Source organism: Beta vulgaris, chromosome 1 (genome assembly GCF_026745355.1).
Source record: "Beta vulgaris subsp. vulgaris cultivar EL10 chromosome 1, EL10.2, whole genome shotgun sequence".
NCBI lineage: Eukaryota > Viridiplantae > Streptophyta > Magnoliopsida > Caryophyllales > Amaranthaceae > Beta > Beta vulgaris.
The window spans coordinates 55,934,642-56,003,683 of record NC_079202.1 but is presented as its reverse complement, the minus strand read 5'-3'; the positions used below and the strand labels follow the sequence as shown (position 1 = coordinate 56,003,683).

The following is a 69,042-nucleotide window of genomic DNA, read 5'->3' as shown; positions in this document are numbered from 1 at the left end:
AGAATGATATCTAGGTTTGATAAGTTAAACTCTATCAGATCAGAGGGAAAGTATCCCTCACCTATCTTTAATGGCACTTTTAGGAATCTTTTAGAACATTAACAGTCTCCCCAGATGGAATGACTATAGGCATAGAAATCGACTCAGACTCGACCAATGTTAAATTTCTAACAGTTGCATGGGCAATAAATGACAAGGATGCTCCAGAATCAAATAAAACTTTAACAGGAGTGGAGTTGATAGAAAATGTACCCGTGACAACGTCTCTACGAGCCTCTTCTTCTCACTAGCCGTCATCATGTACAGCTTCCCTTTGCCCTTATCTTGGGAACTAGTTGCATTGTTACATTAGAGACTTGGTTGCTGGTTTGGTAGCGGGCTTGGAATAGTTAGAATTCCCATTGTAATTACCTCCCCCGTTACCATTCCCGTTACCATTTCCGTTTCGGGGCTTGTCCCCATAGTTCCCTTCCTTTGGCCATTGGGGTTTAGCTTGTTTTTCGAATAGCATTCATAGGCTCTATGCCCCATCTTCCCACATTCCCGGCATTCAACCTTGTTACCCTCACAATCCTTACCAGGATGGTTGTTCGGGCACTTTCTACACCGATATACACGCTCAGGTCTGCGGTTATTGGTGTTATTGTTGCGGTTGTTGTTGTTGTTGGGATTAGGGTTATTATTGGGTCCCTTACCAAAATTTCTCTGAGGGTTTTGATTATTCTGGTTCCCGTTGTGCTTTTTCTCAAACTTTGGCCCTCAGGGTTTGGGTTATCCTTACGTTTCTCGCCCAGCTTACCCCCTTCCTCCCTTTTCCTGATAGCATAAAGGTGGGCAGCTTTGCCAAACACATGGTCCAGAGAGGTGAATGTATCTCCCCCCAGTCTACCCTGCAGGTCAAGGGTAAGTCCCAATTCAAAACGTGAGGCTTTAGCCTCCTCAGTAGGGGCAATCTCTGGGGCAAACCTCATCAGTTCAATAAATTTTCGGTAATATTCCTCTACCGACATGGTCCCTTGTTCCAGCATCATAACTCTTGGGCTTTTTGTTTCTTAAGATACGGAGGGTAGTACTTGTCTCTTAGGGCCTTTTTAAAAGTTTCCCACCCGAAACCCGGTTGGCTGAGAAGGTTGTCCTTAGCCTGGGTCCACCAGAAATGGGCATCCCCCTGCAGATAGTAACTAGCTAAGGGCACTGTTTTCTCGTCAGGACAGGTTAGGGTGAAGAAAAGCTTATCAAATTCCCCAACCCAGTTTTCCAACTCTTCAGGTCCCCCTTTTCCATTTAGTATAGGTGGGTTCCTACGGGCCACTTTTTCAGATAGGTCCCTCCCGGCTGTGACCTTGGGCTAAGTTGGCTGTAATCTGTACTAGGTCACGTATCGATTGCTCGATGTTAAGAGAGGTGTCAGGGGCGCCTCCCGATCGAACCATTCTGCGCTGAAATTAACATAGTAGCTATTTCAGTGACTTACACATAATTTTTGTTTTAACTTATTCAACGAATACACATTTAACATATAAACATATATTGCGAACACCTTTAAGTCTGTACTGACTTGCATTACAATCATCCAAAATAAGATGCCACAGTTAACAATAAAAGATAACACTATGCACTATTATTGAAAATGGGAATGTAATATTTGTAAAGAAATACTATATATATATATATAAATCAAATAATGTTACTCCCTAATCGGCATGCAAGCCTTATTATCCCTAACATAACAAATGAACAAAAACGATCAAAATAAAACAAAAATCCTAATCCTACATATATGTTCAAAAGAACTATGGGCCAAGACGGTGAGCTTCATCCTCTGATCCAGAATCCTCCATCCCTCCATCAAGGTCAATCTCATCTGCCTCAGGCTCGCCGTCCTCAAAGAATATATCCTCTAGTATGGGCCCATGGTCTTCCTCGGGGTCTTCTTCCTCGATGGGATCCTCCTCCTCAATGGGATCCTCCTCCTCAATGGGATCCTCCTCCTCAATGGGATCCTCCTCCTCAATGGGATCCTCCTCCTCAATGGGATCCTCTCCTGAACAGGATTCTCATCCTCAACAGGGTCTTCATTCTCAGCAGGGTCCTCTTCCTCAACTGGTATATCCTCTAGTGGAGGTGGCTCATCATCATCATCCTCCCCATGTAACCCTGGTACAACCTGGACCCCACCCAACACTATAATGAAGGTCCTATTGTTCCTTTCATCATCAGAGACGTAAGTGACTGTCCTAAGATTCTGAAAGTCATCGGCTAATAACTCATCCTCAAATGGCTGGTATCTTGGCCTCTTTGCCACAGGTGCTGATGGCGGTTCAGGTATGACCCCTGGGTTCTCAGAATTCCCATCTATGGCCCTATTGCTCGAACTTTCCCTTCCGATGAAGTAGAAGGGTTTTGACCCCTGGTCTCACGAACCCTCCACTCATTCTCGCAGTATTTAAGGTCAGTGAGGAAGTGCTTTTCGGAAGGAGGTTCTGGTATCCGTAGGTATGCTTATTCCTATTGAAATACCCTCTGTAGTCCACATATCCCCATACCTACGATGAACAAATCTATATGGCTCTTATTGGAACATAACGAAGCATGAAGTGTATCCTAGAGCCCTCAGATCGTAACCACTGTTCCCCTTGCATAATTCTGTAATCCATAGCAGACTTCATTTTAAAGAACCACATATCCCAGTCTTCCCCTACTTGTTTCATCAAAAAGTCCTTACAACCTATGTCGTGAACCATCTGCGAAAGTAAAAACAAAATAGAATAGTCTAAGTTTTTGTAAAGAGGTAAATGCTCATTTTAACTTTGAAATCCACAAGTGAAATCAAGCTCATTTCGATCAATAAAATAGTTTTTATACTTAAATAAGTTTTGAGTCTAATCAATTTAGACCTATCTTTTTAGACCTATCTTTGTACACCCTCTTAATCCAGTCACATGTGAAGATTTCAAGAACCTTTCACCATTTCAATTACACAGAGAGACATACAAGTTCGAGATACAAAAAAGTGCAATGATAACATGCCTATGACTTAATGCATATGACATGATCTATATGCTCCTAGCCCATACTACCCGTTTTGAAATCGTTTCGAAAACGTCTTTGAAAATAGGAGCTTCTGGCTCTGAATCCAGTTTTGTAACACCCCCAAAATCCATACACGTCTAATGCTACGTCGCATCGACTTTGGGAGTGTTACCGCCGCGATGGAACGCAAGGCATAATTAGAAATACGGTAACTCAAATTCATTGTCTCAAAACCAAATTGCAGCGGAATAGAAAATGTAAATACAACTCGGGAATCATAGTGACCCCTCTTTATTCAAACTCAAACCATGTAACAATGTTCTATAAAATTCAGTAATATCAAACCAAAAGTTAACTTCAAACTACAGTCTAGCCCCCTATGCTTGATTCATGCAGCAGCACCAGCTCACCTAGTCTGCTCCCCATTGAAGTATCAATAGTTCATCACAGGACAACAAACACATAATAACACACAGAGTCAGCTATGCTGAGTACGTAATGAACCATTGAAACTATATGAACATAAATGATGCATACATTACAACTGTTATATGAACCTACGTTATCTCACATCCTTTAATCTTTCATTATTTGGCATCGAACGGGCACCGTCATCTTACTAGAATCATACGGGCTACTGAATCCTTAATAGACAACTTGGTCTATTAGATGAAATGCAAATACGGTTTTGTTCCGTCTCACACCCATCACCTTAGTATGCATACCCCCAAGATCGAACGGAACCTTCCGCCTACTTGAGTTATCAAAATATAAGGACACTACTGTCGTCACAGTAGGCCTGCGTAGGAGTGTAGGACAAGTCCTACACTCCCCCCATTGTTCTATACTTGTAGGGAGTCCAACTACAAGTATCGCCATAATCTTCTTTTATTACCAATCATTCTTTTATAACTTTAAGGAGTCATTTACATACTCTCTTAATTACCAAACTCAATCTTATCCCTAGTAACACTCTTGTTACTCTATAGATCAGATTAATAATGCTGATGTTACACTACGATAGAACTTCGCATTTCAATGCAACATATTTCAATGCATCATATTGATTTCACGTTATAAACGTCTAACCAAACAATCACAATCAAATGTTCCCTATCATGGTACTAGGTTCCAATAACATGAACTGCAACCTAAACATGATACTAAGCTTTGAAAGTAAACTGGTACGCGTACGTACCTTGTAGCGGAGAATTTTCGCTGACTTAATAGAACGAGCCGCTTATGAAATTGGGACCTAAATCGTTAAAACAAAGCTTTAGTGTTACGTCCTTGATAACACTAACAACTACTACGTACTAAGACCATAACGATCTAACGATTCGAATTACGCAATAGTTAAAACCTTATTCCAGAACTTTCGTTATAATTCTAATCTAGTGAATTTAACGTCTTTTAGAAGTCAGAATTAGTGAGTAACTAAGTTATTTAGTAACATTAGTCCACTATTTACCAATCCAAAATGTCATAAGTCCAGCCTGTCTTATGTCCAAAAGTCAAGTCATATGTCCAAAAGTAAGTCATATGTCCAAGATAAGTCATATGTCCAAAAGGTAAGTTCCATGTCCAAAAGTAAGTCATACGTCCCAAAGTCAGATTTCATGAAACAGGTTACTCTTGAAACAATAATAACTGTAACTAATAATGAGACACACTTTTCCTACTTTCAACTTATTCCAATTACAAACCTAACAGAATTTATACTTAAAACAGAACAATAACTTAACTAGTTAACAATCTAATAAATTACTAAACACTCTAATTATTAATTATAATTTACAAACCTTTCTTAACTACGAAAACAGTAAATATAAGAATAGTTAATAAACTGACATACTAAGTTAAGTACAAAATTATACCACTGACTTTCGCCGGCACAAAATTCCGGCGACGGAACTCCGGTGGCCTTCGCTCGCCACACAGCCCCACTCGAGCCTTCTTCGGTTCGCTGGCGCGCACAGCAGCGACGCACCCTTCGCTCGCTCTCGACCTACGCACAACAACACACGCACGACTCCCTCGAACACCGCGACCTTCGTCGCAATACTCGAACCACACACACGAGCCAACACCACTGCTCGCAACAAAACCTTCGACCCACTTTTCGCACAACCCTCGAACACCGCACAACTCTTCGCACCAAACTCTCGAACAACAACCTCGGCACACCCGCACGCCTTTCGTACCAAAACCTCGAACCACAACCTCGGCACACCCTCGTCGCTCGCAACCTCGGCACACCCTCGTCGCTCGCAGCGCGAGTTCGCACCACTCGAGACCACGCCCGCGCGACCCTCAAACACCGACTGAGAGGGAATCCGAGAGAGGAAGAAAGAAAATCTGAGGGAGAGAGGCTGAAAAATTCGAGAGACAGAGAGAAGGCAAGGGAGTCGGCTGAGGAGAGAGAGAAGAAAGAAAATGTCGGCTGAGGAGAGGGAGAAAGAAGGGTTTAGGGTTTTCTGAAATTCCCTCTCCTTTTCTTTTTATACTCCCTTCCAAAGGTAGTAACCCTAGGTCGATTAGGTCTCTTTTAAAATTCCGGAAATTCCTAACAATTTCATATTACTAATAATTTATTCCTATTAATTTGTAAATAAATTAAAATACCCTTTTATTAATTCTTTTATATTTTCTTAATTAGTACGAAATTAGTATTAAAAATACGGAGTATTACAGAACCACTTGGTCAATATGCTAGATGCTAATAAGTATTCACTTCAGTTCAATAAGAAACTAGTCAATTCACCTAAGGAAAGTCATTGAAAATATGTTGGAAGAAGACAAAAAGTAGATTAAAGAAAGAGAAAAGTGAGGGATATTAGAGTAGGTGACAGAAAAACGACATATTTTATTGTCCAATTTTTTTACGCTAAGTCAGTCTATAGTTTTGAAACGACTCAAAAAATAAATTAAGTAGATGTTTGTGAAAGTATATCAGATATATATGTGTGTTTATGAGGTAGGTTTGTATTGAGGATGAAGTCTTAAACAAGTAATACTACTTCGTTTCACATTACATGTACCATTTGTTTTCTCATGCACTCCAATGCTTTTCTTTCGAGAATAATATCTTTAATGATATATAAGTAAAAATAATAAAAAAATGATATTTGAAATATCCGCATTGAGACGAATTCAACAAGATCCCATTTGACTATGTTTTTTCTTACATGATTTTGAGAGAATAATTGTCAAAATTGGTTGATAAATAGTGCACAAATTAAATAAGAAATGGTGCATGTATTGTGAAATGGATGTAATATATATATAATAGTATAATATGATTTATTTCTTCGTACGAGGTAGTATTAACTAAACAAAAAGTACAAATGCCGTATTGATTTTAAGATGAGGGTAAAACCATAAAATTCCTCTTTATATCTCTCCCCTCCTCACATTATCTTTTTCATCTCTTTTAACACAAGAAAATTCAAGTTTATCACGTTGATATAACAAACATTTCAAATCAGGTGATATTTACATAGTAAAATTAAAATAATTTTCAACAAATGATAAAGATATCAACTTCATGATTTAGTATTTTCTCCACGTATCTTTATATACTACTCCTTCCATCTCCTAATATAGTGCTTGCGTTCATTGTTAAGTGTCTCAAAATGATGTGCTTATTTTCTTTTTTATCAATTTATTTGGACTAAATTATCTTTCATTTCTACGTAAAAACTTTCCAAAATACGCCATCTTTCTTTTAAAATATGTGTCCCTATTTATTGTTTTACACCATTCCAAGGAACATTTATTGCTCTTTCATTTTATTTTAAAGGAAAAAGAAGAAAAAAACTAGTTCCAAGACAAAAGTACCCAATAAACATTTACTTAAATATATATATTTGTAAAATCCTAAAACTCCTTCCATTTTCCTTAATTGTTGTAAAAAATTAGAAGTGAACACTATATTATAAGACGAAAACAGACAAATTGAATATTTAATCACAATATGTGATATATACTTATCACGATAATAAAATCAACAACCCTCCTCCACCAAATCACCACCTGGACACCCTTTAATATCAACATAAGCCTCTTCATTTATGTCTCCATCATTCTTTTAATATCTTAATACATTGCCCTTAATCTAATAATATCCGACTATTTATTTTTCAACGTTGTCTCATTTGATTAAAATTTTCATGTCATATTGATGATAGATAAAAATAGATGGACAATGCTACACCTATAACCTATCCATTGAATAAACAACCAACTACTAATTAAGAACTAATTATTAGGTCCATGCTATGTATCGGGTAAGAAAAAATTTCATTTATTAATATAATACTTTATGATAATAACATTAAATACAACTTAGCTTAGTGGTTATAACTTTAGTATATGTATTTGAGGTATTGGGATCAAACCCTATACTATGCAATTTCTTTATTTGATTCGTCTCAATGAATACTTTATTAATATTCAATTATTATAATTTTTACTAATATGTAATGAAAGATATTTAATAGTATAATGAATCTTAAATATAAGCATGATCTGATCTGAAATTATTTTTTCTGATATGATCTAAACTTATTTTTTCTGATCTGAACTTATTTTTTCTGATCTGATCTGATTAGATCTAAAATAAGCAAAAATAAGATGAACTGAACATAACCTTATATTTTGTTATCGCAACCTCTAACTAGTTAAGTCTTTATTAAAAGTGGATAGTTTTTAGGAAAAATTATTAGAAACTACCTATTAAAAACACTTTTTTAAAAAAAACTACCTTATATCATGTTTATTTTACAAAACTACCTTATAAGTGGAAAAACTTTAAAAAGCACTACCAAATTCAGAATTTACTAACTATGGTTAACTACTCCCTCCAATTATCCCTCTAATATAAGATTATGAAAATACCCCCTAAATTCAGTATGTTACAATTATGATATCATCACTTTCTTGATCACTTGATGCTCTATCTCTTCCTCAAAAGTCAATCCCAAAAACAAACTAGCAGTATAAGTGTCGAGTAGAGCAAGCTTTGCACCATCATCAAACCATATTCTTCATCATCATCAACGACATCAATTAATGACTCAAAACCCAATTTCTATCTGCTTTTATTACTCATAATGAAGAATAATTGGTGAAGCAAAAGGTTGGGAAAGAAATTACACAAACGATTTAAGGGGGTATTCAATAGTTAAATGCCGCTGTGAGGGAAATTAACAAAGAGGGGTTGGGTACTTTAAGGGGTATTTTAGTAATCTTATATTATAGTGACAATTGAAGGAAATAGTTAACCATGGTTAGTAGATTCTGAATTAGGTAGTGCTTTTTAAAGTTTTTCCACTTATAAGATAGTTTTGTAAAATAAACATGATATTAGGTAGTTTTTTTAAAAAAAGTGTCTTTAATAGGTAGTTTCTAACAATTTTTCCTAGTTTTTATGACATACAAAGTCGACATTGGTGGAAGGAAGAAAACCCTCCAAATTCCAATTGTTCCGACAGTCCTGAAAGAAAATCAAAACCCCAAGCGAGGGAAAACCGAGAAAGAACTATTCTCACAGGAGAGAGAAAATTAGAGAGAGACAACGAACAACAATGAAGAAGGTGAAAAACACTCTTCAATCGGAGTCAAACTCACTTTCTCACTCTCACTCACTCTCCGATTCTCAAAACTACGCGTTTAACGACTTACCTCCGCCTTCTACCACCGATACGCAGCGTCTAACGGAGGAGAGAGAAAATGTCGTAGTCGGAGATGAGGAGAGAGAAAAAGCGGAAGAAGAAGAAGTCGATGGCGACGAAGACGACGACGAAGAAGAGTACGAGGAAGAAGATGAAGAAGAAGAGGAAGAAGATGAAGAAGAAGAAGTAGAGGAGAGAGAAAGAGATGGTGTTGAAGTTTTAGATGGTGGTACGACTACTGCTGAGCGTAAGAAGCTTGCGGATGGATATTATGAGGTTGAATCGATTCGTAGGAAGAGGATTTGTAAGGTGAATTTTCGATTTTGATTTTGTATGATGATTTTTTAGGGCTTCTTTTTTAGGTTTGTGATTTTCTTTGTGATTGTTTTTTTTTTTGGTTAGGGGGAGCGTCAATATCTGATTAAATGGTGCGTAATTTCTCTTCACTACCTTTTTTAATGTTTGTCATTTTTTGTGCTAGTTTTTTAGGCTAATTTGTGGATGGAATTTGTTTGCTAGAATTGAACTCAGTCTTTAGGTTACTTAATTGCTGATGATTTTTTGCCTTTTAGGTAGAAAATGAATTTGATTGTGCATAGTGTACATGATAGATTTGTGGACAGCTACGGCGGCCGATAATTTTAGGCTGAAGTGTTGGGAGATTTGAGCAATATCACATTTTAACATTTTGCGTGAAATGTATGGGCTTATTTTTCCGAGTACATAAGAATCAATTATTGAACATAGCTGAAGTTTTTTTTGAAAGTAAATCGAAGAGGGGATCATATTCATACCTAATATCATTCCTATTTCTATCTCTATCTTTATCTTTCTTGGGCAGAAATGGAGAAAGGATTAGTAATTCAGGAATAAGGAATTAAATGGAAAATCATGTCCAACAAGAAAGTATTTCTTTCAGAGTTTCTATCGAATAAAGTATGTTCTTCGACTTTCTTGGGCTAGAACTTTATCTCGTAAATACAAAAGTACTGGATGTTCTTTTTTGAAAAGATTAGGTTCAGAATTTTTAGAAGAATTTTTTACAGAGGATGAAATAGTTCTTTCTTTGATCTTAGTATCTTACCAAGGGATTCTTCTACTTCACGGGGGTTATATAAAAGCCGTATTTGGTATTTGGATATTATTTGTATCCATAATTTGGTCAAAGGCTTAAGCTAATAAGTATTGCATTCATGTTGGTAATGTGGTGTTCATTGTGCCATAAATTTAATTGGTTCTTTCTTGAAATTTTGTGGAACAAAAACCAGTTTGGTAAAGTTGCATATACTCAAAGGTGGATCTTAGAATTTGAATTTGGGGGGCCTAACCAATATAGGGTATCACAAAACCAACCAAGTACATAATGACTCTAATTTATTGAATAACAATTATTTCACACTAAGTGATAGGGAGGAATTATATTTAAGAATGCCAAATTTAAACTTTATATTGCTAATGTTATATATTTAAAATACTTTGATAATACCACATTTTAACACCTTTTTCTTAAAGAAGTAATTGCAACATTTTGACCTTCTTGCTTCCCAACACAACTGTAACAATTAACTTCTTTTAAATTTGAGAAGTTGTTATCTTGACGATAATCATTGAGACAAATTCAACAACGTTGTGCATTAGAACATTTCTTTTTAGTTATTATATTAATGTATTAGTAAAGAAGTTATGTTAGGCTTTATATATGGATGTTACATAAAGTTTAGCTGTTGAATGTTAGAAATTTATTTTAAGAAACATTGATGGCTAGTAATATGATCGTCAAACTTAGCTTTCTAGTTGTCACTTGTCAGGAATTAATGAGTGACATTATGATGCATACTATGGTGACAATGAATTGTGGTGAACCTAGCTGTTACGGGTGCAAGGGAAGAATAGTTACTGAGTTTATAAGTGCAGTCGTTTTGGTTCAATAAAAGATAGCTAAACATTCTTCTTGGTAAAATTTGTGTATGCTTTAGGCGTGGTTGGCCAGAGAGTGCGAACACGTGGGAGCCTGTTGATCATCTTCAAACATGTCCTGATGTTGTGGAAGCTTATGAAGAAAGGTTTTTGCTTGCTCATAACTAAGCTATATAAGCTTATGTTTTGAGCCATTTTCAGATGTTGGATTTATTTGCCATTTTGGTGATTGTTGGTTCTTAAAGCATTTTTTATTTGGCTGAAGCTTGCGTTCTGGGCAAAAGAAGACTTCTCGAAAGCGGAAACGCAAATTTACCCAACCAAAGAAGAAAATGCAATATTTTTATGGTGTCTCTAAGAGTAAGTTAACACATAGTAAGCTATCACTTAGCCATGAAAATGAAACCTCTGCTACTTTAGAGAACTCAGTTCAGGCATATCCTCAACCTAGTATGGTTGCCATTGTTGTAGAGCATGATGAGGCGATGAAGAGACCTAGAGCGACCAGAAGCTTTGATTGCAAGGGATCTGAGACTGTATCTCCACATGTTGCTAGCAATGGAAAAGAAAACAGTGACCAATTATATGGCCAAGATACAAGTACAAAGAATATGGATGTACATCTTCAGCTGCCCATGACTGTAGAAGGAGATGGTCCTGAAAATTGCCAATCCAATGCCAACTGTGTGGAAGTAGGTCAAGGCAATCTGTGTCGAGGTGCAAAGCGAAGGAAATCTGGTTCTGTAAGAAGGTTCACGCCGGATATGACATCACACAGTTTTGATTACTTACCTAACACAGCACCTGCAAATATTAGCTCTTGTGATAGAGTTGATAAGCTAATGTTAGGGAGTTCCGATGCCTGCTGCAAGAAGAAATTTGACAGCTCTAGGAGTTCCAATGTTATCACCAGTCTCATAAAGCCTATAAGCTATTCAGCGTCTGTGACAAACAATGTCCAGGATGTTGCTGTAACCTTTGTTGCATTGAGGTATGCTAATCCTTCTGCCTATTTAATTACTATTATCAGGATTGTTGCGCTTTGCATCTTATCATGTCTGAAGACCTTCATGTTTGGTGTCTTATTGTCAGATATTGGGCACATAATCCACCTTGGATATTGCCATCCTTTCTCTAGTTTTCTGTCTAGTCAATTCAGGGATTCCTCAATATTACTATTGTAGCTGTTCCAGCTGTTTCCCATATTTTACTAGCCTCTCTATTGTAATTCCAAAAAAGCTGTTGGTGATGAGAGGCGGCTGTTGCTTTAAAGTTATTGTTTTCGTGTTATAGTGTTTTAAAACTTAAAAGTGACTGTTGTGTATTTATTTATTGTTACCTTGAGGCAGTTTCTGTAGATGTTGCATTGATCTGAAAATTGTGTAAATGGTTATGGTTCTTTTTTTCCCCTTATAAAACACTCCCTTGATTTCAAAATTATTGCAACATGTCAATGTGGCACACAATATTAAGAGACAGGGAAGCTGACCATGTGGTGGCGCTTTGTTGCACATGTGATGGTGTAGAATTGTTAAATAATTTTTACCATATAAGGTGATGCTGCAATTATTCTGCCAAAGTATTATAATTATTTTGAATGGTGAGAGTATATATATATATATATATATATATATATATTATATATATATATATATATATATATTATTATATATATATATATATATATATATATATATATATATTAGGGCAGGATCACATGAAAAATGAGAATGAATCTCAACCACACCATTGGATTAGAGTTACAACACTTGTTCATTAGAGTTTTTCGAATTATTTTTTTCTAATATTTTTTTTTTTTGAGTTACATCACTTTTTCATTAGAGTTACATCACTTGTTCATTAGAGTCATAGAAATTCATTCTCATTTCTCATGTCCTATGAAAACGGTTCCGTAAATGGTTAATTGCACTATGTATAAGCTCTAGGGAAGGTCATTTTCCTCCTCACTTTAGGAGCTTCTTGGTAGAGATATTAAGTAGAGGACATGTTGTTGTTGGACGTTAAACCTAGTTAATTAGGTAATATCTCTCTTTAACCTTAACCAAATCTTCGTTGAGAGGTTTAAGTTTTGAGGTAAGGTTGAGTTCTGGAGTTTTGAGATTTTTGACCAAGGATAGTATTATGGGCTTCTAGTTGGTAGTTGATCATTGAGAACTGCTTAAGAACAATTGAGAAACAAACCTCATACTAGGAAGATGATCTTGGACTTCAGGTAGGAGACTTAATTTTGGCTTAAACTTTGTTTGGATATCAATGATGGAGGGAAAGGTAAGGGAGGGAGCGATAAGGAGAGGGAAGGAAGGGAGGTAAAAGTGAACTTGTACTTTTTCTTCCAAATCTTTCCAACACTGCAAGGATTTGCAATAAAATAATTTCTTTCAATTTCCTTCTCTTCCCGTCCCTTCTCCCACGTAATATCCCAACAATGGAAGATGAAACCTTCCTGTCACTCCAAATTCTCTTATCCGAATAGACTTCAAAATGCCCTTTGATTCAAACCTGTTTGATCCATTTATGATCGACTTTTTAATTTTATATTGACGAATGATCATAAGTTCAGTAACGATCCAAAATTAAGAATCGTGCTCATATTTTTTTTTTATCTCTGTAGATCTACATAGTCCCCATTTCTGTTATGATTTGAGTGAATTCTCTGGACTTTGATGATGGTACTTTGACAAGCCGGGAATTGAGGTCTCCCCACTTTTGTAGGCCGTATTCTCCATCTTGTGGTCATGCTCTGAAGTTCACTCTACATTAAGTGTAAGTTCATAAAGCTATTTATATTACCTTCTCCCTTTTCCAAGATATGAATACTACAAACCTAGAGAATTGGCTATTAAAGGCTATCTTGTGTTATTTTTGGTGGGTAAGGAACAACATTTGGGGTGGTTGAGGGCTGGCTGGAAATGTAAGAATATATGTATTTGTTATGTATTGATCTTTAATATATATCTGAGGGATACTTGGGAAAGGAAAAGGATTAGTTAGATTTGGTTCACCATCGTGAGATTAATGCGGTGAGGGGAGAGATGGTAAAAGGTGCATTAAAGAGAGACCATTTTTTTTTGGTCATCTTAGCTCCAGGTACTCTTTTGGAGAAGCCATACTTTTGCGGTTAAGGAACCAAAATTGTCAAGCAAACATCCATGTAGACTGCATTGCTGCCTAACTTGTCAGAAGCTCCTAGAGTAATTCCTTCACTAGAAATTGTTGCAGGCTTCGAGCTGATACCAAATATCATTCTATGGACAATGATATTCACATTTTATATTTTTAATCAGCATGGGCTCAACTATGTGAACATAACAAGGTCATTTTCTGTTGTTGTCTGGTTCCTTAATCTCTTCTTGACAGAAGCAATTTTGTCAAGCATCTACAAAGTATTATGCATTGGGTTTGGCCTATATTTATCATCACTGTAATATGAGTAAGCTACTCTTGCTATATGCTAACTTTAATTTCTTTTCCAAATATTTACATCATTGCTGATCTTATTGGCATTACATGCTCAAGTGCATTGGTTCTTTTATTTGTCATGTTGTTTGATTGTATAAGTTCTTTAAAGTTCTATGTCACTCTTTTCTTTTCGGGTACTGGTTTATCTTAAAGTACCGCTATGAATTTTGCTACAAACCAATGCATGGTTACGTACCTAGTGGTCCTATATTGTCTTTTTTCCAAATGTTCTGTGGTAGTCTGGCTTATTTGTTGTGAATATTCATATTGCAGTTGTAGTCATGTCTAATTTGACAGGAAACGGCAATTCCTAGTGATGCTCACTTCTTTCGTGTGTTTTATCCAAGTGTCTGGAACTTTTCAGTTGTCATGCTTAGATTGTTTTGGTCATTTACTTGAAAAAGAAAAGATCGCTTTTGTTTTCTGTGTGATGTCTGTGGTTGTGTTTGTTGAAAGATTTGACTGTAGTCTTATCAAGAGCAGTGTGCTGCAAATCCCCTGCTCCTGTCATCTGCCAGGTGCCTTAGAATGCATTTAGCTTGCTAGTATTTGATTTTATACTGGAGTCCATCTGTATTTGTAATTTGAGTTCTGTCATAAATTCCCGCTTCAATAAAATATGATTTTTGTGAGGCGGGATTCTCTTGTTTTGACAAGGATACTTGTTCACCAATGAGCTGGACTGCCAAATTTGGTTTGTGTCAGATTGTTATCTCACCTTTCGTATAAGCTGTTCTCAATCACTTGCTTGTCTCCTTGGTGTAATAGCCGCATAACAGAATACTCAATTTCTTATATATTGTGTTTTATGTCAAACCAAATATATTCAGTCATGATTTTCCTTCAGTAGCATGCACGCTAAAGTATTTTCTTTTGTGGTAATAACAAGGGTAAATACCATTTAGAAGATTTAATCCACATTTTTTTGAATTCGAAATTTGAGTGGCCACAGTTGGCACACCCTTATAAGGTGGGATTGGTAAGGAGAATGAAATCACAAGAAAACTTCAGCCATTTAGACTGGTAACTGGTAGTTTTACCCAGGAAAAATTCACCACAAGACCTCAACTGAGGGTGATGGGAATTTTGAATCCCAAGCTCTTGGTTGGGAGGCGGTAGCTCTCCCATTGAGCTCCCACTTGATTCTCCCCAATCCACATTATTATCATCAATAAGCTTAATGAACATGTATGGAATTAATGTGGTTTGGCAAAGCTGCTGATTTTTGGTTCTACATTACATTTAAACACCTTATTTTGTCTGAGATGATGAGGTTTATGTATTGGAATTTGGTTTTCATCTTCTAGGTCTGATGGGAAGGAAGTTATGGTTGACAACAAGTTTCTCAAGGCAAACAACCCTCATTTGGTAAATATATTTTAGTTTCATGATGACATTTTATTGTGGTTAACTAATTGACCATAGATGGCATGATATCTCACATTTCCCCCCTTGGCGTGGTTACAGTTGATCAATTTCTATGAACAGCATCTGCGATATAGTCCAAATTGAGGTGACTCATTCTTCCACATCTTTTGCCTTTTTGTTCGCATTAGTATTTTGATGATGCACTGGAGATCAGAGGAGCCTTTCTAATAGACTAGATATGTAGATGATTTTGTGCCATATGTAGGATATTCTGTGTATTATCTTAATATAGTACCATTATTCTAGTAGCTCATAGTTTAGGCTCAGAGATTGATTGGAGTTGATACAACCATAGCGATCCATGCTGCAGAATACTTTGTTTAAAGCGTAAATGGTGGTAACTGTATGGCGATTGGAAGCGCTATGTATTCTCGTGCTTTTGTACTTTAATGTAGAGCCCCTCATCCCTTTTTGCCTAACAGGGAAGGCTCCGGATGCTTGCTAAATTTGAGACCAAGGTTTGCCTCACTCATGAACGGATTTGTTTTGCAACTCGTATTCCGAAAAAAGTTATTTTCCATGTGATTTTATTAGGAAGTAGTTCTTTCAAGGATCTCTATACCCCATTCCTGGGTTGAAGTGAGACGTTTAAATTAGAACAACTTGAATTTATGGCAACTGTAGGGTTTTGCAACCCCTTGAGCTAATAATGCCAAGAATTGATATTATGACATGCACTTTTGTTCTCTATTGTGCTGCTGACAGGCCCGTCCCTGAGGCAGGACAGGAGGGGTGGCCGCCCTGGGCCCAGGAGTGACATGTCATTCATTCCTACTTGAAAAACTGATCTGATGAAATAAACAAGAATAAGTGAACAATCGCATGAAAATATGGGCATCTACAGATTGTATCATAAATTCGAATCATTAAGCTTATATATATACTAAAAACATGAAATTACATACTTCATCCGTTTCAAATTACTTGTTATACTTTTGAAAATTCCACTATTCATCTATGAGGTTTGATCATGATTTACTATTATATTAAATCAAATGTTATAACGTAATATATGTTGGATTCATCTCAATGTATATTTTCATAAAACTAATTTTTTATACTGTACTCTAATACACAATTAAAGATATTAATAGTCAAAATAGTTCATTGGTAAGCGTGAAATTCAAAGTGCTTAAAAAGAAACGGAGTAAGTATATGAGATAAATGAAAAATAAGTTTAATTCATGAAACAATCAATAACAATCGCGTAAAACCAAATGCATGAATAGCACTGAGCACATGTGACATACCATCAATAAGAGGAGAGAGAAAATGCGAGAAACGCACCACAATCGAGGAGAGAGAATCGAGTAAATACCTAATTACTATGTAGTTTATGATTTTTTATGCAAAAGACACCAAAATGTGACACTCTAAAAGATAACTTTTTAATGGACCAGATTTATAGTAACTTATTGTATATATCGAAATTATATAATATAATATGTTTTTGTTTGATATAGTCAGTTTTTGTATGATAATCACCTTTTGTCTCAAAATGTATTGAAACGGTAAAATTACATGATATTATTATATTATTAACCTTATATATACATGATATAATTACATGATATTTAAATTATTATTAGCTTTATCTTTTTGTTTGGATTTGGAGATGAATTGCCCTATCAGATGATAGATATTTTGAGAGTAAGGGGGAGGATAAGCGAAATCCCTACCCTCAAAGTTTCCTTAGTGGGAATTGAACCCCCGACCTCAAAGTTGGAAGGCAAACTCCTAAGTCCTAACCACTAGTCAAAGTTTAGATTTGTATTATTATTAGTATTATACGTATATGATATATTAAATAATCACTCTGAAAGATATATATAACCAACATATATTGAATCAAAATCTTATTATCCTAACTTTTATTGCCGCCAAATGGTAGATAAATTCTCCATAAAGTACCTTATTTTATAGCAAGTAATAAATTTAACGGTTTTTTCACCAAGTACCCCCGAGTTTTCGAAAAATTCACCTGGTACCCTCCAAGTTTTCAAAATTCACAAGGTACCCATAAGTTTCAAACTAATACACGAGGTACCCTTAAATGCCCTTAATGACTAACGGCGTTAACCGCCGTTAGTCATTAACCCTAATTTTCTGTTTTCAACTCTTATTATCCTCTAAACCTAACCCTAATCCTAACCCTAAACCCTAAACCTAAACCTAACCACCCTTCCCCCACCCTCCCACCACCCCTACCCCCTGTCCCACCCCCACCCCACCGCCCCAGCCCCCCTCCCTCACCCCAGCAGCCCCCCTCCCTCACCCAGCAGCCCCCCTCCCCGACCCTCGCAACCCCACCCCACCACAGCCCCCACCCTCCTTCCCCACTCCACGCAATTTTCGCAGCCCCTGAAATCTCACCCCCTCCCCTACACCCGCACCCCACCCCCGCGCCACCACCCGTTTTCGCAGCCCCTGAAGTCGCACCCCTCCCCCACCCTCGTTGCACCGCCCTCCTCCAATTTCCGCGAAACAAAAAGTCCCCCCACAACGAAAAAAACAGAGGGAAGAAGAAGGGGTTGCGGGTAGGGCTGGCAATGAGTTGAGACAACTCGCGAGCTACTCGAACTCGGCTCGGTCAAAGCTCGGTCAAAGCTCGACTCGAGTGAGCTCGACTCGACATGTTAACGAGTCGAGTCGAGCAACTCAATACTCGACTCGAGAAACTCGTGAGATACTCGATAAAATTTTATATATATATACTTTTAATTTTTTTATGAAATTTAACTTTATTTTTTTCTATAAAAATACTTGTACCTTTCTTTTAAAAAAATGAAAAAAGAATGTATAAAATGACCAAAAAGCAAAGTAAATAATTTCTTCTATAAAAAATAAAAATATATCAAATGACCAAAAAGCATGAAACGAGTTCGAGTTCGAGCTTGAAACGAGTTCGAGTTCGAGCTTGAAACGAGTTCGAGTTCGAGCTCGAGCTTGAAACGAGTTCGAGTTCGAGCTTGAATCGAGTTCGAGCTCGAGTTCGAGTTCGAGCTCGAGTTCGAGTTCGAGTTTAGGTTTCGAGTTCGAGTTCGAGCTTGAAATTTTGAAACTCGCGAGTTTTCGAGTCGAGTCGAGTTTGAGTATGAGTTTTCGAGTTCGAGTCGAGTTTAGTCAAACTCGAGCTCGACTCGCATCATTGCCAGCCCTAGTTGCGGGCGGCGCGGGGGGCGCAGGCGGTGGAGTGCGAAAATGGAAGGGGGTGGTGATGTGGTTGGCGTGGGGGTGGAGAGAAGGTCGGGGGCGCGCGATGGGAGGGAGGGGTGGGGGGCTGTTGAAATGGACTGAGAGGGGGAGGAGGGCGGCGCGAGGGTGGGGGAGGGGCTGCGGGGGTGGTGGGAGGGTAGGGGGTGGGTGGTGGGGTGGTGGGTTAGGGTTAGTGTTAATGTTAGGGTTTAGTGTTTGGGTTAGGGGTTAGGATTAGGGTTAAGATTAGGGGATTAATTAGGGTTAAAGCAGAAAATTAGGGTTAATGACTAACGGCGGTTAACGCCGTTAGTCATTAAGGGCATTTAAGGGTACCCCGTGTATTAGTTTGAAACTTAGGGGTACCTTGTGAATTTTGAAAACTTGGAGGGTACCAGGTGAATTTTTTGAAAACTCGGGGGTACTTGGTGAAAAAACCGTAAATTTAATTAATATTGTGAAAATTGTGAGTTAGCATAATTACATCGTGATGATAATAGATAACTACCCCTTCATCTCCAAATAGAGTTTTCGTTTCTATTGGGCACAAGTATAAAAGAGAAATCATATGTCGGTCCTTAGTTGTATTAAATCAGAATTAAAAATTGAAGTCGGTATACTATTCATTAGTAGTTTATTGAAGAGAGATAACCTGGGTTACTTTACAAAGTCATACTGTTTGTGGAGAATTGGGTATTATAGTAAAAAGTGAAAGCTAAATAATATTTTGATTGGTGGACACATACCAACTAAGGAAATGTGAAATTTATTTGGACCAAACATAAATTGAAAAATGAGAACACTATTTAGGGAGAGAGGGAATAATATTTATTGAAAAACAGTCATTCATGTTTCGTAAAAGTTATACTCCATATGTTGTAATAAACTCTAAGAAAATGCAACATAAGATATACATATATCATATTCGTATTTTTTCTAAGGAAGAGAATCGATAAATAATAATAAATAATAATAAAAACTAATAATAATAACAATAACAATAATAATGATAATAACAGTAATAATAATAATATCAATAATAATAATAATAATTGTAATAATAATTATAATCAACTTTCTTATATTCATAATTTTAAGCAGAGAGTAACAATTTTACTTGATGTTGGTTGAATTTAAATTGTATGGGTCAAACCTTAATACACATGCTACAGAACTAAGCTAATGAAAATTTTTAATCAACTACACTAAATAGAAACTAAAAATGAAAAATTTGGAACATAATCAATTCAGGGAAAAAATAAAGTCAGTCAAATGAATTGTATTAAAGTGAATTATTTGGTCCGAACCAGATATGAACTAACGGACTAAATCAATACCTCTATTTATTTTCATATATCAATTGAACTTTTAACATTGAAATGAAATGTTCTAAAAAAGCTTGTAACACCATTACAATTAGCAACCAAAATTTGAATATATTTTTACCAAATTCTAACTTCAAAATACAAAAGAAAGTTTAATAGTCAAAATGTTGGTAGTGAATTTTTTATCAACTTCTAAAATTTTATGTTGGCGGTGAAAATCTAACATATAAATTAAATAAAATAAATTAATAAAACTTAGAATAATGGTTAATGGTTAACAGAAATACCGTACCGAAGAACATATTAACCGTCAACGGTTATGGTTATTGTTAACAAAAATGGCGAAACGAAAATGTGGTTTCAGCATGGTTAATCACCCATGAACTACCCTAGTTAAAAGTGATCAAATAATTAATAAAAAAATGCGGCTGGCGTGTTATTTACTTTTCGTTAACTTTGTTTCTCTCTACCTTCTCTCTAATCCTATGTGCATATCGTTCTTTGATACCGTCAGTGGGCGAGGAAGATACTTCGTTGTAGAGTTTTAGTCTCTGAATATAGACTTGGGAGATTCCTATATTGTAGGAGCATGCATTGACTAGAATACAATAATTGCATTGAATACAATAAAAGTTGTGTTTGGGATCATGTATTTAATTTCAAATGCTTGAATTCAATTCCAGAAATTGAAATCCTTACATTCAAATTCAATTACCATGTTTGGCAAACATAAGGAGTTCTTGTGGCAACATTTCAAATTTATCATGATATTTGGCAAGGATTGATTTCAACTATTTGAAATTATTTGACCGTTTACAGAATACAAACATACCTATAGTTTGATATAAAAACATAACCCATAATTATTTGGGAAAACTAAGATACTAAACCCTAACTTTTGAATGTCATGGAAAAAGTTATCAACAACAAAATAACAGTGCCAGAACATTTTAATTTCAACCTGAAAAAACTCTCTTTCTTCCTCAATGATATAGGAAGGAATTCTATGTTTGTAATAATTGGCGGGAAAGTTAGCTTGTCCAACTGATTTCAATTGTGTTAATAAGTGTTTGTTACAAGTTGTTACTGACATTCTTTAAATAGCTGTATTAACCCATTTCTTCGGATTATGAATGAAAATAAAAATACTTAAATCATCAATTCGCTCTCTCTATCTATCTCTCTATCCCAAAATAGTCAAACTCCATAGTTGAATGTTGAATGCTCGAGGTGTTCTTTCTATTCTTCACTGAATCACTTCCTGAATTCTACATCAGTAGTATCAGAGCTGATATCGCTCCTAAACTCAACCAATTTATCACTGCTTATTTTCAATCAATCAATATTTATGAATTGATATTCTAGCGCGTGGAAGAACTTTAACGGTTAGGGAAAGACTTTGAGGCTTTATACATTTCAAATTCCATGTTTAATGAGAAGATTTGTAATTCTATTTATTGGGCTTATATGAAAAAGGTTTGGATTTCAACCAAATCCAATTCCAAATTTTAACATTATCCAACCACAACAATCAACCCAATTCGAGGATTTGAAATGAAATTTCAATTCCAAAACTAAGTTATAAGTTTAAACACCAAACAACAAACGACATGAGAACGAGGGATAACTTAGATGGTTAAAGCTTCTCTCTCGAATCGTGAGATCAATTTTCATCCCCGCTTTATGCCTCATTCGCACAAATAAAAAAAAAACAAACAAACAACAAACAAATTGGGATTAAGAGTACAAATTAAATCCTCCACATGCCACAATCACAACGGTAAGAGCTCCTAAAATGAAATAGAAGAAAGAAAGAAAAAGTCTCAACCTTTTTAGTTTTTTCCGATGGAATTCTCGCCTGAGATTTTACCGTCGATCTCTTCTCTCTCTCCTTCTGCAATTTCCTTCCTCAACACTACATTCCACTCCAAACACGACCTTAACCTCTCCGAATCAACTCACCTAGTCACCGAGTTAGACACTCACTGCTCTGAGTTGACTCATCATCTTTCCAATCTCACTCGTCGAATCGACGCCATTCTTCTCTCTTACGCTTCTTCTTCTCATCGAATTACCGACGCTTTTCAACATATTCATCGTCAACTTCAAGATCTCAAATCCAACTCTACTTTTGCTTCCAATTCAGGTTTTTTCCTCTTTTTCGCGCCTTTTTGAATCAATTATTTAACCTAATTTGCACTCAAATTGAAATCAGAACTTCAATTTTGATGAATTGCGTTGATTTTTTTTTTTTTGCAGATGGAAAAATGGAGGAAATGGCGGCGGATGAACTTCCAGCTCTCGCTAAAGAAGTTGCGAGAGTAGAGATGGTGCGCAATTACGCTGGTTAGTTGATATCATTCTGTAATTTTTTTTGTTTTAGAAAAAAATATGCAATTCGTATATATTTGTTTTCTATACAAGTTCTTGACGTGCATGTGAAGTTAGATTATGAATTTAGGGTTGGTGTGATTATGAGATATTGAACTTTAATCTAATCATGGAACAATACTTTGTTTTGAGTGATAATTTGACTAGGCATTTGAATTTTGAGTTGAATGCTCATGAAGAAAAGACGTGACTTTTCGTTGTGGATTGTTCTTGTTGAGTTATATGAGAATTAATATTATGTTTGAGAATTAGGGGTGACATGGGATGACGATTTCCTGTTAATGGTGATAATTGATGAGGTTGTGTCTTAGCCTTGGATATTCGAAGCTTCATTGGGAGCATATATGTTTTAGGAAAAAATATTTTATCTGTGAAATAAAGTAGGTTATGTTACCTTGTACTAGTGATTATTGATAAATATCGTTAGGAGAAAGATCAAGTAGGAGAATCTTCCTTTGGGTTGATTAATGCTATTGACAATGTGCCCCAAACAGAGTATTGAAGAGGCCATGACGCAATATATATTTTGTATCCTCATCCTTAAAGAGTGGGTCTCTAATTGTTTTTTGCTACTCGACTACTCATATTACTAGCCCAAGGAAGTGAGGATCAACTTTAGTGCAAATATCAATCCTGTTCTCTTTTGGCAACCTCTTTTACATGGTAGTGTTGTAGGTTCGGGGTCCGAATGGCCCAAATAAGTTGAATTTTCTGGAAGAAAGAAGTCTGAGCTCATAATGTAGTATTCAAGAAAGCATTTTATGGTTTCCTTCTACTGGGGAGCAGGATCCTACCATGTTATTTTCATACATAAAATTTAGAGTGCAATCTACAAGTTAAGCATTACCTTTGTTGGCAGGTGCTGCTTCAATGCATCAGTGATCAGACTCCTAGAGAAACTATGCTGTGACCTCATACTTGTAAGGACTTTTACGTATATTGACTGTCAGCCTCATTGGGTTTAGTCCTGGTAATAAAAAGAGAAGCTATTTAAATCAGTGTATATATATGAGCATTCTTGACTCTGTATGTTTAAATGGTCTTATGTTTCTCACTGGTATTACACTCTATTACTATGTTTCTCACTGGTATTACACTCTATTACTATGGTCGGGGCCGTGGGGGTGGTCACGGGTATGTGTGCTTTTAGTTGAGTTTATCATGGACCTCGTGTAACCTAAGATGTCACTGGCTATTGTTGGCTTGCAGTAGTCACTATAAACTTTTCTGGGACTTTCCATCAAGTTTAGGTGGTCTCTCAATTGTGTCATGGATCTTATGGCCGTTCATATGAGATCTTGGGAAGCTATCACTACGGCTTAATCTTTTGCACTGTTGTTTATATTGTATTGTTTTTTTTTTAAAATATTGGGATATGTGCAAAACCTTACAAAATTTCCAAATTATGGCTCGGGAAGATCTATTTGTCTATTAAGCCCACTCCCTACTAGAAGGTAAAAGAAAGGGAGGGACGTTGAGACCTTAAACAAATTAGTAAATGTTGGTGATGTTTTCTCCTATCAAAATCCAAGTCAAGATCAAAATGGGTAGCTCCTTTAGTTAACACCTCCATATTGTTGGAGTCAATTACTGAAACAGTTCGACTTTTTATATTAGTGAATAGTGATGGATTTGCTTCCCTTGTCTCCTCTTGTGATTTGATGATGGTCATATGTTGTGATTTGATGATGGTCATATGTTGTGACTTGTGAGGAAGCTACTAGAATTGATAGCATATCAATATATCATAGCGGTAAAAAGTATTGTATCTTCATGCAAGAAATGGAGATTGACATTTTCAGTTTTATCTATGTCATTGTCATATTTTTGGCTAATTTTTTTTCGTGAAGGGTTATAAGCATGATGTGACAACTGTAGCTCTCCTCTTCTTTTCACATAAAATTATCAGATAAACAGCAGTAGGATTGCTGTACTGGCTTTGCGGGTATAGTAGTCTTGACATATTTTGTAATGCTGACAAATTGATTGTCCTGCATGTTTGTTTTAATGTGTGAGTTTGGATTTCTTCCGACTGTGGAAGCTGTTGTAGAGTTATTTTCTTTTTCCCAGCTATAACTCTGGCATATGGATTTGTTTGCTTTGATTTCAGAGACAGCATTGAAGCTTGATAGCTTGGTTGGTGACATTGAAGATGCAGTCACTTCTGTGATGAACCGAAATCTGAAGAAACACTCTGCTAGACAGTATTCAGAGGTAATTTCTGCAAACTATCTTCAGCTTAATGGTTCATGTTCGGAATCATGCTTTAAGGGATGATTGTCTTACTTAATTGCATCTTTTTGCAGGAAATACACGTCAATGCTATTAATTCACTTCAATTGGTAGAGGATGTTTTAGCTTCAGTGACGAGGGGACACCCTCGGTGGGTTCGACTTTTATCCGCTGCTGATCACAGAGTTGATCGAGCTTTAGCTATTTTGAGACCCCAGGCCATTGCTGATCACCGTACCCTGCTTGTTTCACTTGGATGGCCACCATCTCTTTCCACATTAAGTTCTTCAAATATCGATGGAAGGAGAATTTCCGAAGTGCCAAATCCTCTCTCAGAAATGAATGGAGAGCTTAAGCACAAGTATTGCGAAAGTTTTCTTGCCTTGTGCCGTTTACAAGAATTGCAACGACGAAGGAAGTCACGGCAGCTTGAGGGGTATAACCATGGTACATCTCTGTACCAGCCTCTCTGGGGTATTGAAGAACTTATGAACCCTCTCTCTCTTGCATCTCTGCATCACTTCCAGAAGTGGGTAGATAAGCCCGAATTTATTTTTGCTCTTGTGTACAAGAATATAAGGGACTATATTGATTCAGTTGATGAGCTGTTGCAACCCCTGGTGGATGAAGCAATGTTGACAGGATATAGTTGTAGAGAGGAATGGATTTCAGCTATGGTCACCTCCTTGTCAACTTACTTGGCAAAGGAGATATTCCCAGCATATGTCTCTCGATTGGATGAGGAGACCACACTGGAGGCTAGGCTGCAAGCTAGAACGTCATGGCTTCATCTGGTTGATTTGATGATAGCATTTGATAAAAAAATTCAAGCTTTGGCTGCCCACTCTGGAATCTTACTTTCCATTGAGGAGTATAGCCTCTTGCAGAGGATTTCTTCTCTTTCTGTCTTCTGTGATCGGCCAGACTGGCTTGATTTATGGGCACAAATAGAACTTGACAGTGTACTAGAGAGATTGAAGCCCGAGATGGAGGATGAGAGAAACTGGACGACCAAAATTTCAGGAGCAGCTCCATTTTCTGGGTCTGAAGATTATAAATCTCCCGTGGTTTCATCCATACTTCTTAAGAACGTGTCATCAGTCATTGATCGCTGTAGATCTCTACCTACCGTGTTTCTGAGATCTCAATTTGTCAGATTAGTGGGTGCACCAATTATTCAGACCTTCCTGAATTGCTTGCTTACTAAATGTCAAGAAGCAGAGGGGCTCACAGCTTTGGCAGATGATGATGCTGTGGCCAAAGTTATGACTTCAGTTAATTCTGCTCAGCATATTAAGTCAATCTTAATAGAATGGTGTGATGATATCATCTTTGTTGAAATGGGACTTGAAGATGACAGTGAATTAGAGAAGCCCTTCAATGAGAGAAGTTTTACAGAGGGGGATGGAAACGGGGTTTTGGATGAGGAAATCACAAAACTGGAGGAGTTTAGAAAGGAGTGGGTCGATAAGATGACAAACGTTGTCTTAAGAGGATTTGATGCTCAAGTTCGAGATTACATAAAAAACAGAAAGCAATGGCAAGAGAAGATTGAAGAAGGTTGGACAGTAACAAAGGCTTTTGTGGTGGCTCTAGATTTTTTGCAGGGGAAGACGTCTAGCCTAGAAGAAGGTCTAAATGGCATGGACTTTACTGCAGTATGGAGAAGTTTAGCTAATGGAATAGACCGTTTGATATTCAACAGCATTCTTATGAGTAACGTGAAGTTCCATAGTGGTGGTGTTGAGAGATTCGTAGGTGATATGGATGTTTTATACGGTGTTTTTAGGAGTTGGTGTATGAGACCGGAAGGATTCTTTCCCCGTGTGAGCAACGGCCTGAAGTTGCTAAAAATGGCAGAAAAACACCTTCAAGAGATTTTTATTCAAGGAGAGGTGTGGATGAAACAAAATGGGATTAGGCATTTGAGCTTAGCCGAGGCTGAAAAGATAGCGCGGTGTAGAGTTTTCTCCTAATAGATTTAGGGCACCCAGGCTCTGAGGTCATACTTTTACCACCCTCTCTCCTTTAAAGATAGTGATTAGATATGTGATACTACTGTGCTAACCCATTACGAAGAATTTTCTGAACTAACCCATTATTTTAATTTACGAGCTGCAATAATGATGTTTTTATTTACTCAGATGTAAGGATCTTATGTGAAAATTGTAACATGTTTTCTTCTGTACAAATTTTGACATTGAATCGTGTTGTCGAGCATTTCCTTTGAACTCTTTGCACTTAGCTTGGTATTCTGTCAATAATCTTCTTCTGTTGGATTGTGAACATGGTCTTGTGTTTTTGCAAATACGCTCAACAGCTGAAGGAGTTGGTTTTCAAGGAAAGAGTAGTGAATTGAACTTGAAGTTGACGCTTATAATCATGGAATTAAAACTCTCCCTTCCCGTTACAGAACAACCATTATGTAACGGATTTTGGATTTGCCATTCTGCGAAATTCCATTACGAAACACCATAATAAAATTCACATACTTCTCACCGCATTATTTGTTCCGTAACACGAACTCGCCGTGTTAGAACGTTTTTATCCATTCTTTTTAAATATTGGCCAAAATATTTTGCAATTTAATTATATAGCTAATGAAACATGATATTATGATAGATTTGATTATATTATGTTGTAATAATGCTTCATAAATTAAAACAAAGCAAATAAGGTTATAACATAATAATATGAATTTCTTAAAAAAAATTCACGCTGCGTTGGCCGCGAAACGTTCTATTTCCCTGTTACAAGCGGGTCCCACGACAACGTAACCGTTCTTGCGAATGTGACCGCGACCACGTTTTTTGTTCCATGCTTATAATAGTAAATTTCGTCAGATCCTCTTTCTTAAGAGATGTGAGTATGTGACTATGTGAGACAGTGAGAGTGTTACAATGCTCATGTGGTAGAGTTGATGCTTCGTTGATGTAACAGTTAAAAACCAACTCTTCTGTTTACTTCCTTTCCTCTATTTCATATCTTAAGAGATGTTTCGTGTTCGTTATTTTCATGCACGTATCTTGGAGAATAAGAGAACCCCAAAACAGTATAATGTACATGCCCTCCTATTTTCTAATGTTCTCATTCATTCTCAACCGTTGATTTAGGAAATAAAAACAAATTCGTTACGCATTTTGGATTACTAAGCATAAGATAACTCTTTCTTTTTTGAAGGAAAGAATAACATAACTTTATTAATCAACAGAAAAAGAAGAAGATTCGCAGAAGAATCAACCAAGTTGAACTACTAAAAAATGCACATCCTGAAGATGACAATATGAACATGAGAAGCCAAATGAGTTGAGTCCAAACTCCAAAGATGTTGAACCCCATGTATGTTGTGCACATGTGAGTTGTCTCACATTGGAGAAAAAGAGAGAAAGTACCACAATATAAGCTAGAGGAGCTACTCCTATTATTGCCAATTAATTGGTTTTAGTATAGAACCTCCTTTCGGCTTGTATGTGGACCGAACTCTTCTCCTCCATACTGGGTTGCCCAAAGATGGGCGAAAGATCCTTAACAATTACGTCTCTTTCTATACGCATTAACTTTTTTAATCAACAGAAAAAGAAGAAGAATCAACCAAGTTGAACTACTAAAAATGCACATACTGAAGATGACCATATGAACATGAGAAGCCAAATGAGTTAAAGAGTCCAAAGATGGGCAAAAGATCCTTAACAATTACGTCTCTTCTTTTAATGGGGGGCTGATTTCGTGATGTAAAGTTTGAATAACGCGTCCAAACAACGCCTAATATAATCTATACAGCTATTACTTGCCTTTTATAGACGATCAAATTTTGTTCCCTCGTTTTTCTATGCGCATCACAACCATTTATAAAAAAATTCTCCAATAAATTAATCTTCACAACAGCAAAAGCAAGAAGCAGATTAAACCCAAGGAAGAACTTTTGGTATTGTCTTTTCATTGATTATTTTGTTTTATGTACACCTTTATCTTATAAAAAATTGCTTAAAGGCTGATTAATGATATCTCAGAATCATATTATGATACTATAAACAGTCTGATTGTAAGATACTTTCATATATATGATAATATTTAACACCTCATGATCATGAATATGCTTATTTGTATTATTTGAGGATGATTAATGATAGCTTATAAATGTATTATTATAATTCTATAAACAAAATCATCATAAAATTATGAGATATCATTATTTATTTATTATAAGGTCTGGTGTAATGGACAACTAATTGTTTAGGTCGTGTTGTTAATGCATATAAAAGTGCACTTTGTCTTACAAACATATGATACTAATTTCTCTAGATGATAGATTAATCCAACTTGATTGTTGTTGCAGTAATTTCAGCTGCAAGAATGGACGACAAGGACAAGAATGATACAACGGACAAAGGTCTATTTACAGGTCTCATGGGATATGCTGCAGGACATCATGGTCATGGATATGGTGCATACCCGCCTCATGGTGGATACCCGCCTCATCCACCACCATACCCGCCTCATGGTGGATACCCGCCCCAGCAATATCCACCGCAATACGCGTCTCCTGGTGGATATCCGCCTTCCGGCTATCCGCCACCTGGGGGATATCCTCCTTCGGCGTACCCTTCCCATGGAGGGTACCCTCACCCTTCTTCTCATCATTCAGGTATATCCTTATTCTAGCTTGTAATTAAGAGGGCGTTTGGTATGATTAATAGAAACGGAATAGAATAGAAAGGATTTGGGTTAGGAGGGAAAATGAAAATAATAATTGTTACCTTTAATAGTTGTTTGGTATCCTAGTGGAATGGAAACAATTGAGAGGTTTATGATTGAGGAAGGACACGTGATTTGTTTCTACTAGTTTGACAAGGGTAATGGGGGTAATTGTGAATCCCTCCAGAAAAGGTATTTGTTACCTAACATAAATACCAAACAATTAGAAATGAAAACGCTTATTTGAATCCGTTTCCTATATCAAATTTTTCTATACCAAACACCATCTAAATAGCGTATTTTAAGCATTTTCTTTTTGGTGTTCAAAGAGCTATAAGGATTAGTGATGAGAATCGATTTCAGGATCTTATGGAATCGGGAGGGAAGCTTTAACTTACTGACCTATCCCTCACTCTCGTTTTAAGCATGGTTTTTTTTTTCTTTTGACGAGTAGTTAGGAACTTATCTACTGAAATTAGCAACATATGTACTCCTAACAAAGCTTGTATTTAAAAGGGTACAGACCAAATATGGGACTCTTAGCTGGAGGTGCTGCGGCTGCGGCAGCTCTATATGGAGCGCACCATCATATGCACGGACACCATCATATGCACGGACATGGCATGTATGGATACGGTCATCATGGGAAGTTTAAGCATGGGAAGTTCAAGCATGGGAAACATCATGGCTTATTTGGTCGATCCAAGTTCAAGAGATGGAAGTGAATTAAACTTCACTTCTTGCTATCAATATCATCGTCAAACTCTTTTATTGCAGATGCATATATATATATATACATATATATATATCACACATTCACACTCATGCATTAAAGTATTACCTATTATCTATAACAATCTAAGACCCTTTTATGTAGCAAGTTTTTGAGTGTTATTTATTGAGTTAGTGTCGGTTATATTGTAGGATTCAATGAAGAATGTAACATTTATCTAAGTTTTAGCGAGCTTAATCACTTTTTATATATATAGAGAATTCCGCCACTTAATATATAGAGAATTCCGCCGTTGTTTGGTTGATCAAAAGTTAGAATTTCTTAAGAAGAAATTTTCCCCATATATAAGCATCTTTAAAAAGTAGCTAGCAAATGTTCTTTGGTTGGACATGAAAAGTTAATTTCCATGCAAACTTCTACTTATCTGAGGAGATTTGGGTAAACAACTAGAATTTGAGCTTTTTGAGAAGTGTGACTTCCCATGACTTTGTCAACTAAATAATACTCCCTCCGTCCCATAATATAGTGCTTGTTTCTTTTTTCACGGTCTCCAAAACGTAACTTTGACTTTTAATATCTTCAATTCCTTATTAATAAAAAATATAAAAAGTTGATATTATGAAACTACACATTGAGACGAATCTACAAGATCCTACATGAATATTTTTTTTATATATACAAATGAGAATATTCGGTCAAAGATTTTAAAGTTTGACCACCAAAAATGAAATAGGCACTATATTATGGGACGGAGGGAGTACCAGTATCTTCCACTTCCTAGGATATTTGTTGAAACTCATTGAAAGTCCACTTGTGAGTGTCCCACATTGGAGAAAGAGTAGAGAATAAACCACTTTATAAGATGAGGGACAAAATAGGGACAAAATATTTAAATATCAAGAAGCTAGGAGAAATAATATAGTCGGTAGCCGGAATCTTGACTTTGTCTGGAATCTAATTCTAATTTTTTTTTGGAAGGGGATAGAAAAGTTGTCATTGATAAAATTTGCAACAATAAATTGTTAAGTATAATATAATCTAAAACATAAATGTGAAATTCTCCATCCAATTCATTAGTACAAATTAAATTTAATAAAAAATTGCTAGTATAAATGCTTCGATGTTGCTCCATTGATAAGCAATATTCCACCCGTAATTAAAATTTGATGACTCAAAATATGTTAAACCTAATGTTATAGTTGATGTTATTATATTCAATCAATAAAATTAATTTCCCACTTCAATCCGATTACCGTATCATAGTGTAAAGAAAATCCCACATCATTACCCGATTACCGTATCCATGATATGCCACTTGATTCCAAAACATCCATTTTCTTCCTAAAATCTCATTACTATCCACCACTTGAGAAGGTGGTATTGGGTGGTAATGAAAATTTATATAGGAAAATCCATACTTTGTGATGAAATTTCATTACCATGGTCATTGGCATGAGAGATTCTTTACATATTTACACTAAATTACATTACCATTACCACCATTTATGACTATTAACCAAACGGGACATCAAGGTAATTAGGTAATGATGGATAAAACCATCATATGATGGAGAAACTCTTCACTTAAAGAGGGGAAAGTTATTTTAAATAAACTAAAATATAATAGAACTTAGAATTAAATCAACAAAAGTAACAAAATATAGGGCTTTCCTTAGGTAATGAAACCCATAGAATCACTCACAAATTGACAAATGAAGGATACGGTTTGAGATAGAAGATGGTAGTAATGAGTAAAGACATGTTTTAAGTGTGTGATCGTGGAGATATTAGAACCCAACGTTAAGTAAGGTGCCACGAAGCAAATCAAAAATTCGTATACTACGGTGCTTTTTAGCAAAATATTCAAAATGAAAGGTGATTTTTCAAAAAATAAAGTTGCATTTGAAAGGTATAATTTGTCAAAAAAACAACGATCCTTTTAAAGAATAAAATGTATAAACTTAACTAATACTTTGAAGAGAATTGCAATCTCAGACATACAACAGAATTATATCATACACTCATGAGTATAATGTGCATTATGCTCTTGATAACATAGATGATTTCATCTTTCAAGTAAAATGATATGAAACCTAGAGCACATAATATATAATAGTTCATTCATAAAATAATATAGCATACAGTATGATAAAAGAACATGTAAATATAACAAAAATAATTTTTTATCAGGATAGTATTTCATATTATGTTCTTGGGGGTATGGTCTAATATCAATTGTCAAACTACATAAAATGCTAATGTAAAAAAAAATACTACATGCAGCTAATTGTAATATTAAATTAATGCAAAATAAACCTATATTTCTATCTTAAATTGAATACAAATTGTAATCTCAGATTGGATGCAACTACCCGGAATAGTGTTTGGAGTTTGGACCAGAAACTAGTTAATGTTGATGGAGGGTTTGTTATCCTTTGTGACCAATGAGAGAACCGGATATCCACTCCAAGGCACGGAAACTACGCTTTCCTATTAGTTTAATTTCGCCCCTCTAGGATCACCGGGTTAACACGAAATAACTAATGAGATACAATGAGAGAAACAATCCACTTAGATGATCTTCTAAGTGAATCAACAAGAACTTGTGTTTTGTGTTTGTGAAGAACACTCAAGAGAAGATTGCAAGGTTTCTCTTAAGCAAAGCAAGAAGTGTTTGAGAGTATAGAAAATCTGATTTTTCTTCTAACCTCTCACTCATAGGAATCCCAAGGTTTATATAGGAAAAATAAACCTTTCATTGACTAGGGAGGTTAATCACATAACCCCCATCTTAATCACATTGACTAGAGAGGTTAATCACATAACCCCCACTTAATCACTCATCAAAGGTCTTTAATCTACTGATTAAAGGACCTTAAAAGTCATTAAAATGATCAACAAAGCATCACAACGGATATAAAACCGTCGAGGCAATTTTCGCATTCCAAGGCAGAAGACGTCGCGACTCGCGAAGAAGCTCGCGAGTCGCGAGGCGCTGGTCGCGACCCGCGACGCCTGTCGCGACTCGCGACGGGCCACTGGTCGCGACTCGCGACGGTTGTCGCGACTCGCGGCCAGTCTTCTGTCTCCCTTGGTTTATCAATGCGTTTTGCCACTTGATGCACTCTAGCCTTTGCATACTAGACCTCCTCCTCTTCTAGTACATACCCTTATGAGTTTCAAACCCATTACCCTATAAATGTTCCAACAATCCTCCTCCCATTTATAGGGTAATGTTGAAAAGTTTTTCAACTTGCTATAAATCGCAAACACACATGTTCATGCATCATGGAAATATCTAACGATTGAATTTCCATTTAGTAAAAGTAATCTTTACAATAATTTAGATCATAATGATAGACAAAGCTTTGAATCATATAACCATTACAAATTATTGAAGTTACTAATACACACAAACATAAACTAGGTTCTTAAAACCTCCGACACCTATGAAGCCTTGGTGTCCATATCCATTCATAAGCATTCCAAGTCAAGCCTAAGACTTGATGAAGCGGCCAAACTTCTAGCTTACATAGGTAAATCTTTCCGGACATGCTCCTACAATTGAGCACCTTATCAAAGATTTATTAAGAATAAAATTCAACCTCTTTATCATTGTAGCAACAAGCACTAACCTCGGGATGTATTAAACAAGTGCTCCCAACCTCTTAGAGAAGTACTATCCTCCTTGAATTTGAGATCTAACGTTGTATTAGACATCAAATAGAGTTTTCCTTCACCATAGGTTGATCAATAGGCTTAAGACCCATCCCTTTGTTCATTTTGTTCACTAGTTCCCTTGACAACGGTTTTGTAAACGTATCCGCCAAGTTCAAACTAGACCGAACAAAATTAATAGTTATACAACTATTCCTTATCATTTCCCGCACATAGCTATGTCTAACTCCAATGTGCCTTGACTTGCCATTGTAGACTTCACTATATGCTTTAGCTATGGTTGATGCACTATCACAATGGATAGCAAGAGGTGACATTGGTTTCACCCATAAGTCCACCTCACTCAACACATTCCTTAGCCATTCCGCTTCTTGGCAACAAGAAGCCAAAGCAATGAATTCCGATGCCATAGTGGAATCCGTTATACATGTTTGCTTCTTGGAAGCCCATGAAATGGCACCTCCTCCAAGAAGAAACACCCAACCACTAGTGGATGAATAATCTTCCTTATTCGAAATCCAACTAGCATCCGAGTAACCTTCTAAGATAGAAGGTTCTCTATTTGTATGTTATGACATAATCCAAGGTCTTATTCAAGTACCTTAACACTCTTCTCAATGCTTGCCAATGCAACATACTAGGATTACTAGTATACCTACTGAGCTTGCCAATAGCAAAGGCTATATCGGCCGAGTGCTAGTCATAGCATACATCAAGCTTCCAATTAAGCTTGCATACTCCAATTGTGAAATTGGAGTACCACTACTCGGAACCAAGTGAATACTAGGATCCATAGGAGTAGCAAAATGAGTCGAATTTGACTCATTATACCTCTTGACCACTTTCTCAATATAATGAGATTGTGATAAAGAAAACGACCCTTTCCCTCTTATTATTCTAATACCTAGAATAACATCCGCTTCACCCAAATCTTTCATGGAGAAGCTAGAGGAAAGGAAGACTTTGGTCTTTTCCACTTGTTCCAAATCAGTCCCAAAAATAAGCATATCATCAACATATAAGCAAATTATAACTCCTTTACCGTTATTATCAAATTTGCTATATACACACTTATCGGACTGATTTATTTTGAACCCACTAGACAACACAACTTCATCAAATTTTTGATGCCATTGCTTAGGTGCTTGTTTAAGACCATACAAAGATCTAACTAATTTGCAAACTTTAGTTTCTTGACCTTTAACCACAAACCCTTCAGGTTGATTCATGTACACTTCCTCCTCCAATTCACCATTAAGAAAAGCAGTTTTTACATCCATTTGGTGAATTACTAGACCATGAATCGCAGCTAATGCTATCAATAGTCTAATAGTAGCTATTCTAGCTACTGGAGCATAAGTATCAAAGTAATCGATACCATATCTTTGCCTAAAACCTTGGACCACTAACCGGGCCTTATGTTTTAGTATGGTTCCATCGATTTTCTTTTTCCTTACAAAAATCCATTTACAACCTAGGGGTTTGCAACCGGGAGGTAAATTAGCTAAAATCCAAGTGTGATTACCCATTATAGAATCCATTTCATCATTCACTGCCTCTTTCCAGAAAGCAGAATCATGAGACTTCATAGCCTCATCAAAGGACCTAGGATCCTCCTCCATATTGTAACAATATGAAATTTGAGTCGAAATTGACTCCCTTGACCCTTCAACTAAATATAGTTGAAAATCCGGTCCAAAAGATTTCTCTTTTCTAATTCGTTTACTTTTCCTAATTTCCGGTGTTGTAGTATCATGATCATTTGAAATGTCATCTACAACATTGGAACTAGTACTAGGTATCATGTCCTTTGGTCTTGGAATCGATGAGAATCTAGTCTCATCAAATATTGCATCCCTTGACTCTATCACGGAGTGAATAGAGACAAAGTCATTGGGCTCAATGACATAAAACCTATAGGCTTTGCTATGTACCGCATAGCCTATAAAAATGCAATCAATTCCTTTTTCACCTAAAGTTTTCCTTTTAGGTTCCGTCAATTTGACAATTGCCCTACAACCCCATACCTTAAGGTAATTGAGATTAGGCTTTTTATTACACCAAAGTTCATAAGGGGTAGTCTTATTCCTTTTATTAGGAACTCGATTTAAATGTAACATGCAGTTAAAATTGCATCACCCCAAAAACCGTCATTAAGACCCGAATTAGAAAGCATGGTATTAACCATTTCTTTTAGGACCCTATTTTTCCTTTCCGCTATACCATTACTTTGAGGTGAGTATGGGGCGGTTGTTTCATGAATTACACCAATGGAACTAAAATAACTTGGATTATAATATTCACCACCCCTATCCGTTCGAAGTCTTTTAATCTTTTGATTAAGTTGGAGTTCCACTTCGATTTTAAAGGTCTTAAACTTTTCTAGTGCTTCATCTTTAGTAAATAATAAATATATGTAACAAAACCTTGAAAAATCATCAATAAAAGTTACAATATTTTTTTTATTTCCTAAAGAAGGTGAACTATGAAAGTCACACAAGTCACTATGCACCAATTCAAGCAATACCGTTTGTCTAGTCACACTAGGATAAGGATTTTTTGTAATTTTATTTAGCACGCAAGTGTGACACTTCTCTAACTTTAAATCGAAAGGAGGTATAACCCCATTTTAGACATGTCATATAATCTACGATAATTCACATGACATAAACGATTGTGCCATAGAGAAGAAACATCAAGCATGTAAATAGAACTAGTACCAATTTTATTATCAATACTAAATTTAAACATTCCATTACAAAAGAAACCTTGTCCAACAAAAATACCACCCTTGGAAAGTACAAATTTATCCGACTCAAAAACAACTTTAAAACCATACTTATTCAAGAGACCTCCTGACACAAGATTCTTCCTAACTTCCGGTACATACACAAATCCCGGAGAGTTAAAGTCTTTCCCGAGGTTAACAACAATTCTACTTGGCCTATGCCTCTAGCCTTTACCGTAGAATCATTCCCCATATACAAGATTGGACCATCATCCAAATCTTTCAAAGACTTGAAGAAATCCTTGTTATTGCACACATGTCTAGAGGCTCCCGAATCTATCCACCAAGAATCATCAACCTGCACACACATAATTTCAGAAATCATAGCAACAAAATGCATTTCTTCAATTACATTAACATGTGCATTGTTACCTTGGTTTTGAACAACACTAGGTTGTGTTTCTTTGTCTTCTTCTTGTTGTTAGAAGGACAATCCCTCTTAAGATGAGGACCATTGCATATCCAACAAGAGAGGGTCTTCCTCTTCTTGTTTGCAACATTGGTTTTGTTATTGTTGTTGTTGTTGGATTTCTTGGTCTTACTAGACCCACCAACCTCTACCAAATTAACGGTAGATTTAGGAATACTAGGAGTAGTATCCTTAACCCCATCTTGAGCCCGGATCCCCTCTTCAATACGAAGATGAGTTCCTAATTGCTCCATGGACATGTCTTCCTTTTTATGTTTTAAAAGATGTTTTGTATCTTTCCAAGAATTTGGTAATTTGTCAATGATTGAGGCAACCGCAATTGCCTCATCCATCACCATACCATGTGATCTTATTTGGTTCAAAATATGATGAACCTCATGGAATTGCTCCATAATAGGCCGATCATTAGTCATTTTAAAAGAATTAAAATTACTAACAAGGAATTTCTTACTTGAAGCATCTTCCGAAATGTACTTGGCCTCAAGAGCGTCCCAAAGTTCCTTTGCACTCTCCACATTTTGGTAGAGATCAAACAACGGGTCGGTGAGAGAGTTGAGAATATGACCACGACAAATGTAGTCATCATTCTCCCACTTTATCCTCTTCCTAGTAGTCTCAAGAGGCTCTTCCTCTCCATCTTCCGGGAGTGGTGGCATAGGAGTTGATAAACATACACCACATTCAAGGCGGTCAACAAGAAGTGCATCTTCTTTTGCCACCTCCGATAGCCCACCCCCTCAAACTTATCCAACTTTTGGAAGTTCATAGTCATGTCCTTGAGTGATTGAGCCATATCCGAAAAGAAAGAAAATTAAACTAATAGATTATTTTGTGATCAATGAGAGAACCGGATATCCACTCCAAGGCACGGAAACTACGCTTTCCTATTAGTTTAATTTCGCCCCTCTAGGATCACCGGGTTAACACGAAATAACTAATGAGATACAATGGAGAGAAACAATCCACTTAGATGATCTTCTAAGTGAATCAACAAGAACTTGTGTTTTGTGTTTGTGAAGAACACTCAAGAGAAGATTGCAAGTTTTCTCTTAAGCAAGCAAGAAGTTTGAGAGTATAGAAAATTCTGATTTTCTTCTAACCCTTCACTCATAGGAATCCCAAGGTTTATATAGGAAGAATAAACCTTTCATTGACTAGGGAGTTAATCACATAACCCCCATCTTAATCACATTGACTAGAGAGTTAATCACATAACCCCCATCTTAATCACTCATCAAAGGTCTTTAATCTACTGATTAAAGGACCTTAAAAGTCATTAAAATGATCAACAAAGCATCACAACGGATATAAACCGTCGAGGCAATTTTTCGCATTCCAAGGCAGAAGACCGTCGCGACTCGCGAAGAAGCTCGCGAGTCGCGAGGCGCTGGTCGCGACCGCGACGCCTGTCGCGACTCGCGACGGGCCACTGGTCGCGACTCGCGACGGTTGTCGCGACTCGCGGCCAGTCTTCTGTCTCCCTTGGTTTATCAATGCGTTTTGCCACTTGATGCACTCTAGCCTCTTGCATACTAGACCTCCTCCTCTTCTAGTACATACCCTTATGAGTTTCAAACCCATTACCCTATAAATGTTCCAACAGGGTTTACGCAGGCAATCAATTGATATAATGCTAGTTTTCTAAGGAAGAAAGCCCCAAGAATACTATCCAGTTTGTTATTAGTTGTTGTTCTTGTTCCACTTTGATTTATATATATGCTAAAACATAATTTTAACAAAAGATTTTTTCACTAAATTCCCCCGAGTTTTCACGAAATTCACCTGGATACCGACGCACTTTTGAAAATACACATGTTACCCCTCAGTTTCAACATAATATACCCAAATATCCTTAGTGACTAACGACGTTAACCACCATTAGTATTAATCCTAATTAAACCCTAATTAGCCTTAATTAACCTAACTAAACCCTAATTTCTAACCCTACCCTAACCCTAACCCCAAACCCTAAACCCTAACCCTCCCAATAGCCCCCTCCCGCCACCCCTTCCCCCACTGTCCTAGCAGCCCCCTCCCCCTCCCCAATAGCCACCCTCCCACCACCGCCCAATAGCCCCCAACCCTTGCCTCTCCCCCACCCCACGCATCACCCTGTTGATTTCCCCACCCCTCCCCTCACCCCTGTCAATTTTCGCACCTTCCCCCCAACCCCAGTAGATTTCCGCACCCAAACCCCCACCCCCGTCGATATTCATGAAGTGGAACAACCTAAAAGCCACGCGATCCCAGAAATTGATGGGGGTGGGAGGTTTGTGTACGGAAATTGATTGGGATGGGGGGAAGGTGCGGAAATCAATGGGGGTGGGGAAATCGACGGGGTGCTACGGGGGTGGGGAAAACGACAGGGGTGCTTGGGTGGGGGAGGGGCAGGGGCTATAGGGAGGTTAGGGATGGGGGCTACTGGGAGGGTAGGGGAGGGGGTGGTGGGAGGGTGGGAGAGGGTTAGGGTTTAAGGGTTAGGGTTAGGGTTAGAGGTTAGGATTAGGGTTAGGATTAAGGATTAATTAGGGTTTAAAATAGGAAATTAAATTTAATGACTAACGACGGTTAACATCGTTAGTCACTAAGGCATTTGGGTATATTATGTTGGGGTACCAGGTGTATTTTTAAAAGTGCGAGCGTACCCGGTGAATTTCGTGAAAACTCGGGGGTATTTAGTGAAAAATCTGTTAAACAAATTATATATTTTAACTATTTAATTATAACATTAGTAATTATAAAAAATGATATCTTAGTGTATATATTGAGGCAAATCTAATTTAATATAACCTCTTTTGTTAGAGGTTGGAACATTTTGACTTACTCTTTTGCCAACACATAACTTTAACCATCAATATCTTTAATTATATATGAATCATCAATATCTTTAATCATCTATGATCATCAATATCTTTAATTATCTATGATGTTATTATCGAAAGGTGATATTATGCAAATATACATAAAGACACATGCAATAACATTTTACATACTTAATTTTGTTGCATATATATATTACTAAAAAAAATTCGATCAAATTAATCTAATACATGAATAGTACAAAAGTCAAATAATAACCATTAAAAAAAAAGAGAAAGTATCACATAACGCATTCTTTATTATATATACGTATCTACAAAATGGACCATGTAAATGATGATAAAAGTCAAAGTGGAACAACTATTAATAGACCGACAATAACATTTAACTTCACAAAAAAAAAAAAAGAACAAAATAACAATATCAAACAAAGAGAATATAATGAATTCTTTTCTTTATAAAGTGAGACATCGAATAACAAAGAAGATTAGATGCCGCGTCCAAGTAACGCTTAATAGCAGTACTTATATGAAAGAAAATTTGTAGTTCTCTCGTCTTTCTTAAGCTCAGCCAACCACTGAGCAGTGAGCAAAACACAACAAGAAGAAGAAGAATTATTAATACTTGGGATCAAATTCTGAAGACCATTTGGTAATATCACTCAAGTCTTTTCAATGCTCAAAGTTTTTTTTTGTGCATTCAAAATTTTGCCTTGAAGCCATTAATAGACACCCCCAAGTATAGCTATATACTTTTTCTCCTTTTCTGGTTGTGGGTTCCTTTTTATTTTCTAGGATATATAATATGGATGATTGCATGGTAATGAAAATTATTTAGATATATAAAATATTACAAATGGTCAAATTGGAGTACATAAATAGAAACAAATGTCAATATTGTTCTTTTATGATTGCAACATTTTGTCTTTTACACTATTTATATACCTGTTTTTTGCTATATAATTTTGCTAAAATATAATTTTATTCATTTTTTTTATTCGAGCTTTGCTCATTTAAGAAAGCTCAATATCAATTGCAACATCACTAAATATATATCAAAAGTAGTTCTATCTCTCATATCAAGTATTCACACGTGGGTTCCTCTTTTAGCTTTTGGTATCTCTTCTTATCTCTCTTCTCTTCACATGGCTTCATTGGAATGTGTGTCAATATTGCAACGTTAAAAACACGGAGTGAGAATAAAAATAAATGTCACCATAAGTTATGTTAATTGTTCCAACCATTAGTTTCAATGTATACTTTCAAAATATTAATTCTTTTAATATTCACTTATTAAATATTAAACTATTAATGATCAAAGTTATATATGAGTTAGAAAGAATGTCAAAACTTTGCAATTATAAACAACAAGGAAGTAATAGCATTTTCTTTGTATAATTTCTACAAAAATTATGGTAAAAGTGAATTATCCAAATAGAGTAAATATATATATCAAAGTGACATATATATTTACATGACATGAGGGAGTATTATGTAATGACTATAAGCTATAAAATGAACGAAAAATGGCTATAGCCCTTCATCCTTTGATATTTGCAACATTTCGATATTGTTCTATTCACAAGCTCCATTTTAACCCCCTTTTGTTTACACTAAATCTTACATACATGTAGCCAGCTGTGTTGTTAGTTAACGGTGTGACCAGTCCACATATTAAATTAATTATTGTATTTGAGGTTACTAATTAATATACTAGGGATTACTTAAAATTGACTTTAGATCCTAATTTATAGTCAATCAAGCCAACTTATACATTAGCTTTCTATCTACTAAATTTACTTTTTCTTAAAGAGAATTTTCATTAATTACTTGAAGGCCAACCAACATTTACAATAAGTATTAAAGAAAAACAAGATACAATTTGACAATATCAAATCAAATTCGTATTCAAATAACCTACAATAAATCAGATCGAGCAATACAGCACAACCCCTTATATTTGTTGAATCAAACAACTATTGATGGGGAGGTATATCATTATGACAGTTTGAGTAAGAATATTCTTGATTTGACCATGTTGAGCGCATTAGAGTTTCCTATTCCTTTATGTTGATAGTCTTGAATTTAAACTAATAAGAAGAATCGTGATAGTCTTGAATTTAAACTAATAAGAAGAATCGTCTTCCATAGTTCCATACCATTTTTTAAAATTCCACGTGAGAAGAGAATAAAATCAAATTCCAAATTCCATGAAAGAAGAGAAAGAACCTAAAAACTGGGTAGATAACTCTTGAAAAGAAAGAGGATGAGAGATTGTTAAAAACAAAAGCAATACAAACTAAAAGAAAAAAAAAGAATTGAGGGCTTACCATTATCGAAAATATGATGGTAGTCCCGATCTACAAGAAAAAAGGGTTTTTTAAAAGAGGTTTTTTTTTTCCAAAATGAATTTAATACTTGTATTATGATGGTGGTACCTCGTATAAATTAACTTTAAATTATTATTATAATAGACGGTCTAATTTTAATATAAAATTAGACAATGCAAACCTACGTTCTCCTAAGAAGCCCATTCAATTTCTCTCTAATCTAACACTATTTTTAGGTATCTTGCACCATCCTAGTCGTCCATTCTCTTCTCCTTCTTTTATTTCCCTTCTAAATTTCGAATTAGAACAAACAATTTTTAAAAATAGTCCGTCAGTCTTACAAAATGGATTAAGCTAGTAACTAAATGGATTAAATCAGTCACTAAATGGATTAAATCAGTCACTAAATGAATTAAAGAATGTTATTAATGAATAGATTAAACTGGTCACTAAATAGATTAAAATGGTCACTAAATAGATTAAAGTAGTCACTATATTAAGAAATATGATCTATTCTCTTCTTAATATTGGGCTTGGGCCGCGCCTACTTTTAAATTAAAAGTAGACGGTCTCTTACAAGACCAACTGATTAACTTTAACAATGAACATTTAACATCTATTATATGTCAAAGCTCCAACTTTTTTATCAAAAAAAAAAAAAAAAAAAAAAATCAGTCTTCAGCTTTCTTACGGGAAATACTAGAAATAAAAAAATTCTAGATAATCTTGTGTTTATCATATTATATATGTTGAATATGTGATGACATATATAATACGAAAGCTGACCCAGGAAAAGATCTATACTCTATCATGTCAACGGCAGGCCTTCCTAAGGGTGGATGAGATTCAAACTCGTGAGCTTTTTGTCATGCTGGCTCTTGATATCATATCAAAAAATTAACTCAGCCAAAAGTTTAACATGATGGTTGAATCCCCAATAATAGATCTATAATCTATCAATATCAAACATATTGAATTATAAAGTAATTGAACTTGGTTAATGTTGTAGTTATTCCACAAGCAGCAAAAATGGACGGTTACAACAATGATACAACGGATAGAGGGCTGTTCTCGTCAGGCATGGGATATGGAGCTGGACATCATAGTCATGGATATGGTGCACATAATCCTTCATATGGATATCCATCTCAAGGATACCCGCCTGCTGGCGGATATCCGCCTTCAAGTTACCCTCATTCCGGGTATTCTCACCATGGAGGAGCTTACGCTTCTTCAGCTGGTTATCCTTACGGTTCTTCACACCATGCAGGTTAACTCTTTTTAGTTTCATAATTGTGTCTTTTTTTAGCATGTCATCTTTGTCTATTTTTGTTCTTTTGATAAACGATAATATTTCCTCCTTTTCATATTACTTGCTATAATTCTTAATTCATGGACTCTTAGACAATATTTAGAGAAGAGAAAGGTAGAGAGTAAAAAAGAAAAGGACCCATGTGAGAGGAGAGAGATAGAGAGAGTTTATTGCCAAAAATGGAGTGCAGCAAGTAATGTGAAACTTCCCAATATGAAAAGTGTAACGAGTATTATGAAATGGAGGAAGTATAAGAAAAATGTCACACTGACTATTGCAATAATATACTTTTAAAGGCCATGGTGGCGGACTCTTAGCTGGAGGTGCTGCAGCCGCGGCGGCCGCATATGGAGTGAACCATCTCTCGCACGGACATCATAATTCTCATGGACATGGTATGTATGGTGGTGGTGGCTATGGTCATCATGGAAAGTTCAACCATGGAAAGTTTGGCAATCATCATGCTGGCCTCTATGGTGGTGGATCCAAGTTCAAGAAATGGAAGTGAAGAGTTTTTAATTAATATCATCATCAAACTCTTCTATGGAATGGATGGATTATACTGTATTTTAGAAGAGTAATATGCAGGTTTATGTTTTAACTTTTAAGTATGTCGACTTCTGGTTTGTGAACAAATGGGCCATCCAGTACTAATAAGCCCTTATTTTGCTGGTTTATAAACATTTCCAACTTTTATATGTAAGTTTAGTTCATACCAACTTTTTACATGTAACGTCGATGTTGCAGTTGAGTATAGATGGTTTGATTTCGAGATATATGGGATTTGGTAAGAGTTTATCATTGGTTCAGGAATGGACTAGTTAGTTGTTAATGGAGCCTAAAAATCCAAATTAATTTTTTTAAATATAACTAAGACCTAATAACATGGCAATGAAATTGTGGTCTTCTGACGAGGAACTCGTGATAACCTTGATGCAAGTCATATAACTATACCAGAAAGTAACTTTCTCGTTAGTTTAATCTTTGGAATCTCAAGAAAGTTTGTCATTTCAATGGCCTTGGAATTTATCTTCTTGTGGACCTCTAGTTCCACAAGAACATATTTGGCAATCCATCATTGGAGATTGTTTTAGTTCAAAATCTCGGCAGTTTCCATCACACTTCAATAGTTCTTTTTCTACAAGACATAAAAATATCAACTCCACCAAAAATCGCCTAGTATAAGTTTCTTATGTGATTGTCATATTATCCTCTACACCGAACTTTGGATTGGTAAAGAAACAAGATAGTGTTTAACTTCTTGCCATTGTTACTTTCTATAGTTTGTAAGAGCCGGTAAAGCTCAATTTAATGTTTGTTTATTTCCATTTGTACTTTGGATGTTCTATCTGCAGTTTGTATTTCAATTTTTAATTAATGCAAATTTCATTGGTATTAAAAAATTTGATCTTAAATGGAATCGAATAGACCAGAATCCTTATAACATTAAGTTGGAATGTGGGATGCTGTATAAAACACCTATATAGTGCATATAGCTAATAATTGAAATGTACCAAGAAAGCATCCAAAGAATGAATGCTATCTTTAATATGGTGTGGAGACGTTAATTCTTTGTATTATCTGCAGGTACAACGACAAAGAAAAAAAAATCACAACAAAAAAAAAAATCACATGAGACTTGTTAAACAACATTCGAGAGTACAAAGATATCGATAACATAACACTACAATATCATATCAAAGGAAGACATAAGAATATATTACCTTTAACCAAGTTTGGCCTAATGGTAATACTAGTTTTTAAGTGGTATCAAACCCTACTATAGAGGCGGGGAAATTTCCTTAACATTCCCCTCACTCTCAATGAGTCTGACCTGGAAATTTGACTTGCGAGAGGCTAGACTTGCATGCAAGTATGCTACCAGTTGGAGTATCTTGCATATGTGACTATATGTGCTTAACATCTTATGGACAATGTAAAAATTGGTGATTTTGGGTGCAAGAAAATTGTGGGACAATATTATGAAGTCGTTTTATCTACAGAATGAAATTAGAAATGTTGTTTATCGAGATGGGTAGGTTTATTTCAGTATTGTTTTTGCCAAGGTTATGTTGAAAATATTGTTGGGACCTCAATTTTCTGGAATAGGCGGGCTTCTTTGATTATTTTGAATTTACAATTAACGTGGCAGTTTGGCAGAGGAGTGGGAAGACTGAGTCAAGAGACGTTGCTTGGCGTCATGTTGGCAGTTGAGATATGCATGGGATTGTGCTGACGAGGCCCTTACATTTCGGAACGACTCAACGCAGCTGGGGAGATATTTCTGTAGTAGTATATATACATAATTTTGTAACCTAGTTTTAACTTATGTTCTTTTATCTTCTCCTCGATCGTCTCTCTCTAGAATCATACCCATACTTTTCTCCTCTCTAATTATTCTAAGTCCCATCACCATTGTAATCAGCTACTATTGTAACCTCTACATCAACGTCATATTAGTGGATTGGTGATCAAGAGCATCACCCGCGGTTTTTCCCTTTTGGGTTTTCCGCGTCAACAATTTCTTGTTTTCTTTATTGTTTTACTCTTTACGCGATTTACTTCATTTATCATGTTGCTTGTTATTAGTATGATGGTCTCGTTGTTGGAACCTAAACCTTTTTAGTACTTGGTACAAAATCGGCATAAACAAATATGAGGCCATGTATTCCAGCAAAGCTAGATGGATTTGAAGGAAGACTCTAAACAATCTAATTTATCATATCATAATTTCATAACACGAGTACACGACGTCTTTTTCTTCCTATATTGATTTTGTTTAGTCAATGAACATTATGATTCCAACAACACCAAGGGAATATCTTGACAAGGAATGATATCAAAACTAGCATGTTAATATATTTTTTTGGGTAAATAAGCGACGAAGCATAATAATATTACACAAAATTCGATCTGAGGTATCAGAATATTACCCAAAATTGAATCTCAGATCCCTGAATACCTCCCGCACAATATTTTACCAGCTAAGTTCTATAGATGTGAAGGAAGATAACCAAACCACTAACTGATAAATGATCATCTCATGTCTTCATGCTTTCAACGAGAGCTTCTTCAATACCATGTATTATACTATACTTTTAGCAAAAATGAAAGGGTTTTTTGAAAATATTTTTGTTCAACCTAAGAGAGATCCTTTTTTTTTTTGTATGACAGAAGTAGTTGAAGTAAGGCGACAACAAAATTGTAGATTTTAAATGCAAATTTTTTTCGCGTAACTCGAAGCTATACAACCTTGTAAAACACTATGACTAACGTTCTTCATTCATATCTCCTACAATTTTCTCACCCAACTAGATTCATAATCATGAAGAACATCTTTGCCTACACTCAAACATACATACAACAAAATCTTATAAAACAGTTTAAGTACAGCTATATCATCACTATTCCTATCTTATCATTATGCTACTTTCGACGGATTATGTGTCTTAGATCTGCTCTTTAGTTTACTTACAAGTGACTCATACATTCCAAAGTCGGTTGAAGGTTGAAACCACATCGTCTTTTTAGAATTGATTAACTATCAATGTTTTCTCTCCCATTTTCCTTCACGTCTTCCATCTCGCTCTCTTCTCTCCAGGATTTGCCTGGACTTGCTTCCTCTTGATCCATGTCTTTGAGATGAGCCAAATCCCCCAGCGAGGCCATCAAATCCCGATCCTAGCTCAGGGTCACCAGTGCTACCTGTATCTCCTGAATCCTTGCTCCCATCAAAATTCTCCTCATAACTGCTGCTGCACTCATCGACACGATCACGCGCTTGAAGGATTGTTGGAGGCTGGACTGAGAAAGTCCTGGAACCTGAGAGAACAACAGTGGGTGTTGTACCAAGAGACTGAGTGTTGACTGGCATATCTGGTGGCAAGCTGGTAGTACTTGCTCTTAAACTACCATCAGCACTGGACCTGCCAATCTCTCTATCCCGATAACGGTCACGTGGACGACTGCTAAAGGTAACAAAAAGAGGCAGTCAGGCACTGATAAAGATCACAATGAGCAGGGTAAGTTCCACTAGTACAGCATTGATAAAGTGTGTAGCCGTAAAGAAAACACCTCATTATTCAAATGGTAATAGAGGCTTGTTGATCTAATGGAGTCTACAACTATTACTAATGGACTCTATCAAAAGCAGCTCATTAAGCTACCTGTGTATATATTCACGTGAAGTTGCAGATACCTCGGGCTATCTTGAAGGGTCAACTAGAAACAGCCTCTGTTATCATAGGGATGTGAAAATGCCGTCATTGTAAATACCAATAGACACAAGCATGCAAACTAAGGGTGTTTACACAAGCTGTTGTCCCTTCATAGCCTTCCCTTCCGCAGGCACTCTAATCCGACACATTTACATTACACCAGCGGCCACTATGTGAATCTTTGGGTTCAGAATTCAGATAGGCGGCGCCGGAGCTCAGTTTCCAGAATTATACACCCGAGCAGCCAAGCCTATATGTTTCTTTTAATTTCTACTCTCTAGCTGATAATAATATATCTACAGCTGAAAAGGGAATTTAAACACTCTTATGGCTGTTGACATTTCCAATATATTTGTGCCTGTAAAGAACTGACATCTTTAAAGCAAAATATAGTAGATGATTAGGAACTAAACTAATAATTGATCGATAATCTCTGATAAACAGTGAAATAAAGTGATAATTACAAGCGCTTTCGAGAGGCTTGTTCTCTCCCATCGAACTCTCAAAAGCTCATCCAAAATACTAATCAATTTTCAATGTTTTCTTTTTCCCTACTCTCCTCTATTTATAGAGGATTTTCCTACTCTCTCCTCTAACTTACTTAGTTCCTTATTCCTCAAGCTAACCCATAAAAAACTAATGTGCATTACCAAAAGTGCCACAAGCTTTTAATCTTTACCTTCAACGAGTCACTGGTTAATTCAGATTTTGGCCTTTGGCCTACGTTGGGTGAAAGCATATTTCAGCTTCATTTGTTCCAATCCCGAAGTGGTTAGAATCCTTCCCAAGATGAGCCTCAACCCACAACTGAGCACTGCACAGGCTTTGGCTTTGCTCACCTAACATCTCTTATGTTTTTTTATAGTGCTTCCTCGGTTCCATTATAATTGCATCATTTCCTATTTCGAGAAGTTTCATACTAATTGCACATTACCACTTAATTGGTAATACGATCTCTCTCTCCTATCACATAGGACTCTTTTGTTTCTCTCTTTTTAATTCTGTATCTCTCTCCTCATCACAAGGGCGCCTTAATGTGTGTGCAGAACCACAATTATACATTTATAACAGAATGGAGGAAGTATAATTTTGTTTAACAAAGGTCAAGATCGTATAAAAATCTATTTTACAAATGTGCACTATATCTCCCAAGTGTCGGCTTGTTTGCTACATCAATTGTGCATGACAGTTTACCTGCTATGAGTAGAAGAAGAAAATTCTCGCCGTGGTGGTCTGCTTCCAGACTCCACTTGCTCTAGATCACGTTGGATTTCTCTCTACATGCGATCATAAAGATTTAGTCAGCAACACATGTTGTGAATTATTGAATGCACTATTTGAAAGGAGTTCTGACACCCTAGAAAAGAGAGAAAATATGATCCTTGCCACAGCTAAGAGTGATCGGTCTTTTCTTCACCTGTGTTTGCTTTTCTTTCTCCATGTCAAGATTATGTCGAAGTTCATTGGTTTTGGCACGTTCTAGCTCCAGCAGCCGCTGCCTTTCAATATCTTTCTCCAACTCCAATGTTCTTTGCCTGAGTTCATAGGCAAAGTATAAATAATTAGTATTGCATTTTATGGTCATCAGCTCCAGAGAAGTAATAAACGCTAATTTTTGTATCCAAACCTATCAAGTTCTTGCAGACATTCTGCTTCTCGTAAAGCAGCTTCTTCAAGATATTTCTGCCGTCTGTGTCTCAACATTAGTTTCTTCTGTCTCCGCTCTATTATCTCTTCCCTAATTCTAGATTTCTCCCTAAAAATTATAGCAATAGGTGGTCATCACTGAATAAAATACAAGCATTACCTCCAAAACCTAGAAAACATGAGTACAGTTACTAGAACAAGTAGGAAAGAATGAATCAGGAAATATGTCAACTTTTAGGAAGGTAAGTTAGGTTTTGCGAGAAATTTGAAGAAAGTAAAAATGAGAAGCAAAAAACGGCACTCCATGAATAGAGCGAGGCAATCATATTGCAGAAGAGTACGGAAAAGATTAGATGATGCAGTAATTTATACAACTCACTCAAAATTAAAGGATCTAGCCTGAAGATCTGTGGCACCATCAAGTTGGAACAATCAGTTGCAAATAATTTCTGGATGCTAACATGTGCTACACATCCCAAGATGGTATATTTAGGTGAAAATATCGTGAAAACAGGTGTTGATTCTTAGTCATTTCAATAAGATAATCTCCCCCCCCCCCCTCTCTCTTTCACAAATTCAAGAGCGAAACATAGAGTAAGAGTTGGATGTAGCAAGAAGTCATACAAAGAACGTATGTCATCTTTAATCTGCTGCAGACAATGAACACCCTTTCTATCAGCTGCAGATAAAATGAAGAGAAATCACATGAGACTTGCTAGAAAACGTCTAGTTCAAAAAAATCGATAACATAACTCTAGAATATCAAGGTGAAAACGTTACAAGAAGGAACGGCAACTTCATGATGATGGTCACTGATTTCCAGCAGTGGCACTTCTTTTTGAAGAATGTCCATCTCCAGTTCAGCTTCCTCCAACTCCTACAAAGTGACATGATGTTTTAACTAATTGGATGCAAAAAAATTCTACACGTTGCATCTTTGAGTCACTTACTCTAGCTTCTTGGTCTATCTTTTCAGCAAATATATCAAGGTATGACTGTACAGAAGTTAAATTAGCAAGAACCTGCAAGAAAAGCACCATAATCTCAGCATAAGTCAAGAAAGAGGGGCCTTTTCATACAAGAGAAAAGATAAGCATGGGAGAAAGGAACACTAGAAAAGTCCTCCAAGGCTACCAAGCCTTAGAAAATCTCGAATGAAAAATATAGCTTCATGAGCAAAAGCTCCTATCAAAATGAATCCTGCGTCCCTGGAAGTTTTTATTAAGAATTTCTAAAGATAGGCAGATATCTTTTACCTGAAGCACAGATTCACGAGTATTCCCGAATTGAGGGTCAAATTCTTTTGATTGACACGTAGAAAGTGCTTCCTCCAAGGCCTTGCAGAGAAATCATCAGAAAAGTAAAATTCCCAGCACGTAGATGTCGAAATTGACAATAAGGAGCGAGGAAAAATTCTCAGATAAGTACTTTAGTAACTAGGGGTTGACACAAGCCAAATAATTGATAGATTGTGTGCCATGCACTACTTTTCTACAGAAACCACCAGCGTGGTAGCGTTCAGAATCTTACAGGCCTCATTTCATGTTATGCAGAGTGAAAGGTGCATGACAAAGTGGACTTTCCTAATCTTGCAAATACAGTCCATAATCCATTCCCCTCCCTAGCTTAACCCCAATCTTGACATAACAAGCTAGCTCAGTGAGCAGAGGGCCGCTTACCAATCTAATAGAAGGGTTAGAAGCCTAAAACAAGAAGAAAATACCACAACTCACCTTTTTGGCTTCATCCTCTTCACATTTAATTTTAGACAAAGCTTGACAGATCCTCTTCTCCATTTCCCCAACTCTCCCTGCCATGACACATTACCAATATCACAAGGATTACATAGCAATGTCACAATAAGAGGGGGAACGTTGTCAGGTGAGAGAATGACTGCATAATCTACTTAGAAAGAACCGCAACATTGTAGAATCCACCTAATAAATCAATCTAAGCACATATTGTTTGTTACGTAATTAAACTAACTCTAACTCCCAAAATTCAGATAACAAGATAACCCACAAAAAAAAAACCCTCAACACATGAGTTGATTAGATATACAGTGCCAAGTGTGTGAGTTTACTTCTTTGTTTATTTGTGACAGTTTTCATATCCTCTTGGCCCTCTGAACAACCTTTTGCAAATTTGGCACAGGCCTCAATGAGAATTTCTTTATTTCAAGAATGGAAATTATGTTATAAACAATTTTACAAAAACATGTTTCTGTGAAAAAGTACCGTATAAATTTTTTTTGTAAGAAATTACTTTATAATAATTTAGGGTATGTTATATTCAATTAAAATTGACTTATCAGAAACTTTTAGTAACTGATTGTAGTTGTAAAGTAAACTTGTTAAATCTTCTTATTAATTATTTTATCTTTTCAGAAATAAGCTCAAATAAGTTAATACAAGTTCAAAAGAACACACTTAGTTATTAACACACAGTATTTTACAGGAAGAGTAGAAATATTCCCTTCATTTCAATATGTCAACACTTCTATAGATGATTGTTTTTCATACGTTCATAACCAGGTCCCCCTCCCCCCTCTTCTCATTGAGCCTTCCCACTTATCAGATGCTTCAGCAAAGTTCTATACTTCTATAGTCCTTTCTATAATCCTCAAAGTACAAGAATCTTACCCGCCCTTGTTGAAAAACTTATCCTAAATTTGAGCATGTATGCAATTAGGGATTGACAAAACCCAACATATGGGCACACTAATCTTTGGTCAGATTAGATGGTTATCAGTTATCACATGGATGATATTAACACACGGGAAAAGAAATAACAGATAGCCGATGGCTAAGGGGGAGAGGAAAGGTGTACAAAACAAACAAGAGCCAAATAAAGGATAACATACCAGTTTTAGACCCTCCTAGGGTCTCTATATATCTCCAAACATTTTGGGGAACCAACAGCATATCTTCAGCTGGACAATAGAGGCAAGCTCCAGCAATAAGTGCCAACGACAGTTGAGCAAACAGGCCCTCACCCATTGGATATGAAAAATTTCCCAAAGCCTGGAAAAGCGTGTCAGCATTTTGAAGAAAAGTTTGCAATTTGGCACGGTCGGCAAATGGAATATAGTGAACAAGAAGCGCCTTGGCAACAGTCCTCAAGTGCAATGATGCATCGACAGAAGCCATAAGCGCAACCTCATCCCATGTATTTGACACAAGCTGGTATAAAACTGGTTCTGAGATGCAAACAGCACTATCTTGTGAGGCTAATTTGTCAAAAGATGAAGAGGTAAGCACCACCCATCCACCATTCACATCTAGGCCAAAGAGTCTGCCTAGATGCAGAAGAGCAGTAAATCGTTGCTCCGGTTCAGAATGGCTCAACATTTTAGAAATTAATTCAATTAGATATATCCCATTCTCATGCATAAGGATTCCTCTTGAAAATAAATTTGACAACCATCTATCAGTTTGCAAGCGCCAAAAGATCTTTGGGGCACTGAACATGACATTCTCGATCACAGAGCTGATCTTAGAAACCACATTATCCAAGCTACAAAATGCTGGCACTTTAAGTAGGCAATCAACCATAGTGGACACAACTTCCCAGCAACGCTTCTCTTGAACCAGGGTAATATTATCAGCAAGCCCTTCTATCCCAATCTTCCAATGAGCATAGAACTCATCAAATGTCTCACAGCTTAATGTATTGTCATTTCCACGAGCTTCCAGACCAGGATTTTCATGCATAACAGAAAGTAAGCATCTCGAGTACATCAAGCACTGGGCAGAACAGATGGCGAGATTCCTAGACAGTTGGGGATGAAGATTCCAACATGACTCAATAGTTGGATTTAGCTTTGCAATGAGACTATTTATGTCCCCAGAAAAGCCTTCTATCTCTTCTAATGACAGATGACGAACATCAGTACATAATGTAGAATTAGTGTTGTTATCCCTTTCAGTCTCTTTAATCTCCTCTTTTCCACAGCCATAGCAAAAATCATGAGGAAACCATGCATATGATTTTGATCCATCATTTCCAAGTGACTGAAAATTTACGTTAGCAACCTGAGGCATTGGTATAAGACCAAGTACTCTCAAGTTCTCCACTAAAAAATCGTTGCAACTTTGCAGAAGCAGCTGAAATGAACAAAGGTAGTCATAGAATGTAGTTGTTGGCTCTAAAGTTGGAAAATCCACCCAGTGGACAGATGATTGTATGACCTCCCTTTTACGTTCAAATGATAAATCACAAAACACGGAAGCTACAATGAAAATGATGAGAGCGATTCTAACCCTTTTGGTGGAAGAATCACTATCCTTCAGCTCCTGTTTAATGTATTTAAAGAGCTCATCAAAGCATAGACTTTCAAAATCAAGACATAAATCACCATTTAGATGCTTCTCTTCGTTATAATTCTTGCTCAAAGAATATGAGATAATCGGTTTCAATAAACGCAATATAGACTTGAGAAATGGCGCATCAAAATAAGAGCTTTTACACAAAGACCCAAGCACCTGCACCAGTCTGGGCATCTCTGGAACGACTGCTTCCATGTGCTCACTTATAATAGCTTCAAGTACAAATAGAATAATTGCCTTGGCATGCTTGGCATGGTAACCTTTAACCGGAAAACAATCATGAGTCTTGTCTGTTTTCTCGAGGAAGGGTGACAAACACAGATCAGAGAACCAACACAATATATCTGGAACTACAGTTGGTGCAAGCGATCTCAGCTGCAGTGCAACAGCCTCCACAATAGTTTCTCTGAAAGTTTTAAATTCTTGTTGCATGTCAGGAAAGAGGATATTCAGGTCTGGGTATAGTATAGCAAATGACTGGTCTTGGTATTGCTGCTCAGAGAATTTAGCTGCCAATTTGCTGTCTTGTTTGCTTTCTAACTCAGCTAAATCCAAAACCTGTTTTTTGGAGTCACCACCAGAATCCATCACTGACAAATCATCAGCAAATATGGATAATAAGCTTGTCAGTTGTGACAAACTTGAAGTTAGGAGAAGACGTTGGGTTAGGTATCCTTTAGCATTCCGTGACACTGCCATCCAACCAAGATAGCGGACCAAAGGAAAAGCACATGAAGAGAATACCGGTATCTTGCATATCCATGTTGATGGAGGAATCAAATTGCTATACTGGCAACCACTCACATTGAATACATTGTTTGATCCACTGCTTCCTCCACTAGAAGCAATGACCAAGCTTTGAAGAATCATCCAGTGCCTTTGCACTCTATATATCCTTTCTGGGCTAAGCTGGTGATTCCCCTCTTTATATTCGTGAAGAGTGGACATCAAGAATCTGCTAAGGTGCTCAGCTGAACCTATTATAATGTCTATCACAGTTTCAGGAGAGCATACAAGCTTAGTGGCAGAATGTAATAAAAAAGCAAGAGACTGCATGAGAGTTTCATGCAACGACTGCTCCTCTCTTTGTAGTTGATGGATTAAAAAGTTGCACAACAAATCTTGGTTTCTCCGAACCAAAGTTATAGCATCTACAGATGCAATATCATCATCAGACAACCTTCCAAGTTCTTCAGTACTACCAACACCATATGGAAAATAATCTCCATCAGACACTTTCTGGTAATAACTCCTGTCCATCTCAGCAGCCTCGAGCAATATTTGGATAAACACTTTGTCTCTTTTGCTCTCAAGGTGACTAATTGTTTCTAGGTTGCAATTTCCTTTTCCTAGAGCTTTCCTCAGTTCTGAAATCTCTCTGTCACGAGGATATATTGCCCTGTGTAAATTCAATTGATCACTAACCCCCGAACGCTCTTTAACAGAAATCATGAAGGGATTGATATAGCATTCTGCGGACAAAATCAAAGCATCTATTGCAGCATTGTGGCTCTCATGGTTGACATCTTTCTGAGAATGCAAGTCCAAAGCCAAACGCCGAAACTCGGATGCCCGAGATTTGCAAATATCATAGTCTATAAGTTGGGTATGGTCAAGCTGCAAACTCAAAAACTTCATGGAGAATCCAGGATCTGATGCAACAGACTTGCTAGCTATTGTGTTTTTTTCTTTGCTTGTAACTAGTGTATTGTCATAGTTGGGATCTGAATGGCTAGACCGCACACCGTTAATAACATTCCTGAAAGAGTTTACCAGAGTTAGATTTCTCAGTTCCTCAGGGGCAAAGAAGTGGCTGGCATCTTCTGGAATATCCACTTTGCCGGAAATATCTGTCACTCCATCTGTGTCATCTGGACCACTGGACTTTACAGAACTTCCTTCACAAGGTGCTGTTGAAGAACACTTCAGGATCTCTTTGTTAGGCTTGGATAAAGAAGGCTTGCAAAAGTCCATCTCAGACAGTGCTTGCAGGTGTGGGTCCAAAATGGAGAGAATAACACTGCATAAAAAAGCAACCCTAGTTTTGAGAGGAACAAAGCAGTTATGATGCACAGAGTAAGATAAAAATTGAAAAACACATTCTTCAAAAGTGTTGGTGGGCAGGTTGCAAAGTTAATTATATGCTCCTCAAACATGTAACATCAAGTTTTCAAACACAACATTGATAATTTACAAAGAAAACCATGAGATTTATTGCATCTTCCGCTACTTTCGTGAAGCGTAATTGCAATATCTCTGAAACAATCCAGAATAATTATAATATCCAAAATGTGTTGTGTGAAACAAGAATTAATCAGAAATTTAGCTTTTGGCATAAAGAAGTACTAAGACTAGTTGATGACAGTAGCTTTTTTAATGTAATCACTATTCTGTCACCCATAGCATAGCAAATTAGCAATCATACGGATGCAAAGCCTCTATTAGCATACCCATTACCCACACAACTTACTTTATACAAAGTCCAGTTTGTAGGAAAAATAACCAAACATCGACCTATAAAGAGATATTAAGGAACTTCTGTCTTTTTTTATTTCACAAGCAAATGAGCCAAGGCAAAGCAAGAAGACTGGGAACAGTAGTTTTTGGGAAAAAAATTACTTAGTGTTTTGACCTTTGTGTTCCTCCCCCTTTCTTCCCATAACCAGCCTTTCCTACCCCTCCCCCTCATCACCTGTTTCCATGTTTGTCCTGCTTCTAGGTTTAGTCAGAGAAATGCCTGCTCTATTAAAAAATTGCTGACTAAATGGTCAAGACTTGATTCAGACCCAAATTTCAGCAAAACAGATTCTGCTGAGGCAACAATAGTTGGGCAACTCTGCAATGTGAGCGTGGTGCATGGTAACATGAAAGTGAAAGGCTTAAAAGTAAATATCTCTATAAACAATTTTGCTCTATCTTTTTCCTCTTTTCCCTTCTAGGAGCCAAAAACGAAAAGCTGCTAGCCATCGTTTCAGACATTTTGATAGGTCACAATGTTAACGGATAATTCCGCAGCATTTCAAACAAATCTTGTACACAATTTTTTTTTCTTTTCCTTTTCTATTTGCATTTGAACTTCGTAAATATTCCGGAAACAAATAAATGCTATCCGCGGACAAGTTCTTGCACAAAACAGGTGATCCTGAGTCAGCCCGTATCTTGTTAAAAGTCAAGACTTGCATGATGAATGCCTACCATAGTAGCATTCCCATAACAGTAATCGATAACCATGGTCAATAAGCTTCACCAATTCACCCCAATCTTAGTGTACAGAAGTCATAATTGGGACCCCGCCAAAGGTTATCCCAACCATACACACCAGTACGTGGGGCCTATGTCATTGAGTTTGAAGTAGAAAGGAGCTGCTATCACACAAATAATGAAACTCACTACAACCTTTTAGGAATGAACATTACTTTTCAATTTTACTACAACCATAAGATGCTTCAATTAGCAGAGCCAAGCACCTTTAATAAGAGTTGTTTCCTCAATATTACCATGACCAACTGGATTTTGTAAGGATTATTTTTTAGGCAGGCTATTGTAGAGAAAGAACCGTCTAGATTACAGCTTTTAGAAAAAGTCATGGGTTATTTATTTATATTCTCCTGATTCTTTATTTTAGCAGATGACTTTATATTTATCTGTTTATTCCTCTTTGTTGGTTGCCTCAATACCATGACCAATTGGACTTTGTAGAGATTATTTATCTGGCCCGTCGATTGTATAGAAAGATCCGTCTACAGCTTTCGAAAATTTGATTGATTATTTATATTGTCCTAATTCGTCATTTTAGCAGATTACTTTATATTTAGCTCATTAGCTGTTTATTTTCCTCTTTATTTTTCGTATTTTTAGAATATACTTTGCAAACTTGCTTCGTTACCTCCACATCCTCTTAGTGTGTCAATACTTATACAAGGATTCCCCCAAATATACTTACAACATTAAGCCCCTAACACAAACCATAGCAAAATCCTTAATCATGAATTCAACTAATTAATGCTTGCTGATGAAGAATTTCTTTGGTGCACCTGGTGAGATAGGCTTTGGTTGTTGACACCCTAACCACGATAAACTTCTCCTATATGAGGATAACCTCTTACTTTTCTTAGAAGAAAAATTGTCCAAACAAGATGCAAAAAATTTCATGCAGAACCACCTCTAACAATAATTACCTAGGAGGTACTAATCCAAGCCGCCATTCCTGCTCCAATGATGAGAGAACAGAAGGTTTTCTCACAGCTGCACGTAGCACTTGAAGTGCAGTGGCGCAAGTATTTTCATGAACATTGAGGAAAGTATACGAGACTTCAGCAGAGCCTATCATGCTTTGTGAGGCAGCAAAAGCAGGCTCGAGAAAAGTCTCCAACATCTCCACAAGAAATAAAACTTTAAGCTTTGCCTCCTGAGAAAAACATCAAAAATGAGGTTAAAGTACTTTGCTCTCTGATTCTATTGCTGAGAACTGACCAACTAAGTGTTTTAAACAATGGACTAAACATAACACATTGAAAACACTCTCTATAAGAAACGAGTTCAGGGTAAAGATCTATAAATGATTATGCTGATTGAGTAGAGACCAGGCAAAACCCTTAGCATTTCTTCAGAACGAAAAACAAAAGATCGAAATGCTGAAAACATTTGAAGGGCATGTATGACACTGATGGTAATAACAGAAAAAATCACTTAAGGTTCTTGTTACCTTGAATTCAACGAGTACATCGTCCATGTAACCAGATAAAGCCAGCACGAGGTATTTCAGAGCAGCACGGACACACACTAGGGAATGATGTTCACCCTGTTGTAGCGTCATGCATCCAAGTCCAAGAAAAGAAGCAAAAACAGTAATTAAAATTTAGAAGTCAGAAGGTAATAATTTGATGGCACATCTATCCAAAAGAGATGAATGTCAACTTTCACCAAACCTAAGGAGAATGCATCTAAGAATGAATGATCTTATATAAAGCACAATAGAACACAAGGGAATCGGTTATTATACCTGAATTACACCCAAAAGATCTTCTAAAAGCTCCACAGCCAAGTCAATCTGCACCAGAAAGAGAAAAAAATGTTTCAATTAATCAGTAGATGGGACATATGAGATGTGACACAACAAACCGGAACATGTGATGAACAAACTCAAAGAACCTCCAACCAACCTTGGCAATGACTCGAGGCATCCAGGGTGCTAGTGAACTGCTGCACAAGTCAATCAGGACGCAAGCAGTTTTTGCCTGCACCAGGGATCAAAACTATAATTTTCTGCATGCAACGCTCTACTGTAGAACGAAAGCTATTTCATTTAACCACATTTTAATTTAGAGGTTTATCCAATAAACCCGCCTAAACATTCAGGTACACTTATAACAGAATAACCACCTAAATTTTATTCCAACGTTGCAGTTAAATTTATTTCTCCTTAACACCAGCTAAAAGTTGAATCAATATATTAAAATTCAATTCCTCTTGACCACATAGAATGTTTTTGGTGTGCCAGATCTGGCACATTTCTAAATGTGCCAGATCCCATAAGGGGGGTAAAGAAGAGGAATTGAAATGTGCCAGATCCCATAGAATGTTTTAAGAGGCAAAATTCCCACAATGCACCACAGTGGTTACTTCAAAGCTCAAATGCAATACCAACTATTGATCAGTTTGAGTCACAGGGACCCAAGTTCCGAAGGAAAAAACAATGCCCTTTCTCTACTGAGGAGATCTTTGCAGAGATCAATTCCCAAAACCCAAACATCCCTTCCTTCGAATATCCACTAAGTCCCAGCTTATGACATGATCCCTTCGCCCCTAGCCTAGAAAATCTCTCATAACTTTCTCCAAACTCTTAACCCTAATTGCACTGAATTTAAAAAGAGAAATAATGTTTACGTAAAAGCCGTCAAGCAGACGCATTAACGGTCAAGAAAGGATGCTTCTTAGAAGGGGATGCAACCAAGTCTCCAGCAAGAATCTGATCATCCCCAAAAGGAACCCTCTTGACCACTGGGTTTTGAATCACAATTCGAGGATCATTCTCTAAGGAAATCCTAGATCAATAAGGGAAAATCAAGAATCTGACACCTTGTAAAAGAAAAGAAAGTATCAAAGACCAAACGGATTCCCAATAGATTGAACTTACAGAGTTCAACCACAGGTCATAAACCAACTCACATGAAATGAAATAAATGAGCCCAATCCTGAAACTATCCAGGTCACCAGTATGTAACAAGATACTTCAATTACAAACTGCGAGCACAAGACAACACCCTCATCCCCCTACCAGTCTCAGAACAGGTAGGAGCTCATTAACTAACCTAGAGAATAAAAAGTCAACATTAGGCCACTAAAGTTAAATGCTCACAGTCTTCAAATTACCTAAGGAATATGGCACCATATCATTAGAAATAAGTGTATGGAAGAATTTACAGCTTGCTGCAAAATGTGCAATTGTCACCAAGAGTCCAAGACAGATGAGGAAAGAACAAGAAACACGCACATGAGAAGGTGAGAAAGATGACAAGTAGCCAGCACAACCATGGAGAAGTGGATGATACACCGATGATGACAATGTTGATACAATCTGCAAAACAGCAGCTGCTATGAGGAAAGAAAGCAGGAAAAGCCCCCCACCCCCACCCCAGCAGAAAAAGGAAGGAAATAAGATAGAAACAAGGCAGTAAAAAGAACATTTATGGCCACGAGAGTAACATCAATACGTAACCTTGGATAAAGCTTGTTGTACAAAAGGCTGTGTCCACTGCGAGAAAGTATCATCAACATTGAGTGGACAACTAGCTGGGCGAAGAGCTACAAGATTCGGATAGCTTAGATATGAGAAGGAAATCCATCCACTCATTTTACAAAATCCATGAGAAAATTAAATATTCTTGACCCAAATCAGAAGTAAAGATTCATTGCTATACAGAGATCTGGATCTCAAACATCACTGAAAACCATGTCAAAGAGTTTTACCAATTATAAGTAGAGGAATCTTTACATTTCGGAAATAAAGAAGAAATGCATCCTTAACGCTATAACATCCCAGACCCTGTAGTGCAAATGCGCAATAGTGCGTGGCTTTGTCTAAGCGTCTAAGCATTAGGGTCTCGCAAACACAAAGAAAAGAAATTCCTTTCAGAAACTGTATTGTGGTTAACATATAGCACTACCCAAAGCATTCCTTTCTCATATTCCATCAAGGGAAAAGGTTCTAGAAACATTCCAAGTAGATTTCATCGGTTTACATTCTGATAACAAACACTCATGCATCTAGAAATCGAAATTTGACTTGATCTTTATGTTACCTGATCATTCTAGTATAGTGCCACTATTTCATAGATAAGGGGTCTTGTTCACTATACAAGAAGTCTACACATATGCATAACATGGAAGGCTTCTTATTCAACTTATATGATGTACATTTACCTGAAGGATTAAATAAAGTCATCTGGTCTGAAATTTTTAAGGTCTACTCTAGTCAGTTCTCAACTGATTTGATTTTTCTAGTCTGATATGATGTGGTCTAGATTGGTGTGATTTTTTTGGTTCAGTATGAACATTTCCAGAATCATAACAGCAAGTTTCTCTCTAGTCTGGTCTAGGCTAGTCTAATAGAATGCTTTCTGGTTTTTGTTTTCTAACCCGATTGGAATTCTCAAACTAGGGAATATATATATCTACATTCTACAGAGAAATCTTTTCTGCAAAAAGCTACTCTCTGAAACAAAAAGTTCAATATTGTTGACTGACCTCTCCATTAGCATTAATGCAATGAAATGGTCATAAGTGACAATATAACTAACCTGGTAACAGAGCTTGTATAAGAGGTAATGCCAGCCAAAACTCAGTAGCACTGCCTGCCAGCTTGCTGCAAAGCAACGGCTGTTGATGTGCTTAGATAAGATCAACAGAATAAGATTAAATGAAATGTTGAGTTCTGACTATCAACTCACCTGTGATGCACAAGCATATAAAACATGCAAAATTCCTTCCTCTACCGCCCCAATATCAAGGACATTTATATAGCTAGGATTCCAGTCAACAACTGGAATAAGAAATTGGTCCCCAAACAACTCTGAATAATCTGATAAAGCAACATATGATTTTGATCTTGGCACTTCTTCAAGCAGAGACAATGTCTCTCCGGTGACAACAGATGCTTCTTGTTGTGCTGAAGTTGTCTCTGTAAAATGGTAGAGAATCTTTGAAGCCTAAAGAAATCAATTGAAAATTCAGGCTACATGTTGTAAAGTTGCAACAAACAGAAACTTCAATCAATATTTAATAAAATAAGGGGAGATGAGAAGACCCTGCAATTTCACACATCCACAAAAATAAATTAGATGCAGCATGTAATCAAGGAGACGAAATGCATTACCACTTTGCATACAGCTCCCAAATAATCATCTGCAAAAGCTTTCCTCAGTAACATAAAAATTGCATCTGGGCGAAATACAATTGATCTGGAAGTTGGTAAATGAAAAGGTGACATGCTGCGAAATTTCCTTGGCTGGAAAAAACAAAAACATTGTACATACATGAACGCAACAAAGAAAGGAAAGAAGTCCAATCTTACTAAGAAAACAGAGCAAGTAATGGGTAAAAAATTATATCTGAGAGGAGGCAATTAAACATAAACAAATTAATCACCAGTAAGAGCTTGATATATAATCAAATGTTCGTTACATGAATAGAAAGCCTTGTAGAATTGGCAAACAAGATTAGAGAAACCCCATCTCTTTTTCAATAGTATCATGTTTTGGGAAATAAGGGAGAGTAATGGACAAACAAGAAGTGAGTCAGAGAAGAGATACGGGAGAAAACGATATCGACATACCTCAAAATTAGAAGAAACTGTTAAAGCTGGCGCTGGTTGACTATTTCTAGAGATTTCAGAATCAAAACCACTTGCTGAGCATCTCGCAGATTCTCTGAAAAATAAGCACAGTTATTATTGCATCATTAGTTCGTAATAAATCAAACAAAAAACATTTATCCAAAGGGTATGACATGGAAAACAAAGCCCACAGCCCCACACGTAATGTCTAGCTATAAGACAGCAGTAGCTTTATAAGTTTATGCCGTTTTTGCAGATATAGCAGTTTGATATGCATGCCTGCAAGAGTTCTCAACACCAACAGAGAGCATTTTACAGTATAAAAACAGGACCAGTGAGTAGTGATTGATGAGGCTCAGCATGCACGACAATCTTAGTTTTGAAAGGCCCAAGGCGAAGACACGCGCATCTTCAAGTGAGGCGCACTTTTTCTATAAAAAAAATTATTTTATTCATGATTGGATTTCAGTAGATGAGCCCATATATGTAAACAATAACAGTAATTAAATTCCAATAGTCCCCTCAAAAAAAAATTCCAATAGTAAGAAACAGAAAAAAAAAAACCTTGAAACAATTAGAAAGGGGAAGGGCGCGTGAATATGAGGGGAGTGGGAATGTGGGTCTATGCCCAATGGGGCAGGTTAGCTAATTTTGACTTCGTTTACTTACCCAATAATTTAAACAAAATGGAGAAAAGAAAATGATTGGAAAAAAAAGGCAGAAGCTCCAGAATCTAGATCGAAGAAGAAGAGGGAAAGATGACAGAAGGGGAGGATGAAAAGAGAGAGGAAAAGCAGATCGAAGAGAGAGAGAAAAGCAGATTGAAGAGAGAGAGAGAGTGGACATAGAAGAGAGTGAGAGAGAGCGGACATCGAAGAAAACTTACCTGAAAAGTCTTCACCGGCGACGACCACCGGCCAATCTAGTGCCACAAGTCACCGAGGGTCGGCGACCTCAAAATAATCCTCAGTTCGCAAATTAGGGTTTTGCCCTCAAATCGGGGATTTTGATTTTTACCCCAAAGTTTAGAAATTTCATGCAGTTAAGTGAAGGATTTGGCTCGAGATGTATTATTGGAGGCTTAGTAACATTTAATTTAAAATTTCTTTGTCTTCTTCTACGAATTCAATTCAAATGGAGCTGTTTATGCGTCTCTTATCCAAAAGCGTGTGCCTTTGTGGCTCTGCCTCTCTCAAAGGCGGCTGAAGGCACGCGCCTGATGTCACCTCCCCTACTGCGCTGCGCCTGACTTGTCAGATGCATTTTCGCTGGCGCCTCCACTCACCTAGCGCCTAGGCGCGCCTTGGGCACGCTTTTGAAAACTAAGATGACAATGTTTATTGTTTCCCTAACTTTAAAGGGCCTACAAGAGGGTCAGGGAGATTGATTAACAAAGGATATTATGATTTTGCGACAATAAACTTCCACCACAGGGATTTAACGCATTTTAACAGGGGGTGGAGCAGAGCTTTTCCCTTTCTTTGCCTCCCTCTGATTCGAGGCCCCAAGGCAAGGCCTTGTCAAGAACCGTAACCCTGACGACAAGAAACCTGGAAGGTTTCCACATATTTTCCATTTTCCTTGTATATTGAAACTTCAAAGTACTCTCTTTTCATAGCTCAGAGTATGGGTGGACTACAAGGTGCAGACAGTACTCTCTTTTCATAGCTCCCAATCTCTCCCTCCATCACCCTTACAAGCCATTTGGTAGTTGGTTATAAATGATGGTAATGGGAATGAATTTGTTTGTAAATTTGTGAAGAATATCATTGTCCATTCTCATGGTAATGCTAATTTATCCTAAAGTGTCCGCTTTCCTTCTTCAATTTTCATTCCCATCCAATACCACCTTGTAGGTGGTAATGAGTGGTAATGAAAATTGCTTCCCCTTGGAGACAAAAACACAAGTTTAGGGGTGAGATTGCTTGCGTGTGGAGAAAAAATGCCTCCCCATGGAGATTTTAAGGGTGCTTCCCCAATAAATTACACTTTTAATTCATTCCCATTACCGCAATTTATTAACGACTATCAAACAAGCCGTTACTGCCAGCTACATCCTCCACCACCTTTAAACATATATTGCCAATTTATCACTCCACTGAAAAGAGAAAAACAACCAGTCCCCCAGTTCTCTAATTTGTCTCATAGTTTTCAGATAAATCTACCACTACATTTCCCCGAACTCTTCTAGAGCAACAGCCTTCGTTCTCCTGGCTCCCTATATCTTCATTACCAACCAGATTATTAACCAAAAAACTCCAGCTACATCGAAGTCCCCAAAGCCAACCAACTCATGACTCGCTCCCAGATGGCCAGACCTAAACCTAAATTACCATGTCTTCCCTCTATCCCCTCCTTCACTTTGTACAGCAAGATATAGTATCTCTGAAGATGGCAACGAGATGTGAGATGAGAGAAGAGAAGAATTTGTGGCAGTGGGGATTTTAAGAAAAAATGAAGACACATCCCAAATGGAGTTTTGTAGAAGTACAAGAACTTAGGGGAATTTTAATCATCAAATAACTTCAGGGAGCTTACTGAAAACATCTGTCACAATTAGCTGGTGGCCACTGATCACTACCAGAGGGTATAGTGGGAGTGTAGAGGATGTCGCTGGCATGCTGAAAGTCTTGAACAGGTAAAGACGTGAATTGTGGTGAGATAGAAAATGAAGGAGAGCAAGGGGGGTTGAACGGATTGGGACGACAAAGACGTTACATTTCTGAGGAAATTTAATAAGAAAACGTAATTCCAAATCCTCTTTAGATAAGCAGCTTGCAAACTTGCAAAGCAACGACACTCAAAGAAAGTCTAAATCAGCACAAGCAAGAAGAATAAGGCACATATTTCAAGATCATCTGACCTATCCTTACTACTCATAGAATTGTATTTTGATATATGCCCACACAAATCTGTATTTACAGAGCATGAGCTCAACCATTACTTTGAGCCACTCAGGCTCCAGTGTACTAACTCTTAAGCATGTTTAATTGATGCTTCTGTTTAGCCAAAAAAAGCATCAGCATATTTCATCTTTGAGTGGCAATCGACAAAATTAAATGTGTTAACTAACATGCTCTCTACTTTCTTGCTTGTTCTGAACTAATAAATCAGTCAATCAGATCCAATATCGGCCAAAAGAAAGTAAGAAACTAACACCTTCCCTCCATACAAATTTAGGAAATTGAAGTCATTTTCTGAATTACAACCACTGATTTAGAAGTTAATAACATAAGACTCTTAAGCAACTGCCTTTGCAGAAATATTCTATATTATGTAAAGTGTACATATGTGATTTTACCAATTCTAGATAAACTCCACAAGCAGCTCTAGGTGTCTATGGTACAAGTCCAAACAGTATTATAGGTTCTTTAACTATGGTTTCAAATCCAGCATTAAAAGTTGCATCCTGAGGCAACTTTCATTTTCAGCAAGTCAAGGCGAGATCATGAATAGTGGTCATGGTAATATTCAACAGCACGGTCAGCACCCAAAAAATATATTTAGTCAAGATGCTCTCCTTTCCACTTTCTTTAAAAAAATAGAGGCATATCTCGGTAATAAAGTATAAAATGTCCTTAGAATCTGAACGCATAAAGAACCAACCTTTCGGTGACAATTTGAAGTATAGGATGAAATGGACCGGCCAGCATAGCAAGAAACCGTGTGCTAGTCTCTAAATCATCAGCGTATTTTGTAAGCTCTGACTGCACAGCGGTAAAGGAAACTCTTGAACATTAGAACTTCATGCTACCACAATGAACAGAGCATAGTACTGATACCAAACAGAAGTTGAATCATACCTCAAGTTGAGGAAGGAATACATGCAACCGATCTGTTATCTCTTGAAGCAACTACAAGCTACCAGATGTTAGAAGTCCTGGAGAAGGAAGATATGATAGAACACAGAAATGTATATGGGGTATATGATAGAGAAATATGTGCCACCTGAAGATGCAAGTCTTTAGAATCTTGTTCATGAGTTACAATTTGTGGCAGAAGGTAATTAACCACCGGTTGAAACTCGGGTTCAAGAGCAGGCACTGAAATTCCAATCAACTGAAAAACAGATGATATATCTTAAATAAAGCATCTGGACAAGACCACTAGAAATATAATATGGTTTCAACTGCAAAAAATTCTGCACCTAGAAGAGGAGAGAGGATGGCTTTATTCCCCAATGGAGACAATATCTAGCACACTAATTATAAAAAATAAAAATAACAATATTGCCAAATTACACACTACACCACATCCTCTTTGCACATAAAAATTCCATTCCAGTTCTCAATGACAACAGTTTTGTAAATTCTCCTGAGTATTAGAAGACACTTTAAGATTTTTGAACAAATTTGAGGGTTTACTATAAATCTGGATCTCTCCATTATATCAACCATAATTCAAATACTGACCGTTCTTTATGGATTAAATCCCTCCCCATCCACATCCTGGGCAAAAGAGGAAGATAAATTAAGTTGGATTACAGTTTTCTGCGCTTCCACAAACAACAACCAAATCAGCTTTAAACCTGCAAGCTCTAATATCTTTAGAGATCAAAATACAAAATGGTCCCAAATATCCCATTTGGTTATGTGAATGCTGAATCCATCCGTATAATCCACTCAAGATTTTATGGCTTCTCACAAATGGTTTGCTAGCAATTGAGGGAAGGAAAAATGAGACAGAAGAGAAAAGTTGACAGGAGACTGGAGAGGGATTCTTTCACTGCAGAAGTTCTTAACACCGAAAGGGAAGAAACAAAGATTATTACATTCCATAAACCTTTAATTCTTGCTTTCAACAGATTCCAAATTTAAGAAAAGTAGAGTGCCTAATTCTTTTTTCTTTCATCCTATTAGTGTTCCAAGAGTCCCCTCTCAAACTTCCGAAATACTAACTTTTACAGTTGCAGTGTGGCACCCATTCTAAAATTTAAGTAATAACCAAAAGTTCTGTAGTTTGAAATATCAACATCAAAAACTTATAACTGGCTATTGACACAAGCAATATCCATAATATATTTATATACAGCTAAATTGGCCACGTACTTATTAAAAGTGAAGCTATTCATCATTCTCAGGTATTGTTTGTAATTTTCAATGCACAAAGAAAGCTGAGCACCAGAAATTTCATGTTATACAATAAATCCTCCCCTAGATCAGTCAAGTATCAGCTCTACCATTCAGTCCTGGTCTACATCGCATAGAAACAGAAACCTTGAAAATGCAACAAATTTTACACTTCTGTGCAGTGAATGAATCTCAGAGAAGTGCCATATCGACAAATAAAAAGTAAGGCATGTTATAGTGCTCAATGATTACCTGGATGAAGAAGATGGCTATGGGGCTTCCTCTTAGACAAGATAATCGAACATAACGACATGGTGTATAGTTCATAGGATAAATCATGTCTCGTCGAGGTGCTTCACATCGAGGACGAACTTTTGCAAATGTATCAGGCTGCATTTTTTTATTTAAAGCAAGTAAAGAAGATTAGCTAGCCATATGTAAAAAAGTGGCACCTTTTTCTACGTAAAAAATGTCAAGGCCACAACTGAGACTTACAACATTGTATTCTTCAAAACCAGAAGGCATATAAGATATACTATATAACCATCTAATCCTGAAAAAGTAAGTTTATACTTAATCTAGGGACTTAGCCCAGGTATTCAGATAACTCTTTCCTTTCCTTTGGGAGAATAGGTCGAAATATTCCTTCAGGAAATACATACAGAGAAACTTGCCCGGACGCTGCTACTAAATCATAGATCCCTGAGATTCCTTGGACATTGCAAGATAAACAACAGATGCAAAACAAAGAGCAAAATTTTCAAGACAACTTATCATTAAGGAAATGCCAGTCTTAGTCACAGATCCCTCCCACAACTCATGAATTTGTGCTTTGCAAGCCCCTCCATCATAACACCCATCCCCTCCCGCCCTTGACTTTCGATCCTCCTTCATATAAAAGATAAATGTGACTAACACACTCCTACTTGAATTTATTAATGTTGTGTTCATGGCTTCATGCTGCAATCAACAAACATGACCATACTATTATCATTAACAAGTAGAATATCGCATTCATGGAGAATGGGAAACTAATGAAAAGACATTCTGCATTGATGTTAACAAGCAGAAAGGCCCGACTTTGGCATGGCCTTCCTATTAGGAAGAGAGAGGAAAAAATGTCCGAGCAAGACAAGACAGGATGGAAGGCCAACAGAATCAAACTCATAGAATGTTTGAGCTCAAGTTTTCTTGGAAAATGAGCTAAAGATATTTTAGAGAAGGCAGAGGTTTCACAGAAATTTCAACTTAGTCAAACAAAGTTTACTTGTGATATAAAAAGCATAATGCCTCTTTCCTAATATCACCATGATACCAATGCAAACAAACAAAACCGAAATTCCTCCTACACAACTATCATTCTATTTTCTTTCAATAAATGTTCACTTCATAATTTATACATTTTTATGCAATCAAGATCAAAATGATTAAAATGTCGAGGCATTTCATATAACATCCTATGATAACACATTATTGACCTTAGACAG

At 36.7% G+C, this 69,042-nt stretch overlaps 5 protein-coding genes across 13 annotated transcripts in view; 4 read left to right on the top strand and 1 right to left on the bottom strand.

Moving 5' to 3' along the window:
• The first annotated feature begins 8,485 nt into the window (after positions 1–8,485).
• LOC104889766 (chromo domain-containing protein LHP1) lies at positions 8,486–16,442 on the top strand. Of its 5 annotated transcripts, XR_007271760.2 has the most exons (9): positions 8,488–9,017; positions 9,111–9,136; positions 10,685–10,771; positions 10,891–10,985; positions 11,097–11,616; positions 13,258–13,409; positions 15,413–15,473; positions 15,573–15,618; positions 15,956–16,031. XR_007271760.2 is itself a non-coding variant. In XM_057394911.1 (7 exons), the coding sequence occupies exons 1-6, from the start codon at positions 8,622–8,624 to the stop codon at positions 15,615–15,617; spliced, it is 1,341 nt and encodes a 446-aa protein (XP_057250894.1). In that variant the 5' UTR covers positions 8,486–8,621; the 3' UTR covers position 15,618; positions 16,239–16,442. The 5 variants fall into 5 exon arrangements, 3 of the variants coding, with proteins under 3 accessions (XP_057250894.1, XP_057250896.1, XP_057250897.1); XR_007271759.2 differs by having other exon boundaries at positions 15,573–16,031; XM_057394911.1 differs by lacking the exons at positions 13,258–13,409; positions 15,956–16,031 and adding an exon at positions 16,239–16,442 and having other exon boundaries at positions 8,486–9,017; positions 10,891–11,616.
• A 4,959-nt stretch (positions 16,443–21,401) lies between these two features.
• On the top strand, positions 21,402–26,907 carry LOC104889781 (RINT1-like protein MAG2). 2 transcript variants are annotated; one of them, XM_010675097.4, is made up of 5 exons: positions 22,178–22,199; positions 22,313–22,399; positions 23,304–23,364; positions 24,555–24,658; positions 24,751–26,907. In XM_010675097.4, the coding sequence occupies exons 4-5, from the start codon at positions 24,614–24,616 to the stop codon at positions 26,650–26,652; spliced, it is 1,947 nt and encodes a 648-aa protein (XP_010673399.1). In that variant the 5' UTR covers positions 22,178–22,199; positions 22,313–22,399; positions 23,304–23,364; positions 24,555–24,613; the 3' UTR covers positions 26,653–26,907. The 2 variants fall into 2 exon arrangements, with proteins under 2 accessions (XP_010673392.1, XP_010673399.1); XM_010675090.4 differs by lacking the exon at positions 23,304–23,364 and having other exon boundaries at positions 21,402–22,199.
• Positions 26,908–28,310: 1,403 nt separating this feature from the next.
• Positions 28,311–30,377, top strand: LOC104889797 (glycine-rich protein A3). The gene is made up of 3 exons (XM_010675110.4): positions 28,311–28,601; positions 29,013–29,321; positions 29,888–30,377. The coding sequence occupies exons 2-3, from the start codon at positions 29,030–29,032 to the stop codon at positions 30,094–30,096; spliced, it is 501 nt and encodes a 166-aa protein (XP_010673412.1). The 5' UTR covers positions 28,311–28,601; positions 29,013–29,029; the 3' UTR covers positions 30,097–30,377.
• A 9,931-nt stretch (positions 30,378–40,308) lies between these two features.
• LOC104889805 (glycine-rich protein A3) lies at positions 40,309–44,237 on the top strand. Its single transcript, XM_010675122.3, has 3 exons — positions 40,309–40,471; positions 43,159–43,419; positions 43,758–44,237. The coding sequence occupies exons 2-3, from the start codon at positions 43,179–43,181 to the stop codon at positions 43,967–43,969; spliced, it is 453 nt and encodes a 150-aa protein (XP_010673424.1). The 5' UTR covers positions 40,309–40,471; positions 43,159–43,178; the 3' UTR covers positions 43,970–44,237.
• Positions 44,238–46,663: 2,426 nt separating this feature from the next.
• LOC104889813 (uncharacterized) overlaps positions 46,664–69,042 on the bottom strand; it is a 28,702-nt gene continuing 6,323 nt past the window's right edge. The window contains exons 3-26 of one of the 4 annotated variants that reach the window (XM_010675134.4): positions 67,808–67,945; positions 66,435–66,545; positions 66,290–66,340; positions 66,093–66,193; positions 62,487–62,580; positions 62,028–62,159; positions 61,603–61,860; positions 61,453–61,531; positions 60,372–60,457; positions 60,147–60,230; positions 58,816–58,890; positions 58,656–58,703; positions 58,359–58,454; positions 57,832–58,061; positions 52,189–55,673; positions 51,059–51,135; positions 50,582–50,662; positions 50,276–50,347; positions 50,106–50,202; positions 49,950–50,004; positions 49,306–49,434; positions 49,096–49,213; positions 48,873–48,955; positions 46,664–47,429 (exon numbers count right to left, since the gene is read on the bottom strand). In XM_010675134.4, coding sequence (XP_010673436.1) covers positions 47,006–47,429; positions 48,873–48,955; positions 49,096–49,213; positions 49,306–49,434; positions 49,950–50,004; positions 50,106–50,202; positions 50,276–50,347; positions 50,582–50,662; positions 51,059–51,135; positions 52,189–55,673; positions 57,832–58,061; positions 58,359–58,454; positions 58,656–58,703; positions 58,816–58,890; positions 60,147–60,230; positions 60,372–60,457; positions 61,453–61,531; positions 61,603–61,860; positions 62,028–62,159; positions 62,487–62,580; positions 66,093–66,193; positions 66,290–66,340; positions 66,435–66,545; positions 67,808–67,945 — 6,204 coding nt within the window. In that variant the 3' untranslated portion in view covers positions 46,664–47,005. Of the gene's footprint in view, positions 47,430–48,872; positions 48,956–49,095; positions 49,214–49,305; positions 49,435–49,949; positions 50,005–50,105; positions 50,203–50,275; positions 50,348–50,581; positions 50,663–51,058; positions 51,136–52,188; positions 55,674–57,831; positions 58,062–58,358; positions 58,455–58,655; positions 58,704–58,815; positions 58,891–60,146; positions 60,231–60,371; positions 60,458–61,452; positions 61,532–61,602; positions 61,861–62,027; positions 62,162–62,486; positions 62,581–66,092; positions 66,194–66,289; positions 66,348–66,434; positions 66,549–67,807; positions 67,946–69,042 lie in introns of those variants that run through there. The other 3 variants (XM_010675142.3, XM_048639796.2, XM_010675145.4) reach the window with 3 other exon arrangements.

What these genes read in the sequence shown, in the direction of transcription:
- LOC104889805 (XM_010675122.3), top strand. Translation starts at nt 43,179, where the DNA reads ATGGACGGTTACAACAATGATACAACGGATAGAGGGCTGTTCTCGTCA. An exon ending in CGGTTCTTCACACCATGCAG is followed by an intron (nt 43,420 to 43,757) that starts GTTAACTCTTTT and finishes ATACTTTTAAAG; the next exon opens with GCCATGGTGGCGGACTCTTA.
- LOC104889766 (XM_057394911.1), top strand. Translation starts at nt 8,622, where the DNA reads ATGAAGAAGGTGAAAAACACTCTTCAATCGGAGTCAAACTCACTTTCT. An exon ending in GTAGGAAGAGGATTTGTAAG is followed by an intron (nt 9,018 to 9,110) that starts GTGAATTTTCGA and finishes TTTTTTGGTTAG; the next exon opens with GGGGAGCGTCAATATCTGAT. An exon ending in GTAACCTTTGTTGCATTGAG is followed by an intron (nt 11,617 to 15,412) that starts GTATGCTAATCC and finishes TTCATCTTCTAG; the next exon opens with GTCTGATGGGAAGGAAGTTA.
- LOC104889781 (XM_010675090.4), top strand. Translation starts at nt 21,899, where the DNA reads ATGGAATTCTCGCCTGAGATTTTACCGTCGATCTCTTCTCTCTCTCCT. An exon ending in TACTTTTGCTTCCAATTCAG is followed by an intron (nt 22,200 to 22,312) that starts GTTTTTTCCTCT and finishes TTTTTTTTGCAG; the next exon opens with ATGGAAAAATGGAGGAAATG. An exon ending in CTGCTAGACAGTATTCAGAG is followed by an intron (nt 24,659 to 24,750) that starts GTAATTTCTGCA and finishes ATCTTTTTGCAG; the next exon opens with GAAATACACGTCAATGCTAT.
- LOC104889797 (XM_010675110.4), top strand. Translation starts at nt 29,030, where the DNA reads ATGGACGACAAGGACAAGAATGATACAACGGACAAAGGTCTATTTACA. An exon ending in CCCTTCTTCTCATCATTCAG is followed by an intron (nt 29,322 to 29,887) that starts GTATATCCTTAT and finishes TGTATTTAAAAG; the next exon opens with GGTACAGACCAAATATGGGA.